General features: G+C 44.1%; 1 protein-coding gene and 1 pseudogene across 1 annotated transcript; one reads left to right on the forward strand and one right to left on the reverse strand.

Annotated features, from left to right (window-relative positions):
• Positions 1–335: 335 nt before the first annotated feature.
• Positions 336–4,236, reverse strand: LOC119244140 (tyrosine-protein kinase Lyn-like; annotated as a pseudogene).
• A 395-nt stretch (positions 4,237–4,631) lies between these two features.
• On the forward strand, positions 4,632–42,957 carry ACBD3 (acyl-CoA binding domain containing 3). Its single transcript, XM_037510347.2, has 8 exons — positions 4,632–4,984; positions 19,830–19,971; positions 21,194–21,334; positions 27,523–27,681; positions 29,364–29,538; positions 33,737–33,923; positions 36,540–36,824; positions 40,845–42,957. Exons 1-8 carry the CDS (start codon positions 4,699–4,701, stop codon positions 41,051–41,053), a joined length of 1,584 nt encoding a protein of 527 aa, XP_037366244.1. The 5' UTR covers positions 4,632–4,698; the 3' UTR covers positions 41,054–42,957.
• Positions 42,958–71,806: the final 28,849 nt, after the last annotated feature.

Below are 71,806 nucleotides of genomic sequence, written 5' to 3' on the forward strand. Positions count from 1 at the left end.
GCGCTATCAAGCTATCGCCAGCCACTGTAGCTGGAGTTTGAGTTCGATGGATCCCTGGCCAGTGAGCTACCCACATGGTACAGCAGATCTTTCCTGTCTCACCCACTGCTCCCCTCAGTAGTGTATTTCAGTAGATTTACCTGTTCTGCTCCCCCACTCTCTCTGGTGAATCCTCTCACCCCTCCACCTCTGAATTACACACCTGTTCTTATATGCATAAATAAATGAATCTTTAAAAAAAGGAAAAAAAGAAAAACTGTCAGATGTTGGCCCAACACAGCAAGATTGCCAGGTGGGAGAAGTTCAAGCTGCAAACAGGTGGGCAATGTCAGGATATGAGAAGAGACTGTTTTTCTACATCGACAGTGTTCGTCCTGAGTAGTTTAGCCTCACTTTGAGGAAGCAGGGACAGCAGGTGACCCCAGACATGGAATAACTTGTGCAACCAGTGACTGTTATTTTTCCTTTTTTCCTAAGGCAGTTGTCCTGGTGTGTGGCTCTGAGTCTGCCTGGTTCTAAGATTGCTGCTGGTACTGGCCTTCCCTGGCAGCGTAGAAGTCATCCAGGAAGCTCTGTAAATAATCGAACATTGGCCTCTCAGTTGCCTTTTCTTTCCAGAACATTTTCATGATGTCACAGAGTTCATCTGGGCAGTTTTCCATGCAGGGCATCCTGAAACCCTGCGATGGGGTGGTCATCACGTCGGCATTGGTGTTCCCTGGGTAGGGAATTTTCCCATAAGTGATGATTTCATACTGGAGAACCCCAAAGAACCACTTATTAGACTTAATAGTGAAATATCCAGAATTGATGGCTCTGAAACTGTCCACTTCATGGGGAATTCAGCACCTTCCCCTGCTGTGCACTCGCTGTCTTCAATTACTCGAGCAAGACCAAAAGCGGCAATTTTTCCTGTGAGTGATCCAGAAACCAAGACATTAGCTGTTTGTAGGTCTCGGTGATGTAGCTCTTCTTCTCCGTGTATGTCACACCCTCAGTGACCTGAGCAGAAAAGTCAATAAACAAAGCAGCACTTGTCCCCTTCATCGCTCTCAGGAAATCCGGCACACGGCCGCTAGCTGTGGACTCAGTGATGATGAGGGGCTCCTCTTTGGTGACCACTGAGCAGAGCCTCACAAGCTAGTCATGGTGGAGAGTCTTAGAGAGGCTTGCTCCCTCCGGAAAGCTGGCACAGACATAGTGCCTCAATTCAGGGTTCTCGTGGTACAAAGTACACAGTACTTTAGTACTATTGTTATAGTAACCCATCCAGACTTCCCCAAACTGCCCCACATCAAGTCTTTTCATGGACTCTCATGGGATCCCATAGCTTTTGTAGTTTGGGACTAGTACATGCCTTCCCCTATCTTCTGGACAAGGGTTCTGACTACTTTTGGTAATCATGTCACTGATACAGGAAAAGTGATTCGTGGAGAGATGTAATAATCCCCGTTGTCCAGACTTCTCATTTTGTTGTGCTTAATAACATCACTATGCACAGGGCCACAGAGAGAAACTTCCTTTTCATGTTTCGCTTTCTCTGATAAGGCTCCAGCATGGTTCCCTGGCCCCAAAATCTTCCTTTCTGCCCCTTTCCTGGTTTTCTACTGTTCTCCATGCTTCTCCAGGACTTTCACTTCTTTCCTTTCTCCCCCCTCCTTTTTTATGTTTTTTTTTTTTTTTAAGATTCATTTATTTATACAAGCACTGGGTACAGGCCAGAGGCGCGGGAGGGTGAGAAAATTCACTAGAGGCAGAGCAGAGAGCAGAACAGGCAGAAGGACCGAAGTACGCTGAGGGGAGCAGTGGGCAAGATAGGAGAGGTCTGCTGCACCATGTGGGTATCTCCCCGGCTGGCTGGGAATCAAACAGGCCCTGCAGAGGCTGCGGCAAACAGCTTCACAGCACTGCACTCAACCCACTGCGCCACTGGGGAGGCCCTCCACTCCCCTTTTTAAAAGAATACATACATTTTTTTAAAGATTTATTTATGCATACAAGAACTGGGGTGTAGGCCAGAGGTGTAGGGGGTAAGGTGGGGGTGGGGTGGGGTGAGAGGATTCACCAGAGACAGAGTGGGGAGCACAACAGGCAGATCTACTGAAATACACTGCTGAGGGGAGCAGCGGGCGAGATAGGAGAAGTCTGTTGTGCCATGTGGGTCAGCTCCCTGGCCAGGAATCGAACTCAGGCCAGGACACAATGGCTGACAATAGCTTGATAGCGCTGAGACTTTAACGCCTGCACCACCAGGGAGGTCCCGGCATTTTTAATCTTTAAAAAGTAAAGTAATTATGTTTTTGGACACCCTGTCGAAGTGTGTTAGGCAGTTAATAAAAATATTATCGTTATGTTCATAATGTTTGTGGGCTTTCTTAATTTTTAAAAATATCACTTTTGATAGGCTGCAGATAGTATAATTTACCAAAAAGGATATCCAAAAAGCCAGCAGACATGAAAAAACATTCATCCTTGCTTCCAGTAAGAGATGCATGTTAAAACCACAATGAGATACCATCTCATAAAAAGACCTCCAACAAATGCTGAAGAGGATGCAGAGAAAAAGGAACCCCATTACACTGTTGGTGGGAATGTAAACTGATGCAACCATTATGGAAAGCAATCTGGATTTACCTTAAAAAACTAAAAGTGAAAATACTGTACAGCCCAGCAACCTCCTGCCCTCTCCCCTCCCTGGCCATATAGCCAAATAGGAAACCATCAACATAAAATCCATATATTCCACAATGTTTACAGCAGCATTTTTATAGTAGTTATTATTTTTTAAAGATTTGCTTATTTATGTATACAAGAACTGGGGTACAGGCCAGAGGTGTGTGGGGATGACAGGATTCACCAGTGCCACGGACCAGCATAGCAGTAGATGAGGAGGCCGTCTCAGGGTTGAGAGACTGCGCAGGGTGGTCAGGGATTCAGTTAAAGAAATGACAAACAGACACACTTCAAGAGAGAGTGTAAATCTGAGTGCTCTTTATTTTAGTCAGTGGTCAGTATATATATGTTTTTTCTAAAGGCATAGGATCGGTGAACATCAAAGAAATTAGCTTGCTCATAGGTTTAGCTTATCATTGACAGGGCAGTGATTTATGTCCAAAATACATCTGGACCTAGCTGCATTCCTAAGTAGACAGGCTATTAACTCTTTATATTTTTGTTGTACTAACTACTACTACTATTACCTACTTATGTTTACTCATAATTAATTGTCATGGGTGAATTTATGTTATAATGCAGTTAATATCAAAGATACTAAAGTTAAGCACATAATAGAAAGATTATTAAACCAACAATTCTATTATAACACAGTGTTTAGTAATGTTTCATTTGCATTAGCCTAATTATTAAATTACGTATGTTTTTTATTTTTTTTTTTACGTATGTTTTTTAATTAGCAATCAATGACCAGAAAAAGGAAAGATTTTAGAAAGACAGTTGTAGCAGAATAAAGTTTGTGGGCCTTGAGAAAGCGAGATAAGGTTCCAGGTGGTCAGCATTTCTTTTAATCATCTCTGTGGCGGCTTCTGAGGTTAAAGGGGATGGGGGAGAACATACAAGAGGATATAAGTGCTAGTGGTGAGAAAAAATTAGAGTTGACTACTGAAAAGAAAAATATTAGAGAAAATTTGGAAACCAAAAAAAAATTACGAATTAAAAAAAAAAACAACGGAGGAAAAAAGTGCCTTAGCAAAGGCCCAGGACAAGGTGGTGATCTCTTCAAGTTGGCTGTCTTGACAGTCATTAAAAAATAAAAAAATTGGGCCTCCCTGGTGGCGCAAGGGGTTAAGAAGCAACCTCCGAAGCTGTCCTCAGCCACTGCAGCACCAGTTCGATCCCCCACTGGGGAGCTACCCACATGGCGCGGCAGACCTCTCCTGACTCGCCCGCTGCTCCCCTCAGCAGGGTATTTCAGTCAGTCTGCCTGTTCTGTTCCCCACTCTGGTGAATCCTCTCACCCCTCCCCCGCACCTCTAGCCTGCACCCCAGCTCTTGTGTGCATAAACCTTTAAAAAAAAATTCACTTGTAATTTCTCATTCTAAATATGTACTCACTTTCCTTTCTGCTCGTGATTAAATTTTTTTTCCTTAATGCGGGCCTCACAAATTGTATGAGCTTCAGTTCCCGCAAAACCAGACTCCGCCCTTTACACCAACCTCAGAAGTCATGTCTCTCTGCACACTCAGTTTCCCCTGTTTAAAGCGGCAGCTGCCCCGCATCACCCCGGTTGCTGTGAAGCCCAAACCAAAGCCCGGGGGCGAAGACTCCGGACAACCGCCCTCGCACAGAGGTGGAGGGTCTGTGACGTGGCCGGCAGCCCCCTCGCCTGCGGCCACTCACCCCGCACGCCCGCCGCGGGAGCCTGGGCCCGGCCCCCGCCCGCCGCCGAAAGCCGCGGGTGGCGACAGGCGGGGACGCGGCCCCCGGGGCGCAGCCCGCGTCCTCCCGAGGAGCGGGGACCCCGCGGGCCGGGGGGAGGGCGGGGCGCGCGGGCGCGCGGGCGCCGGGGGCGTGGCGGGTGGTCGCGGAGGGGCGGGGCGCCAGGTCCCGGCCCTTCTCCCCGAGCGCTCGCGCCTCCTCAGCGGCGGAAGTTCCGGTGTCGGCGAGCGGAGGTCAGAGGTCAGCAGGAAGTCGATACGTGGCCGCCGCCTGTCCCCGCCGAGGAGGCGCAGCAGCCGGAGATGGCGGCGGTGCTGAACGCAGAGCGGCTCGAGGTCTCCGTCGACGGCCTCACGCTCAGCCCGGACCCGGAGGAGCGGCCGGGCGCGGAGGGTGCGCCCCTGCCGCCGCCGCCGCTGCCGCCGCCGCCTCCCGCCGGGGCCGCTCGGGGCCCGGGCGCCGCGGGGGAGCAGCCCGAGCCCGGGGAGGCGGCGGCTGGGGGCGCGGCGGAGGAGGCGCGGCGGCTGGAGCAGCGCTGGGGCTTCGGCCTGGAGGAGCTGTACGGCCTGGCGCTGCGCTTCTTCAAAGGTGAGCGGGGCCGGCCGCGACGCCGCCGCCTCTGCCGGGCGTTGGGCGCCCCGCCTGGCTGCGGCCCCCAGGCTGACTGGACGGGTCTCGCCCAAACCCAGGCTTGCTGGGCCGCGGCTGCCACAGCGCAGCCCCGTCCTTGTGGGTACCGAAGTTTGTCACTGCCAGCCTGGGCTCTAGGTCACACCCCTGTGGGACCTGGAACCTTGGTGTCGCCTTCCCGAGGTCACCCGGCGTTTTGCCTGACTTAGCTTCTCGGGGTTTCCCGAGCCAGGGTGAAGGGGAGCTCTCGCCCAGAGGATCCCATCCTGGGGCGGTGGTTTCTTCTTCTTCTTCCCATCGCTTTCCTTTTTCCTGGTTCCTGTGGCTTGGCATACCACACCCCGCCGCTTTCTACCGTTTCCATAATGGAAGAATTCTTCCCACAGGTTCCACGTATCTCCTTTCCATTCATTCTGGGAAACCTTAAACTCCAATAGGGGGAATCACCTGGCAGCTTCGATGTGGCGGAGAGGAGAAAGTATTTAGCTAACACTGCCCCTCTAGCTTGTCTAGCTTCTCTGAAGAGAAGGGCTACCTTGTCTTTTTAGGCATCCCTCAAGGATGAAAATAACTTGGGATTCTGGAACCCTGTTTCTCATTCCATCCCTGTCACAGTGCTCTTGACCCAGTGACTGAACCCATTGTGTCAACTATGTACTCTTAATTTTAGAAAGGTAAAAGTAAAAATAATAGCTGAAAAAAAATTTACCGTTTAAACTTCAGATGTTGTTGGACCCTTATTGTGGATAACATTTTATATTAGGTTACCACTATAAACGAGTAGTACAATCCCTTTAGTTATTAACAACCTAAAGAGGGGTTAAATACCCAGTGATACCTTCTATGTTCTATTTTCTTCCAGATGGTTAGAATTTTATCTTGTAAGCGATGTGTGCTAGAGGTACTTCTCAGAATAAGGCTTAAAAGTATCCTTTGGGCTTCTTGAACTAATGGTAAAATGTCTCACAGCAAGATTGTGTGTGTTGATTGGGTGTTTCATTTAGTCAAATGGTAGTGATGTTGGTTGTCCCTGGGGAAGGCTCTTGAGAAGTCCTTCAGATTGATTCTTAAAGGTATTTGCATGTCCTGGGGTGGATAGGCAAGAAGAGACATTGGCAAATGAAACTTTGAAAGTGGTTTCTAGGATCCATATACATTCCAGAACAGCATATTTATGACCCTTTTCCCACAGGGAGTACCTTTTTGGATCACATATTTTACTTGCTGAAGTGGAATAATTCAGCATAATGACATGTGAAATGTTTTTTCTCCAGATAACTTTAATTGTGCAGTAGTGAAAGCCAACTAAATTTTCAGAACATTTGATCATTCCACATGCATCATGTTTTTTTTTTATCAATAGGTTTACCCTTGAAGTATTGCTTGTTATTTTAGTGAGTTCTGTACACTAGCTAACTTAAGGAATTGATAATGGCTGATGGGTTTTAGATCACTTTACCCTTAGGTTACTGGCTTGAATTTAGAGTGTCCTGTGGTGATGATATACTACCACTTATATAAAAATCTGGTTGCTTCTGTGCAATTCATATAATTGCATTTTACCTTAAATTTTTTTCTTGGAACTTATTTTTCCAGTGTTCAATGAGATTAAAGTATATCATAGCAGAAGAGAGTTTAAGACAAGAAAAGAACCGACTTCCAAAAACATAAAACAACTTATGATCCTACTTTTGCCATGTGTCTAACAAAAAATAAGTGGGTAATATCTGTTGAACCCAACTTACTTCAGAATAATAGCAAATATATATGAAAGATTAAAATACTGATGTGCAGTAAACTTAGCATTGCTTTGGAAATCAGGAAATCCTGACTCCTATGGGCCGTGTAAACTCCTGAACAGCTAACTTTTCTATTGTCTTCCTCCACCCTCCATTCCCTCTTTACGTAGAGTCTGAAAGAGAGAAACAAAGAGAGCTGGATTAGATGAAATTTGATGTTTCATATTTAGTGGTCTAAACCTAGCATAATTTTAACATGTTTGTTGGGTGGTGGGACTCCTAGAGTCCTTCACTTGATTTCTGAAGCACTGAAAGCAATATCCAGGTACTTAAATGGAGAAATAGCAATGTCACAATTAAGAGCTAAAAGATCCTTGCTGCATAGATCATGACATAGTTAGCAAAAAGGAGGCTGTTAGTGTAGGAGAGGCCTAATGGAGGGGAAAAAAGGGATCTAAAAGCAGTCAGAAGACTTAGTGGTGAGTCAAGTGTTGCTGCCTTTGTTTTAATGTGTGAGTTTTTCCACTGTAACACTTGGCATTTTTATCAGTCTTATCAGGACATCTACTGTTTTGTAAGTATCTCATAAGAACTTGATATAACATCTGCTGTAGAATAAATATAAATCTTGAAAGCATAGATATTATTTTCCTTTGAAAATAACTTGGATTGGGATTCAGGAACCCTCTTTTCTTACTCTATCCCTATCACGGTGCCCTTGGGCTAGTGACTGAACCCATTATGCCAACTATGTCCCTCTTAATTTTATGAAGGTAAAAATAAAATAGATGAAAATATGGTGAATATAAATTAGTATTTTACCCTCTAAACTTCATGTATTGTTGATTCCTTATTAAGGGTAACATTTATATTAGGTTACCACTATACAAGAATGCTACCTTCTTTTTTTTTTAAGATTTATTTATTTATGCATACAAGAACTGGGGTACAGGCCAGAGGTGCGGGGTTGGATGAGAGTATTCACCAAAGACAGTGGGAAACAGAACAGGAGGATTGACTGAAATACACTGCTGAGGGGAGTAGCTGGCGAAACAGAAGAGGTCTGCTGTGCCATGTGGGTAGCTCCCTGGCTGGCCCAGGATTGAACTCATGCTGCGTCTTAACCTCTTGCACCGCCAGGGAGGCCCCTCTTCTTATTATTAAGGAATCAAAAGAGTTGTTAAATACCCAGTGATAATATAAGTGGAAGATTAAGGGAACAGATGCCATTCCAGAGAGGGAGGAAGAAATGGCAAATAAGAAGTGGTTCAGTGGAGAGAGCTGGAAAGTTAGGTTTGTGGCTGATTTGAGGAAGGACTTTGAATGCTATTATAAATAACTTTTTTATTAGTAGACAGTCAGGACCCATTGAAGGTTTTTTTTTAATTTATTTATGCATACAAGAATTGGGGTGTAGGCTAGAAGTGCAGGGGGTGAGGAGATTCACCAGAGACAAGAGTGGGGAGCAGAACAGGTAAATGTACAGAAATACACTGCTGAGGGGAGCGGCAGGCGAGACAGGAGAGGTCTGCGTGCCATTTGAGTCAGCTCCCTAGCCAGGGATTGAACTGATGTCGCAGTGGCTGGCCGTAGCTTGATAGCACTGTGTGTTTAACCCCTGCATCACCAGGGAGACCCCCATTGAAGGTTTTTAAGGGGAAGAACAAAGTTGCCCAATTTTAGGATAGGCAAGATTAAATTTTTTTCTTACCTCTCTGGCTTAAGTGCTAACCTGATAACCTTTACTTTTTTTTTTTTTTTTTTAATTATTTATGCATACAAGATCTGAGGTATAGGCAGAGGTGCAGGCCCAGGGAGTGAGAGGATTCACCAGAGACAGAGTGGGTAACAGAACAGACAGACTGACTGAAATACACTGCTGAGGGGAGTAGCGGGTGAGTCAGGAGAGGTCTACTGTGCCATGTGGGTAGCTCCCTGGCTGGGATTGAACTCGTGCTGCAGTGGCTGTGGATAGCTTCATAGGTTGTGTCTTAACCCCTTGCACTACCAGGTCCAACCTTTACTTCTTGAATGGAGTTAATCTTAGGAGTTGTATTTTGGTTTTTAGAATTCTTGGTGAATTTTTCCTTCTCTAATACTTCATCACTTCTTTACAGTAAGCTGGTAGAGAGACATCTTAATATAAAATTCCAGAATAATAATTGCCACAAGTTATCAAGCAGATTTTGACTGAAAAAGCTACTATTTTGAGAGTTATATGTATACTGTCCTGAGGTACTGTCCTCACTGAAGGGTTTATTAGTTGAGGAACTTTCCCCAGACCACTCAGTTACTACCAGTAAGAAGCAGGGTTGGTTTTCTGTCTGTCTGAGGCCAATGACAGTTTTTCCCACTACAGGAGATGGAAAGCAAATAGGAACCCTGCTTTCAGATGGTGCTATGAGAAAAATACTTAAACCCACCTACTCTGTTACCTTAATCACGTTTTAGAAATTCTTTCAGATATTTGCTTAAAAATATTTAGGGCCAGTGGAATGATTCATGTTGTTTTTCTACATGTTAGAAAAACACTTATTGAGAGTCTCTTTAGAAAACTGGAGAAGTAAAATGTGAGAGAACCATCTACTCTGAATTCCTTCTGTCAAAAGTTCAGAGATAATCAAACCAGTGACTCAGTGAAGTAGTAATTAGTAAAAGTTTCAGTGCACGCACTACAAGGACAGTTTGCAAACTGGTAGCTCTGAAACCAAAACCTGGAAGGAAACTCACAGGTGTATTGTGACAAAGCAGTGACTGTTCTTCACAGCCATTGGTTATGATATAATTTCCTTAACTGATAAGGAATTGGTTAGTGATTACCTCATATCAATTTTGGGGAACTGTTCGTTTTCCTTGTGATTTCCAAGAAATACGTCTTCCAAAATAAGCTAAATTAAACTTGTATAATAAACTGGTTTTGTCTCCTTAAGGCTGGTCTCCCTTTTTTAAAAGATTGACTTATTTATGCATATAAGAGCTATTTATACATACAAGATTCATTTATTTATGTATATGTAGGCCTGAGGTGCTGGTGGTGGGGAGGGTGAGAGGATTCACCAGAGACAGAGTGGGGAACAGAACAGGCAGAGCTACTGAAATACACTGCTGAGGGGAGCAGTGGGCGATGCAGGAGAGGTCTGCCGAGCCATGTAGGTCACCTCTCTGGCTGGCCAGGGAATTGAACTCGTGTTGCAGTGGCTGGTGACAGCTTGATAGTGCTGTCTTTAACCCCTGCACCAACAGGGAAGTCCCCATTTTTTTCTCTTAATACTACTTAACATAGCTATCAGGTTTGAAATTTTGAATGTAATGGAAAAAAATCCCCTTCAAAGAACTGAAGTAATTGCACCCATCAAAAAATACTGAGGGGTTGGGGCCTCCCCGGTGGCGCAGCGGTTGAGTGCTGGGTTGCGAAGCTGCCCGCAGCCTCTGCAGCGCCCATTCAATCCCCGGCCACCGGTGAGGGTCCCACATGGCGTGCAGACTTCTCCTGCCGCCCGATGCTCCCCTCAGCAGTGTACTTCATCAGTCTGCCTGCTCTGCTCCCCGCTCTGCCTCTGGTGAATTCTCTCACCCTCGCGCGCTTCTGAATGTACCCAGTGCTTGTATAAATAAATAAATAAATCTTTAAAAAAAAAAAATATTGAGGGGCCTCCCTGGTGGCTCAAGGGCTTAAGCGTGATCCCCGAGCCAGGGAGATGACCCACAAGGCGCAGCAGACCCCTCCTATCTTGGGCCGCTGCTCCCCTCAGCATTGTGTTTCAGTCAGTCTGCCTGTTCTGTTCCCCACTCTGTCTCTGGTGAGTCCTCTCACCACCACCCTGCACTTCTGGCTAGTACCCCAGTTCTTGTAAGCATAAATAAATGAATTTTTAAAAAAAATACTGATATGCTAAATCCTATTGCTACTAATATATTATTAGACCTTTGGGGGGACCTACATTTAGCCAATGTAGTGATTCTTTTTTACTCTTGTAAGTTAAAAATGAATGTGTTAATTCATTAAGGGTGAGAAATAGTGGTTTTGGTATATTTTTCCTCATATACTATTTAGTTTAGAGTACAATTTGAATAAGAAAGAAGAGATAATTGCTTCTTTTCCTTGGTTTTCAAAATGAGTTGTTTCCTTAGCAGCTTCAAAAAGTGACATTTTTTTAATGTCATGTACTCATGCTTTCAAACATGTCTTTTAAAAAAATACAACTCTTATTGCTGCTCAAATTGTACCATCTTAAGCAAGTGTGAGCCTTTTAAAATTGGTACTAAATTCTTTTGACATGACCAGTAGTCTCCCATTGCTCCCTTACTATCTGATATGAGAGTATAGATATTCCAGGTTCCAGGTTCATCTTACACATGTCATACCTCAAAGGGAATCAGACATATCTCCAAAGGACGTGGTTCTCATTTTTTGGAAAATGACACTTGAAGAATCATAATCTGGGTGATAGGAGTGGTTGCTCATTGCTCCTGGATTGGTCACTGTTTCTAGGCCTTTCAGTAGGCAGGTCGTGTGTGTGTGTGTGTGTGTGTGTGTGTGTTTTATTTTAAACCAAAAATCCTGTTTTTGTTTTTGTTTTTTTTTTTAAGATTTATTTATTTATGCATATAAGAGCTAGGGTGCAGGCCAGAGATGTGTGGGGAGTGAGAAGATTCACCAGAGACAGAGCGGGGAGCTTAACAGGTGGATCAGCTGAAGTACACTGCTGAGGGGAGCAGTGGGCAAAACGAGAGGTCTGCTGCACCATGCCATGTGGGTTAGCTCCCTGGCCAGGGATTGAACTGGTGCTGCAGTGGCTGGCAATAGCTTCTTAGTGCTGAGATTAACCCCTTGTGCCACCAGGGAGGCCCCCCAAAACTGTTTTTATCTAGACTCCAGCTTCCTTTTTTAAAAAAAAAAATTTTATGATTTTTTTTTTTTTTTATGCATACAAGAGCTGGGGTACAGGCCAGAGGTGCGTGGCGTGGGGGGCGTGAGAGGATTCACCAGAGACAGAGACAGAGTGGGTAACAGAACAGGCAGATTGACTGAAATACACTAATGAGGGGAGCAGCAGGCGAGTCAGGAGAGGTCTGCTACGCCATGTGGGTTGCTCCCTGGCCGGGGATCGAACTAGTGCTGCAGTGGCTGCAGATAGCTACATAGGTTGCGTCTTAACCCCTTGTGCCACCAGGGAGGCCCTTTTTAAATTTTTTTAAAGAGATTTATTTATGCATATAAGAACTGGGGTACAGGCCAGAGGTGCGGGGAGGTGAGAGGATTCACCAGAGACAGTGGGGAGCAGAACAGACAGATCTACCGAAATACTACTACTGCCAAGGGGAGCAGTGGGCCAGACAGATGTCTGCTGTGCCATGTGGGTCACCTCCCTGGCCAGGAGGTGCTGCAGAGGCTGTGGGTAGCTTCATAGTGCTGTTTAACTCCTCGCGTCACCAGGGAGGCTCTAGACTCCAGCTTTTAAAGAACCTGGAGTCTTCAATTCCTGAATCTTCGAAGGGTTCGCTAAATTGGTTTAGTAGGATCTCTTTGAGGATCTGAGGTAATTGTGTGTGTTTAATCCACCATCTTTAAACTACAAGCTAATATGCTTTCTATCCTTTTAGTTATATTTGAATTTTTGAAAATGTCTGAAAATCATTTGACTTTTTGAGCTTAGTTTTTCCTCTAGTCTAGAGTCAGCAAACTTTTCCTGTAAATGGCCAGGTGGTAAATATTTAGACTTTGACCACCACATATAGACAGTGTTGCATACTTGGTTTTTGTCTATTTTTGCTTTTTATTATTGCTTTATAATCCTTAAAAATATAAAAACTGGTCTTAACTCACAGACCTTCTAAAAACATCTGTGTGCAAAGTTGGTCCAGTTTGCCCACCCCTTATTTAGTCTTTAAGGTAAAAAGATTTTTTAACCTGACTTGTATTGGTCTTTAATTTTATAGGAAATGAACTTTCATAAAGTAATTGTTGCTGGACAGCTGTCAACTAGTGATCCCTTGCAGTCAGTTCAGATGGGAGTGAATGACTAGCTTTGTAGTTTCATTTTTCTGGGTAGTGAGTAAATTTCTGCTTCTCATTGATAGTGATAAGGATGTTTTCAAACATGCACCTGATTGGTGGCTCTGCAACTTCTTTCCAAGGATAATTTGTTTGTTTCAGTTTCCATAGAAATAAAAATTCCAAAATTGGTTGAATTAACTAACTTGTAATAATTAGAGTGCAGGTTGATGCCTGTGTTTCTTGCAGGCCTGAAATACAGCCTTCCTTGAGGAATATGGTCCTGGTTAAAGATTCTTGAGTTTCAGCTAGGCTTTTCTGTGTATGTGGTTAATGGTAGTTGTATCTCCTTCCTGCTAACTATGTTTGATGCCGGTGGAAACAAATGATGTAGAAGAAAATTATTCTCATCTAACTTATCAAAGCCCTTGTGAAGAATAAAAGTAACTTATTTTTTGTACAGAAATACTAATATCTGCCTAGCAGTGTAGATTATGTGTGATTTCTGTTTTCTTTGAAGTTAGAACATACAAAATGATGTGGACTGTCCTATACAAAGGTGATTGGGATTATTAGCATCGTCCTGGGTTTTACATATTCCACAGCCTTTCCCAAAGGGGAAAAGATAAGTTGCCTTGACTTTTCAAAAATATTTGTTAAAAAGAAAAAATGTGAATGCTTGATATAATATACATGCTTACTGAAAGACATAAAAATTAATAAAGATAAATTTGTAATCTCTTCCTTCAGAATTATTAACATTTTGATATTTTTCCTTGATTTTTTTTTTTTGCAGCAATTTTGGTTCCCAGCTACAACAGTGATGATTAATTTGATGATTCAGTAGTAGGATTGAAAAGATTATAGAGTAAATTCCTCAAACTCCAGTAGGCAAGAGATTCCATGGAAATACCAGTGTAATTCACTATATCGGATTTATGGTCACGGAAATTAACTGGTGAAATCAGTTTCCTCATTAATGTGATATCTTGGGTATGTTTTTGATAGGTGTGAAAAAAGAATGGTACTAAGCTTTGGGGTTCGTGTTGGTACACAATTTATTTGACTAGAATTAACATGTAAAACATAGGAATTGGCAGTATATTCTTAATTCAGTCAGGTGCAAAAAAGACAGATGATAAAATGACATCCAAAAATTCTGAAACTCAACCAACCTATTGATGACTCACCTTTTAGGAGTCCAGGTTAGACTAACATCTTGAATAATGGGTAGTTTCCTTGTTTACTCACCCTCTCCTATTGTCACCTGCACCTATGTTTAAAGAACACCTGCTGAATGTTTAAAGAAGCAAATTTACCAACTTGTAAGAAATGTACCCTCCCTTCATTCAAATAAATTTATGAACTTTTTTTTTTTCATGCCCATTAGCCTGTTAGCTTAAAATCATCTCCCTGCAGCAAAAGGAATTCTTTTGAGTGTGGATGTTTGAAAATTGCTATATAACGTGACTAATCAGAAAATCGTATGGTCTTCAGTGCATAAAATTTCCATCTGATTTTATTTCTATTGCTGTTCATTTAGATCAAAGCATCCACTTTCATAGAATTAAGACTTTAAAAAAAAAAAAAAAACACACAGAATCCCAGGAATCCTTACTGAACAAAATAAGGAAATTTTATTCTGTTGTATTATGCACTCTATTCCTGTCTATTTGTCAAGCTCACCACATCTTTGTTTCTTAAACCACCAGCCGTGTATTTCCTTTTTTATAAGACTCAAGATCAAATGACAGATTGATGCCTTTTTGATTTTAAAAACACATAAAACTTCTAAAATTACAATCTTTCAACCAACAGGCTAAGATCAAGGCTTAGAGCTTTTTTTTGCAAATCATAATTTGGTGAAAATGAGAAGAAAATTGTTCTGAACTGTGTTTCTCTTGTAATTATTCTGGTACAATTAACAAAAATTGGTGATTGACATGTGCAAAATTAGGGTAGATGGTAAAAAGAGGTTATGGCACCTTTAAATTTGGAAAAAGACTTTTTGGTATAGCCAAAAGTAAACCATTACTGCTTTACAGTTTTTAACAACCAATATCTTTGTTTTTGTTTTTTTTATAAGTTTTTTTTAAGATTTATTTATTCATTTATACAAGCACGAGGTACAGTCAGAAGTGCGGAAGGGTGAGAGAATTCACCAGAGCGGGGAACAGAACAGGCAGACTGACAAAATACACTGCTGAGGGGAGCAGCGGGTGTGGCAGGAGAGGTCCGTTGCGCCTTATGGGACCCTCTCCGGGGGCCGGGGATCGAACCGGTGCTGCAGAGGCTGCGGGCAGCTTCACAGCCCAGCACTCAACCACTGCGCCACCGGGGAGGCCCTCAAAAACCAATATCTTTGAATAGGAGTTCTGGCTAGCTAATTTGTCTTAAGTGTAACTTTTAAAAAGTGAGGACTGTATGTGCGGTCACTCACTCAATTTTTTTTTTTTTTTTAAGATTTATTTATTTATTTATACAAGCACTGGGTGCAGTCAGAGCGCGGGAGGGTGAGAGAATTCACCAGAGCCAGAGTGGGGAGCAGAACAGAAAGACTGACGAAACACACTGCTGAGGGGAGCAGCAGGCGTGGCAGAAGAGGTCTGTGGGCCATGTGGGACCCTCACCGGTGGCCAGGGATCGAACCTGTGCTGTAGAGGCTGCAGGCAGCTTCACAGCCCAGTGCTCAACCGCTGCGCCACCAGGGGAGGCCCCACTCACTCAAAATCTTTTTTTTTTTTTTTTTAAAGATTTATTTATTTATACAAGCACTGGGTACAGTCAGAAACGCGGGAGGGTGAGAGAATTCACGGAGCCAGAGCGGGGAGCAGAGCAGGCAGAAGGATGAAGTACACTGCTGAGGGGAGCAGCGGGCGGCAGGAGAGGTCTGCGTGCCATGTGGGACCCTCCTCCGGTGGCCGGGGAGCAGCCGGGGATCGAACCTGCACCGCAGAGGCTTTGGGCAGCTTTGCAACCCAGCGCTCAACCGCTGGGCCACCAGGGAGGCCCTCACTCAAATTCTTAAAATTTTATCTTACTACTCTTTCTCTGAATCTTTTCTGATTGCAGGCATTTTTACATAGTTGTAAGCAAGGTGAGTAGATACTTTTTTTTTTTTTTTAAGATTTATTTATTTATGTATCCCAAGCATACCAGAACTAGGGTGTTAGCCAGAGGTGGAAGGGGCTGGTGAGAGGATTTGCCAGAGAGAGTGGGGAGCAGAACAGCCAGGTTGACTGAAATACACTGCTGAGGGGAGCAGCTGGCAGGGCAGGAGAAGTCTGTGCTGCTCCATATGGATTGCTCCCTGGCCAGGTGGAACTCCAACTCCCACTACAGTGATTGGTGATAGTTTGATAGTGCTGTCTTTAACCCTTGTGCCACCAGGGAGGCCTGTGAGTAGATACTTTTATTTATTTATGCATACAAGAACTGGGGTATAGGCCAGAGGTGCAGGGGGTGAGAGGATTCACCAGAGAAAGAGTGGGGAGCAGAACAGGCAGATCTACTGAAATGCACTGCTGAGGGGAGCAGTGGGTGAGACAGGAGAGGTCTGCTGTGCCATGTGGGTTAGGTCCCTTGCCAGGGATCCAACTCATAGCTTGATAGAGCTGAGACTTTAACAAAACCCTGTACCACCAGGGAGGCCCCCTCTACTTATTTTAATTTATACACCATAAATCTCTTCTCTTAAATGCAATGTAGCCCTTATAATTATCATTATAATGTGTTTATGGGGTTACTATAATTTAAACATTTTATTATTGAAGTTAGATTTTTAGAAAAATTTTAAATAATGCAACGCAGTAAACAGGTATAATACCATTATTCTTGCTAATTTTTCATTTATATTTTAAAGATTTTACTGGGAAGAGAATGAAACAAAGAACAATTCTTTTAGGCTTGTTGGTTTTTACATGAAAAATAATGTAATGGTGTTGGTTATGTAAACTCTAATCCACTTTGCTTTATTTTGATTATAGGTATGTTGGATTTTAACAAGACTACTGGTCCAACCTAGAGTTGGAACAAGTCTACTTCATTACTTTTGAAATCTAATTTTATTTTTCTTCCTAGGAGTAAATTTTGAAATAATCTTTCCTTTATCTCAATACAGTTCTTGTTATACTTTGTTTACTCTCTCTGTATATTTACACACGCACACAAACCCCTAAAATACATGCCTAAGACAGTTACTTATATTTCGAACTAACAAATTTTTAATTGAATTCAGTAGCTTGGAAGTTCCACAAGGACAATGAATTCCTAGTGTGTAGAACAATGATTTGTACACAGGGGTTCAATAAATATAAAAAAAGTCTTATATAATGTCCATCATTGATTGAAATAGCATTCTGAAAGTTAGGTTGTGAAATGGTGATTGTCTTTGCTTGGTAAATATGGAACTATGATAATCCTGTTCTAAAGTGCTTCAGAGGAACTTCCTACTGATGCTAATTATCTGGTGATACTGTTTGCTCAGTAGCAAAGACAGATGGTAGGTCCTTAGGTTACTGAGTTATTTCTGTTTTTATTAAACAAATGAGGCCAGTGCCATAGTTTCATCTTTTATTTTTTAAAGAAGTATTCCTTTATTGTAAGATTTTATTTATTTTGTGTAGAAGAAGTGGGGTGCAAGCGGGAGGTGAGAGGATTCACTCCTCAGAGACAGTGGGGAGCAGAACAGGCAGATCTACTGAAATACATTGCTAAGGGGAGCAGTGGGTGAAACAGGAGAGGTCTGCTGGGCCTTGTGGCTTAGCTCCCTGGCCAGGGGATCTAACTCAGGCTACCACGGTGGATCCTCTTGGTAGTAGTGCTAAAACTTAACCAGTGAGGCTCCCCATAGTTTTGTCTTAAAAATATTTTTTGCTGAGTATTGAATGAGTTTGTTCTTGATGGAAAAAAATTTAGATACATAGAAGTATATACAAACAGGAAACTCTTCTTCAGTACCTGACCACTAATTTTTGCCAATAACTTCCCAGAGGCAATACCTTTTAACAGTTCAGTTTGTTCTTGTGTGTATTTTCATTTGGAAACTTAAAATGTTGCTATTAGGCCCAAATTCTCTTTGATGGCCACTCGAAATCCTAACTTCTTCCCACTTTCTCATTGATTTAGTGTTATTCCTAGATCTTTTCCTTTCATTTCTGTTCCTATAAATGTAGCCATAGAATATACATGTCTTTTTAACATGCTGTATTGTATCTATTCTAAGACTCACTGTTGTCTTACATGTTAAGAATTAAAAACTGCTAGTTATAACTGTAAAACACCAGATTGTAAGACCTAGTTTGATCTTAAAGATGTTGAAGTGAGTATATGGGGGAGGGGATGGTATTCTTAAAATTGATGAAATACATTGTGTGCTTTGATTGTATATAGTTTCCTGCAGCTTTTTTCATTAAACAGTATTTCTTATAATGGCCTCATTTATAGTGCAGTCTGAATATACCACATTATTAAGCTGTTCTGTAATTGATGAATATTCAAATTGTTTCCGGTAACAAGAAAGCAGTATTGCAATGAATATCCCTGTATCTGCTTCCATTTATATTATGTATTTGGGTGTGCTTCTCAAGAGTGAATTAGAATTACTGGGACATAGGGCATGCACATTTATAATTTTGAAGTATATTGCCAAATTATCCTTCTATAAAGCGGTTATAATTTATACTTTCAGTGTTAGTATATGAGAGTGGGTACCTATTCTCCCATTTTGCCACTTCTTCTTGTTATCTAACTTTTGTTTGCCCTGATGGCAGAGGGGGTCTTGGTAGCAAATGGTTTTTATTTTCATTTTCTCAACTACAGAGAGTCAATATCTTGGGATTTTTTTGGGCAACTTTTTTCTTCTTTTCTGAATTTCCTATTCATGACCTTTAACGGATTCTCTCATTTCATTTTGGCAATCAGTATGTACTTGGATGAAATTTGTTCTCGGTATACACTACTTTCTGTCCTCCCTTTTTTTAATTTGGTGTAGTTATTATCATTGGAATCAACCAGTAATTAATGCTACCATTTATCAAAGAATCAGAGCTGTTTTGTACCAGCACCCACTTTTATACTCCTTTTGAATGTTGTTGGTGGTTAGGCCGGCTAGTCTTTATAGGTCAAATTGATTTCAGTCTTAATTGCCTGTTGAAAACCTGCCAGAGTCAACCATAATATGGAGGATGTTTCCTTCCTTCTATGAAGGAAAGGTCTAACAGTAACTAATATTAATAACCTGTTACTTCTGAAGTAGCAGTGGACTCCTTACTTTATTCCTGAGCAAACTGAGAGGTTAAATGGCCCCAGAACTAGGAAGTGTCTGAGCTATGATTTAAACCTAGATTGTCTGACCCAAAGCCTCTTCCGGCATGTTATGCTGCCTCTGTGGCATGGATACATTTTTAATATAGCCTTTCAAAGTCTGTGCTTTTTTATTCATGATCATATTAAAATTAATATAAATTTTTTAAAAGATTTATTTATTATGCATACAAGTACTGGGGTGCAGGCCAGAGTTATGGGGGGGGGAGGGTGAAAGGATGCACCAGAGACAGTGGGTAACAGAACAGGCAGGTTGACTGAAATAGACTGCTGAGGGGAGCAGCAGACGAGTCAGGAGAGGTCTGCTGCGCCATGTGGGTAGCTCCCTGGCCAGGGATTGAACTTGTGCTGCAGTGGCTGTGAACAGCTTCATAGGTTGTGTCTTAACCCCTTGCACACCACCAGGGAGGCCCTAAAATTATTTTTAAAATGTGATTATTACACATTGTTTTTCATAATGTGTAAAAGATGGCAGGTAGTACACATGTATATATGTGCCTGACTGCAGCTTGATTGGTTTTTCTGTAATAATTTTAATACAGATAGTTGGCTTCATTTAAAAAATAAAAAACATAAAGGATTTGTCTAGGCTTTATTAAAATTTAATATTTGGGGAAATCTCAATATGTGTATCAGTGTATCAGTCATAGGCAATTTGTGACATACAACAAAACCTCAGTATATGGTGCCGAAAATAATGTATTTTGTTAGTGCTAATTATCTTCTTTGTTTATTTTTCTAATAGAAAAAGATGGCAAAGCATTTCATCCAACTTATGAAGAAAAACTGAAGCTTGTGGCACTACATAAACAGATTCTTATGGGTCCATATAATCCAGACACTTGTCCTGAGGTTGGATTCTTTGATGTGTTGGGGAATGACAGGAGGTAACACTATTTTGATGTGTAATGAATTTAATGAGAAAAATGTTATAAAGGGTGCAAAGTGAATTGGTGAGGTTGTAAATAGCCTGGTTTATCAGCTTAGAATAAGACTGATACAAACATTTTTGCTTACAGCTTCTTGGAAAGTCTTCAGATGTTTATGTTTTTGGCTTAGAGATGTTTATGGCTAAATATTTTTTTTAAGATGTATTTATTTATGCATACAAAAACTGGGGTACAGGCCAGAGGTGTGGAGGGTTAGAGCATTCACCAGAGACAGAGTGGGGAACAGAAAAGGTGGATTTTACACTGCTGAGGGGAGCAGCAGGCGAGACAGGAGAGGTCTGCTGCGCCCTGTGAGTTCCTTTTTGGCTGGGGAACAAACTCATGCTGCAGTGGCTGCTGGTAGCTTCATAGTGCTGTGTCTTAACCCCTTGCACCACCAGGGAGGCCCCACATTATGGCTAAATATTGTGGAAGAAGTTTACTCATCTGATTATGAACATAAGACAAGTACAGCTTCATTTGATTTTTCCTAAACAATACTAAAAGCAGCCATTTAAAATAGTAATTGATACCCCTATTGGGACATATAGAGCGTTATAACAAAAATATAGACAAAATACTTTATTCAGTCAAATATTATTTTTATTTAAAGATCTATTTATTGATTGATTGATACATACAAGCACTGGGTACAGTCAGAAGAACAGGAGGGTGAGAGAATTCACCAGAGCCAGAGCAGGGAGCAGAGCAGGCAGAAGGACCAAAGTACACTGCTGAGGGGAGCAGCGGGCGGCAGGAGAGGTCTGCGTGCCATGTGGGACCCTCCTCCGGAGGCCAGGGAGCAGCCGGGGATCGAACCAGCGCTGCAGAGGCTGCGGGCAGCCTCGCAACCCAGCGCTCAACTGCTGCGCCACCGGGGAGGCCCTCAGTCAAATATTATATAAGGAAAATAAAACCTTGATACCTTTTTTGCTTGTATGGAAATTAGCCTCTTAGTTGCATTGTAGCTTACAATAAGAAGTTTGGATTGTTTGTGGCATACCTCATTTAGTAAATCAGTACATCTTTGTTGAAACTTGAAGTTTTGAGCCTTTTGCCGCATAATAGAATCATTCTTTATTTTGGTTATAATTTAAAATAGTTAATATTTACTTTTAAATTAAAACTCATTCTCATTTTTTTTAGAACAAGAGGTAATTTTTCTTGTTATTCTTTACAGGAGAGAATGGGCGGCCCTGGGAAACACATCTAAAGAGGATGCCATGGTAGAATTTGTTAAACTCCTAAATAGATGTTGCCATCTTTTTTCAACATATGTTGCATCCCACAAAATAGAGAAAGAAGAACAAGAAAAAAAAAGGTAAAGTTTGAGGCATGGAATACTTTATCCAACTGTGTAGCCCAATATATTGAGACTTTTGTTTTATGGAGTAATAGCTCTGAATTAGGTCTTACAGCCTCTCGATCCCCACTTCTTCATGGTAATTGCGCAACTTCCTGATGTGTATTATGGGAGGAGGATATTGCTTGCTGTTGCTCTAAAAGGAACATCCAGCCTTCATGGCAGCATTCTTTTGTCCTAATTACATTAAGTTATTGAGCAAGCTCCACTGTAAACTCCGTATCTCCTGGTTTGACAAACCCTTTGATGCTGCCTACCTTGAGCTTTTAGAATATTCACATTCCATATCATAGTAATCAATGTGCTACATGGGTAGGTATTCATATTGGCTCTGATTCTGACTCCCAGATGGTTTATGAATTATTTCTAGGGCTTAGCGAGGGAGCTGCTGAGCCACTCTTTGTGTTTATGGAATTCTCTGTCATGATTATGGATTCAGCTATATTCGTGATTATGAATTTAGTATAGTTAACCACTTATTTATGTAGAGGTTATATTTTCAATGATTTTGACTATCTAAAATTTCCAGGTAGCGGCCTCCTTTGTGGTACAGGGGTTAAAGTCTCAGCGCTATCAAGCTATCACCAGCCACTGCATGAGTTCAATCCCCCACCAGGGAGCTAACCAACATGATGCAGAAGACCTCTCCTGTCTTGTCCACTGCTCCCCTCAGCAGTCTATTTCAGTATATCTGCCTATTCTGCTCTCCACCCTGTCTCTGGTGAATCCTTTCAGCAGCCCCCACCTTGCACCTCTGGCCTACACCCCAGTTCTTGTATGCATAAATAAATAAAAATAAATCTTAAAAAAAATAAAGTTTCTAGGTAATGAAAGTAATGCTATAAAACCTAATGAAAGTAATGCTATAAAATCAAATTTCCTTCAGATTATATTATACTTACTTTTTAAAAAGATTATGCATACAAGAACTGGGGTACATGCCAGAGGTGCAGGGGGAGGGGGTGGTGAGAGGATTCACTAGAGACAGAATGGGGGGCAGAACAGGTAGACTGACTGAAATACACTGCTGAGGGTAGCAGTGGGTGAGACAGGAGAGGTCTGCTGCACCATGTGGGTAGCTCCCTGGTTGGGCGGGGATCAAACTCATGCTGCAGTGGTTGTGGATAGGTTCTTAGTGCTGTGCATTATCCCTCGTGCCACCAGGGAGGCAGTATACTTTTTTTTTTTTAAGATTTATTTATTTATGCATACAAGAGCTGGGGTGCAGGCCTGGTGTAGGGGTGGGTGAGAGGATCCACCAGAGAGAGAGTAGGGAATAGAACAGGCAGATTGACCGAAGTACACTGCTGAGGGGAGCGGTGGGCAAGTCAGGAGAGGTCTGCTGCGCCATGTGGGCTGCTCCCTGGCTGGCCAGGGACCAGGGATTGAACTCATGATGCAGTGGCTGCGGACAGCTTCATAGGTTGCGTCTTAAGTCCTTGCGCCACCAGGGAGGCCCAGCTCTATACTTTTATTTTTTAAAGATTTACTTTTACTTATTTATGCATACAGGAATTGGGGTGTAGGCCAGAGGTGCAGGGGGGTGAGAGGACTCACCAGAGACAGAATGGGGAGCAGAACAGGCCGATCTACTGAAATATACTGCTGAGGGGAGCAGTGGGCAAGACAAGGAGAGGTCTCCTGCGCCATGTGGGTTAGCTCCCTGGCTGGGGATCGAACTCAGGCCGCAGAGGCTGGTGATAGCTTGATAGTGCTGAGACTTAACTCCTGCACACTAGGGAGGCCCTATGTTATACTTACTTTTAAAACAGTTGGTTTTTTGGTTTCCCTCCTTACCTAGATTGGAAATTACAGATTAGAAGAGAAAATGTCCTGATTAAAAGAGAAATGGCAGAAACCTTGAGAAATAGACAAAGGAATTATAAAAGTGGCAGTCAGGGTCTATTTAACATGCAGGTAAACTTCCTAACGACAGTATTTTGACACATACAGTTTTGTGTTTGTAATTTTAACTCCTGAGTCATTAAGAGTCCAAGCACTAATATAATTCATTCCTGTTTAAGAAGATAGGAAATAGCTTAATACATTTTCAGAGATATTTATCCAAAGGAAGTATCTTTATGTCCAAAGGAAAAACTTCGAGTTTTATAAGAATGTAATGAGGTTCCTTTTTTTTTTTTTTTTTTCAAGATTTATTTATTTTTTGCATAGAAAAACTGGGGTGGGGCCTCCCCGGTGGCGCAGCGGTTGAGCGCTGGGTTGCGAAGCTGCCCGCAGCCTCTGCAGCGCCAGTTCGATCCCCGGCTGCTCCCCGGCCACCGGAGGAGAGTCCCACATGGTGCGCAGACCTCTCCTGCCGACCGCTGCTCCCCTCAGCAGTGTACTTCGTCCATCTGCCTGCTCTGCTCCCTGCTCTGGCTCTGGTGATTTCTCTCACCCTCCTGCGCTTCTGACTGTACCCAGTACTTATATAAATAAATAAATAAATCTTTAAAAAAAAAAAGTACTTCTAAAAAAAAAAAAGAAAAAAGAAAAACTGGGGTGTAGGCCAGGGGTGGGGAGGGTGAATGGGGAGCAGAATGGGTGGATTTACTGAAATACACTCCTAAGGGGAGCAACAGATGAGACAGAAGAGGTCTCCTGCACCATACGTGGGTTAATCCCTGGTGGGGGATCGAACTCAGGCCCTATGGGTGACAGCACTGAGACTTAACTTCTAGGTCACCAAGGAGGCCCTAATGATATTCCTTTAATAGAAAATTATTTATGTGCTGTAGTTCATTGCATCAGTAAGGTAGAGCTATATTGGATCAGTGAGGGAGAGCTATAGTGTCTTTGACTGTATTGCATTGCTTTTTAAGGTTTATTTTCATCAGCACATGGCAAGTTAATTAAGGAAAAGAGAACAAGGAAAGAGACACCTGCATAGACACAAGTGGGCTGTCTTAAAAGTAAAGAGCTGCCTAAATTCTTTTTTTAATGATAAATTGAATATTTAAGTTACTATTCATCTAACATATTGGAACTATATATGTATTTTTTTAAGATTTATTTATTTATGCATACAAGAGCTGGGGTACAGGTCAGAGAAGCAGGGGGTGAGATGATTCACCAGAGACAGAATGGGGAACAGAATAGGCAGATTGACCAAAGTACACTGCTGAGGGGAGCAGCGGGTGAGTCAGGAGGGGCCTGCTGCGCCATGTGGGTTGCTCCCTGGCCAGTGGGGGATCGAACTTGTGCTGCAGAGGCTGCGGATTGCCTCATAGTGTGGTGCTTAACCCCTTGCGCCACCAGGTAGGCCCCTGGAACTATATTTTTTCCTTTTAAAAATCTACTCTCTCATGAGATAAAGTCTATGTGTAATTCTTTTGAAACATTTAAGATTAGACTTCCTCTATCCTGAAGCTTAAGTTCTGACTTGCGGAACATCTTCCCTATACCAGCTGTGACATGTTAAAAGTAGGTCATGATATTGCTGTATTTTGAGCCTTGACTATGGCTCAGGTGCTGTTAACCACTTAGAGGGCTTTAAGGAAAAGTGAACAAGAAATGGTGTCTTCTTTGAGAATCCTCAGAAATTCTCTTTGAACAGTTTTCCATCTCCCTGAACTCCACACCACTCTTAGACATGTATGGCATCCATTTCTAGTTCTCACTTGGATCTGTTCTCACTTGGAAAAGGGACTATGGGAGTGGGGGCAAGAGGTGGGACTAGATTTCAAGCTGTTATTTTTTTAATTAAAAACTTTATATATTGGGCCTCCCCGGTGGCGCAGCGGTTGAGCGCCAGGTCGCGAAGCTGCCCGCAGCCTCTGCAGCGGTGGTTCGATCCCTGGCTGCTCCCGGCCACCGGAGGAGGGTCCCACATGGCACGCAGACCTCTCCTGCCGCCCGCTGCTCCCCTCAGCAGTGTACTTCGGTCCTTCTGCCTGCTCTGCTCCCTGCTCTGGCTCTGGTGAATTCTCTCACCCTCCCGCGCTTCTGACTGTACCCAGTGCTTGTATAAATAAATAAAAATAAATCTTAAAAAAAAAAAAAAACTTTATATATTAAAATTACTTTACATACGGGCCTCCCCTGGTGGCGCAGCGGTTGAGCGCTGGGTTGCGAGGCTGCCCTCATCCTCTACAGCACCACTTCGATATCCGGCCACCGGGGAGGGTCCCACAAAAAAACAAAACAAACTACACACTTGGAAATAATACTCAAATACAGGCAACATAAATTATTTTCTTCTTATGGTAATATATGTAACACAAATGAAAACCTTCCTTCCATCTCCCTTGTAATCCTATGCTTCATAGATAATAACTGACACATTTAATTTGTATCTTCCCAGACTGTTTATTAAATGTCTTTACATATTAAGCCACGTAGGTTTGTTGTTTTTTTTTTTTTTTTTTTTTTTTTTTCAATTGCTGCACGGCATTTCAGGGTGGATTACTCTTTGTTGAGTGCTGCTTCTGTCTAGCACTGTACTAAATCCTGAGGCTGTAGTTGTTGGGATACAGTCTCTGCCCTAATGTAGCCTGGACTTTAATGCTGGTAAAGCAGATGTATTGCTAAATTTATCACATAAATTTAACTGCAGTTACATCAGTAGTAAGAAGGAAAAGCTTGTGATACTGTGAGCATGGGGAATCATCAGGGTATGGGCACAGCATAATGATTTTATTTTACTTTTTTTATTAAATATACTTTTATATATATATATATTTTGCATTGTTGTTCATTTTTGTACAATGTTTGATTTCTCCTCTCAGGTGTAATCCCCATAAAATTCCCACCACCAGTGACCTGTGAACCATCACCATAGTCTCTTGTGCTCTTCCTTCCCCTGTTTTGATCTCTCTCTCTCCCCTCCCTTGCTGTATGTCTCTAATTTATATTTGCCTGCTAGTTTTGTCATTTTTTTCTCCTTTCCCTACCCCTTTTTTGGTTTCCCTGTATTCCTCCTAGAAGTGAAACCATCCAATAATTTTTCTTTTTCCTTCTGACTTATTTCACTGAGCATAATCCCTTCCAGTTCCATCCATGTTGCTGTGAATGGCTTGAGTTTTTATTTTATGAACACAGCATAGTGATTTTAGTAGTATCTTAGCTGGCAGACATTTCTGTTGCTGTGCAGCAGTTAATTATTGTTGTCATGATCTTTGTATATTGTCACCATATATGTCTCTACTAGGGGAGTATATATGTTTCAAATTTTAATAATATTACCACTTTGTTCTCCCAAAAGGTTGCATCAGTTTACATTGGGAGATAGGTCTTGTTATTTTTTTTTTAGATTTATTTTATTTATTTTTAAAGATTTATTTATGCATACAAGAACAGGGGTACAGGCCACAAGTGCGGATAAGGGGGGTGGGTGAGAGAATTCACCAGAAACAGTGGGGAGCAGAACAGGCAGATTGACTGGAATACACTCCTGAGGGGAGCAGTGGGTGACATGGGAGAGGTCTGCTGCACCATGTGGGTCACCTCCCTGTCTCTGGATCGAGCTCATATTCATGCCGCAGTGGTTGACAATACCTTGATAGTGCTGTGACTTTCCCTTTAAGGGAGGCTCCTTAAGTTATTTTTATTTTTAAAGATTTATTTATGCATACAAGAACTGGGGTGCAGGCCAGAGGTGTGTGTGTGGGGGGTGAGATTCACCAGAGACAGAGTCGGGAACAGAACAGGCAGATTGACTGAAATACACTGCTGAGGGGAGCAGCAGGCGAGTCAGAAGAAGCCTGCTGCACCATTGGGTAGGTCCCTGGCTGGGGATTGAACTCGTGCTGCAGTGGCTATGGATTGCTTCCTAAGTTGTGTCTTAACCCCTTGCACCACCAGGGAGGCCCCCCTTATTTTTTTTTTTTTTAAAGATTTATTTATTTATATAAGCACTGGGTACAGTCAGAAGTGCAGGAGGGTAAGAGAATTCACCAGAGCCAGAGCGGGGAGCAGAACAGGCAGACTGACAAAACACACTGCTGAGGGGAGCAGCGGGCGGCAGGAGCGGTCTGCTCGCCATGTGGGACCCTTGCCGGCGGCCAGGGATCGAACTGGTGCTGCAGAGGCTGCGGGCAGCTTTGCAGCCCAGTGCTCAACCGCTGCGCCACCAGGGGAGGCTCCCTCCTTATTTTTAAACAGCATTCTTTGTGTAGGGTTCATTCTCTCTGTCCTTTACCTTTTAGGAAAGAGGAGGAGGAGAGAAGACGGCGTGAAGAGGAAGAAAGAGAACGTCTACAAAAGGAGGAAGAGAGACGTAGGAGAGAAGAGGAGGAAAGACTCAGACAGGAGGAGGAAGAGAGGAGGCGAGTCGAAGAAGAAAGGCTTAGGCTGGAGCAGCAAAAGTAAGCTTGTTGTATGACTTATATTTTAAGAATGAGAAGTGGACTGCCGCAGTGTTCTTTGACTTTTTAACCTTTGTGTGTCCTAGAATAATTCTGTGATTTGTATAAATGATGGCTGACCACTTTTAGCTACTTGCCATTTGTACCAGTGATCTGTTAACTAAAGAGGGCTTAATTTAAGCATTATTTGGTTGCAGAAAGAGAATCTACTGGAAGGATTTAGGATTAACTCTCAGAACCCAGGGACTTGAACGGGAACCAAGGTGGTCATTTGCTTTGTCTCTGGGTCCACATGATCTCTTGTCTTTGTTTCTCTCAGTTTAAGTCTCCGTTTCATTCTTCCTCTTTTCTTCAAGTCATCGCTTTCTGCTTTGGCATGCGTAAGACTGTCTTTCCTTGCCTGGGTTCATACATGTTCTCGTGTATCTGACAGAAACTGGCTGGAATCCTGAGAGACCCAGTGAAAAATTTCCATGACAGATTCTAGTTTATCCACCCTGTCATATCGATTCCTAGTACAGGAATAGATATGGGAGCTGAAACCATTTCTTATTCCATAGGGACTGTGAATTGGTTCTTCAAGAGCAAGTTGTAGATACAAGGAGAAAGGAATTACCTTCTCTAAAACCGTAGGAAAGAAAAACTGGGGCTCTAGGAGTGGCGTGACATAGATTAAACTAGCAAACATGGCAATCTACTTATTTCTGAGTAGTTCCTCAGAAAAATGTCCGTATTAACCTCAAGCCAGCCTACGACTTCATTCTATTTTGGAAAGAAACTGTGAATACTACTCTTTTGAGGGGTAATGGTGGTGTCCTCAATAGACTCAGTGTCATATTCTACTCAGGAGTTTGTGAGGTTTTGCTTTGAAATTTATCTATTAATACAATAGATGGCTTTGAGGTCTTTATTAAAGTTATTCACATAATTGAGTTAAGTATGTGGTTCTTTTATAAAAGAAAATAGAAGTATTGTAGAACAGAAATTAATAGCGCTAAACTAGATACTACTTTTAGTGTTCTCTTTCAGGCAAACTTTAAATTAAAGGTTAAAGACAGTCAAATTTTCATTGCCTTATTTATAGTTCCCAGGCACTTATAACATTTTTTAGCTATTATTCTGCCTCTTACTGCTTCTCATCTTAGGTAGAGAAGCCATGGCCAACAGTTAGATATTTCATCTCCACCGTAGATGTTCTCCATGCTTTTAGAGCCTTATGGATAAAGAGTATAGGCTGGAGCCCAACTACCTAGATTTGATGCCTGGCTCTGGCATCTTTGAGCAGTGTGATCTCCAGCAAGTTACTGAATGCCTCTACTTCCTCCTTTGTACAACCCTACCTCAAACAGTGGTTGTGAGAACTGAGTGGGTTAGTTCATATAGATGCTTTGAACACTGAGTGGCACAGAGTAAGGTTGCAGTAAGTGGTGGAGATTAGGATGATGACATGCTTACTATTCTCCCTTTCCTACCCATATTCTCCTTGAAAAACCCAATTAAAAGATTAAAGGTCAAGTTAAGTTTCTTAACTCTTTCTTCTGGGCCTGGACCACATGCTAATGGATATACATTACTAGCCTTTTTTTAAGTTATAGATTATAAAAGTAAATAAAAAGGACATTTTATTTTGTCATGAACCATCTCCTGTAGTCAGACTAGTATATATTTTTTGATGTTTTTAGGCAGCAGATAATGGCAGCTTTAAACTCGCAGACTGCCGTGCAGTTCCAGCAGTATGCGGCCCAGCAGTACCCAGGGAACTACGAACAGCAGCAAATTCTCATCCGCCAGTTGCAGGAGCAGCACTATCAGCAGTATATGCAGCAGTTGTATCAAGTCCAGCTTGCACAGCAACAGGTATGATAGACAACCCCAGAATTCAGCCTTAGAGAGTTTATTCAGTGTCATTGGAATCCACGTTTTTATTTTAACAGTTGCTAAATAATTTTGCATTAGTTTGCTTTTAGGTATAAAGCAACTTAGGTGACCTTTATTAAGGGAGACTTCATTCTGGCAATTACGTAAGAAACTATACAATATATGATACTAAAGCAGCAAATGATATGGTCACTGTTACTTTGTCATAAGGGCATTTGGGATTTATATGGACTATCATTCCAGTGAATCTGACATTGACTCTAATAGTGCTATTGGAATCATGAGGACTTGGGGGTAACTAGCATTAGTCAAAGGACATTCTTTATGAAGTGCACTGGCATAGGCCCAGAAGCTTCCAGTGGAAGAACCCTGTTCCCTTAGGTCATCAGCTGGTTCTGCAGAGCCAGGTTGGCTGTGTTTTAATGTTTGTGTAGGTACCATAGCTAATCGCTGCTCATTTATAACTCCCCAATTATTTTGCTTCCATGTGAGAATAACGTTTAGGGAAAAGAGCATGGGAGTGAGAGGTTGAATAATAGTTGGGATTCTTTTCTGGCTTTGCTTCATCTTGTTTGATCCCAGACAAGTTACCTGCTCCTGTGGTTTTTCTGCTTTTCCTCTCAGTTAATAATATAAAATCCTGTTACTTTTTCTGTTAAGCTTACAGAACTATCAGGAAAATGAAAAAATAATTATTTCTCTGTTGATGTACTCTGTACATATGGACAATAACTGTTTGCACATAAATTTTTTACCTCTTTTTTTTTAAAGATTTATTTTTTTATGCATACAAGAACTGGGGTACAGGCCAGAGGTGCAGAGGGTGAGAGGATTCACCAGAGACAGCGTGGGGAACACAGCAGGCAGATTGACTGAAATACACTGCTGAGGGGAGCAGAGGGTGAGACAGGAGAGAGTCTGCTGTGCCATGTGGGTCACGTCCTTGGCTGGGGATGGAACTCATGCTTCAGAGGCTGCGAATAGCTTTGCAGTGCTGTGCTTAACTTAACCCCTTACTCCACCAGGGAGCCCCAATTTTTTTTTTTAGCCTCTTGCAGCCACTTTAAAATGCTACCTTAAAGTTAATCTAGATAAGTTGTGCTTAATGATTTTTACTTATAAAGTATACCATTTGTCAAATCTTAGTGAAGTAGAGTGTTACATTATAGTTACTCAACATTTCTTGTTAAAGGAAGTAATCTGTTGTCTTGCCAAGTTCTTTAAATTTCTTGAAAAATTAATCCATAGCAAAAAAACCTTTTCCCCTGAACCTTTTGGATTAGTGAGAAGTTAAAAAGCACTGCTTTTACATAATATTCCATGACTGGAAGACAAAGGTATTAAACCTAAGTTTATGCAAGATCATCAGTATTTTTAAGGGGTTTTATTTATGTCCTCTAATGCCTGTTTCTACATTAGCTTATCACCCCCTTTTCTTTTATGAGCACTGAGGTATTTTTTAATAAAACAGCTCATACATACTGTCTCATTTATAGGGTGCTATCACTTATGAGAATAAGGTATGCTAGAGCAAAACCAACAATTTTGAAAACAGAACTAATATCCATAATTTAGATTACAGGGATCAAACTTGATTTATCAAATTGATTGGTTATCTCTGGGAGGAGAAAGGAAAGGGACTGAGAAGGAAAAAAGGAAACTTCAGCCCCATATATATATATATATATATATATATATATGTTTATATAAATATACACACACACTGAGCAAAATGACAAACTGTAAACACACTAATTTGGAGGCACAGTTACATGGGTGTTTATTACATTGTTTCTATGTTTTCAAAATTTCTCAGATATAGAAGAGCAATAATATAAATAAATAATCTATTATATATAGTAGATGTATATTCATGGGTAGTGGGATTTTTAAGAAGAAAGTTGTTCATTCTGTTTGAGTTTTTCAAGAAAGGCTTACTGGTGGTGGGATGGGCAGAGGGGGTCTATTTGAGCTGGACCATCAACAGAAATGCTTTTTTTGCTCTTGTAGTAAATCTTCTCAGTATGCTGATTTGTCTTGGTTGTATGCACTTCTCTGGAAACTGGTACTCTTTCTATGAAACCTGAAAATTACTTAGAATCTAGGTCTTGGAAGAAGGTATTTTAAATTCATTAAGTATATTACTAGCTCTGCTGTAGCAGCAGAGGTGTTGCTTTTTAAGTAATTGGTTTGTAAATATATTAAGTAAATGGGTATACAGTTATGCCAAAATCTTATTATCCCTAAACCACGAGATTATAGAGGCTTATTTTCCTATATAGTTTTAACTATTAAAAATATATTCTCACTTATGGCTTTAGTGTTTTAATTTAAGAAGTTACTTAAATGGCTAAATGGTCATAAACAGTAGAATGGATAAATTTTATATTTTCACCCATAAAAAAATCCTACGGCAATGTAAACAAACAAAATGCAATTACTTATGACATGATGAATGTTCCTCACAAAAAATAATGTTTAGTGAAAGAAATCAGATACAAAAAAGAACATTTATTATATAATTCCCGTTATCTAAAGTTCAAAAACAGGGCCTCCCTGGTGGCACAGGGGTTAAAGTCTCAGCACCATCAAGCTATCACCAGCCACTGCAGCCTGAGTTCGATCCTGAGGCAGGGAGTTAACCCACATGGCATAGCAGATCTCTCTTGTCTCACCCACTACTCCCTCAGCAGTGTATTTCAGTAGACTGCCTGTTCTGCTCCCCCACTCTATTCTGGTGAATCCTCTCATCCCCGGTCTACACCCCAGTACTTGTATGCATAAATAAACAAATCTTTAAAAAAAAAAAGTTCAAAAACAGGCAAAGCAAATCTATAGTCTTATAAATCAAAATAGTTGTTACCCTTGGGGCTAGAGGACACTGTGTGGAAGAGGGTACCAAGGAGGATTCTGGAATGCAATACCCTTGGTCTTGGTGTTGATCAAATGGGTACTTTTGATTTATGAAAACTGATTAAACTGTACTCTTAATGTGTAGTATATTTTTCTTTGTGTATGATTCTGTGTGTATGTTATGGTTCAATTTAAAGTTCTCTTAAAGTTGCTTAAATAATACTTATGTATTTTTAGTAGTAGTAATACCTGGTTATAGAAGGGGAATGTTCCAAAATAGTTGTCTTGTGTGTTTAAATGTTTTTACTCTCTGTTTTAACTCAAAATATTTTGATTCCATATTTATGAATATACATATTTTAATCATAATTATGTACACAGTAACAAGTTTTCATTGAGTAGTTGACTTCAAATTTCATATGCATACTTAATTCTTAGGTCAATATTTTTTACAACTTGGTTAATAATTTTCCATTTAACGGTATCAAAGTTTTTCTCTATAATTCACAGTGAAGTGTTAATTATTTTTGTTCATATTGTATACTTGATTTGTTGGTTACTTTGAAAGGCCCATATCACATTTTACCAATTACAGCTTTTCCCTTTGTGAATATTTTTCTGTGACCATTTACTTCTACCAAATTTAAATTTTCCTGATTAAAATTTTATGTATCTGTGCTTCCCTGGTGGCACAAGGGGTTAAGACGCAACCTGTGAAACTAACCACAGCTACTGAAGCATGAGTTTGATCCCTGGCCAGGGAGTGACCCACATGGCACAGAAGACCTCTCCTGACTCCCGCTGCTCCCCTCAGCAGTGTATTTCATTCAGTCTGCCTGTTCTGTTCCCCACTCTTGTCTCTGGTGACTCCTCTCACCCTCCCCACACACCTCTGGCCTGTACCCCAGTTCTTGTATGCATAAACAAATCTTTAAATAAATAAATAAAATTTTATGTATCTGAATTTTATCAGAATTTTCTGTCAGTTTTACGAATAAATGTTTCTGTGTTCAGTTTTTGTCCTAACTATAAGTTTTATTTTAGGCCACTTATTTCTACCTACTTAATTAAGTTCCTTAATTGATCACAAAAATGTGATTCTCCATTATAGTTTTTTGTCCATGTTTGTCATTTTTATCTTTCGGTTTGATGTTGTACTACTAATATTCATTATTAGATAGGATAAATGTGATAAAATTTACTAGTAATTTCTTGGAGTCCAGTGCTTTGGTAGGGCAAAAATATAGGTTCAAGAGACAGTCCATAGTAAATGTGCCATTTAACCTTTCTCATCAGTGTTTCTTCACTTTTTCTCAACTTGTAGGCAGCACTACAGAAACAACAAGAAGTAGCAGTAACTGGGCCATCTTTGTCTACATCATCAAAAGTGAATGCAGCTGTACCAAGTGATATGATGTCAGTTAATGGACAGGCCAAAACCCACACTGACAACTCTGAAAAAGAACTTGAGCCAGAAACTGCAGAAGAAGTCCTAGAGAATGGACCAAAAGGTACAGTTTGGCACGTGTGTTCATCCAAATGTCAATTCAAACTTGACAAAAGCAAAAGTCAAAAAGTCAGGTTAACAAGCTTTTGAGAGCAACTACATAGTTGTGAGAGTTGAACACTTGTGTTCATTATTTTTCTTTAGTCTGAAGCTGGTGCTTCTGGTGACCTTACGGTTATGTAAAGGAACAAATCAGGTGTTTCAGATACTTTGGATTGACTTGTTATACATATTGTTTATTGCTGTGTAGCAAACTGTGCCCAAAATAACAAAAGTTGATTATCTCACATAATACTTTTGGGTCAGGAATTCAGGATAAGTTCCAGCTGAGTAGTGGGTCTGGTCACTCATAAAGTTGTAGTCAGAATGTTGAGTCGGGCTATAGTCATGTGAAGACTGAGAGGCCAAGATCTGCTTCCAAGATGGTTCCCTCATAAGGCTGGCAAGTTGTGCTGACTCTTGGCAGGGGGTGTCTCAATTCCTTGACCTTGAAGCTTCTCCATAGGGCTGCCTCAGTGTCCTCAAGATACGCCTCAATATGTACAGTGGCTGGCTTCCTCCAGACCACGTAATTCAAAAGAGAACAAGGTTGAAAATGGCAGTGCCCTATGTACCCCAACTTTGAAAGTAATACATGAACACCCTTAATATTTTCTTTTGATCACACATGCTAACCCTAATGCTCTGTGTATGATGACCTCACAAGTGCATGAATACCCAAAGGTGAAGATCATGTGATCAGGGACCATCTTGGAGATTGACTTCCATGTATTATAATTAAAAAAAAAAAAAAAAGTACCATGTTACTATAAAGAAAATAGAGTTTTTCAAATCTCTACTAGCTTTTCATGGGCAGTTCATTCATTCAGCAGTTAGAGATTTTTGTGTGCTAGGGTATATAATGTTCAGGCAAATTAACACACATAAAACATAAATTGGAGCCGAGGTTAAGTACTGTGATGGTGACACAGTACATTAGTGAGAGCATGTAATATGGGGGATTTGACCTACTCAGAGAGGTTACCAGAGGCTTTCATGGGGAAGGGACAATTGAACTGAGGGCTCTAAAGCAAGAGTAGAGGTTAACTAAGTAGGATGGATGAGAAGAGCATGTCATTGATGGTCATCAGGGATGGTGGTATGGTTCATAAGAAAGTTGATTTCATAGATCTTCTGTGTCTTTTTAAAACATGTAGCAAAATGCTTTCAGAAAGACATTGGAATCTACCGATGGTTTGGTTTGGTTTATCTGCCACCCCCCTTTTTTTCTTCTCCTAGTAAAAGTTTACTGGTGTGTTCAAATTCCAGAGACCTAATCTGGAAAACCTATTGATAGTCCCAGTGCACGTAGGTACTGTTCAGTATGCAGGACCTCACCCTTTTTACTCAGTCCCTAGTGGTTCTACTCCTTCCTGAGTTTTCTGTTTGAGTTCCTTTAGAATAGCACCTTAAAGCTTTGGTATACTCAAAGGTAAGGATTGTTGTTATTAACACTGTTTTTGTTTTTATGAAAGTTCTTTATTAAAGTAGCAGAAATTTAACATAAGAAGTTAAATTGTGAGGTTCAGTTGGGGAAACTGATAAACTAAAACATTGGCATACCCCTACTGAGAAACGGTTTTGTCCAAGTTTATTCAGTAATACTTTTTTTTTTTTTTTAAAGATTTATTTATTTATGTAAACAAGAACTGGGATACAGGCCAGAGGTGTGGGGGGAGGTGAGAGAATTCACCAGAGACAGAATGGGGAACAGAACAGGCAAATTAACTGAAATACACTGCTGAGGGGAGCAGCGGGCGAACCAGGAGAGGTCTGCTGTGCCATGTGGGTATCTCCCTGGCCGGGGATCGAACTGGTGCTGCAGTGGCTGCGGATAGCTTCATAGGTTGCGTCTTTTATAATCACCTCTGAGCATCTGATGCGATTCAAAAGGAACAGAGTAAAGACTTCAAGAACACCCAGTAACAAAAAGCAGTCAGAAACTCACTGACAAGTTTAGTTACCTGTCTCTTTGACTCTGATGACCCTCCTCGATTGGAGCTTATGAGAGAATTCTATATAATTCTCAAGCAAAGTTCTAAGAGCAAAACACTTCTTCCTTCCTGCCTGCCTTCTTCGTTCTACTTTCTCCTTCTCCTTTCTTTTTCTTTTTCTTGAATAGTGTGGAGACTGTTTCAACTGAGAGACTGAAGTCAGGGCCCAGCTTTCTTTGTCTACATCCAAAAGTGAATTTACTCCTAAATCCAGATTTCTCTCTCTTTTTAAAATGTTTTCTAGCTCCAGTTAGAAAATTCCCAAGGTCATTCTTAAATCCTGTATGTAGAGTGTTGGAAAAAAATCACTTGTAAGATTATAGATTGCATTTGTTAATTGAAGTTTTTTGATGACCTCTGAACACACCTGACATTGTTAAATGTAGTAATTTGTGGAGAGACTTGCCCGAAAGGCTTTTATATTACTGAGTTGTCGATCAAAGGTAGATCATCTAAGGCAACCCTTACTGCAATTCCATATTGCACTGGGTGCCTAAATGTAGCTGGGACACTGGTCCTCTGCAAATATTGCTGCCTGCAGGTGAAGGCTCATCTTCTCTAGCTTTTGTAATTCCTGTTGCCTTTAGAATCTCTTCCAGTAATAGCAGCTCCATCCATGTGGACACGACCCCAGATCAAAGACTTTAAAGAGAAGATTCGTCAGGATGCAGATTCCGTGATTACAGTAGGCCGTGGAGAAGTCGTCACTGTTCGAGTACCCACCCATGAAGAAGGATCTTACCTCTTTTGGGAATTTGCTACAGACAATTATGACATTGGGTTTGGGGTATATTTTGAATGGACAGATTCTCCAAACACTGCTGTCAGCGTGCATGTCAGTGAGTCCAGCGATGATGACGAGGAAGAGGAAGGTAGATCCATTTGTCTATATTCAGTAGCTATTGGGTTGTATGTTGGCAGAAATGGCAGTGGTTCAGGTGTCAGCCAACCTTATGCTTCCTGATGAACACTTCAGGGACAGGGCTGGGCTGAAAAGGTTATGAAAGAGGCCATTTCTTAGCAGGGGATTAGGGCCCTGTTATGAATTTCTTTGAAAGCTGAAGAAGGTCTGTTTGACAATTTGTTATTTTATTGCTTTCTGAATACTATTTACTTCCAGCCTCATGTGTTGAAAAGCTAGATGTGTGAGGTTATTTTGAAAAATTTTATAGAAGCTTGTAAGAAATTCTGCCAGCTTTAAGTTTATATTTTGATCATTGCTTTTTCAGTTGTTATTCAAAGATTTTATAATGTAAATGCAGAAACTCACCAGAACATCCTGCCTTAAAAAAAATTTCAATTTTCCTTCCCTTTCAAAATTCCTACTTTACTAAAGTGAAATTTTTTGTTTTCTTTGACTAACTTGACAAAATTGGGTGTTTCCAAGGACAGTCTGAACTATCTTGGATTAGGCAATAGGTTATAAAATGAATTATTTATTGAAAAAGTTGGTCTCCTTAATTTTGTTACCCAGAAAAGTTAGAACTCAGAATATTTACGCAGACCTAGTGGTAAATTCTTATATGTTTGTCGACTTGATTGTGATATATAGAAGGAGTGCCATGATTGTAAGGATGACAAAGCACTTTCTCAGTTTTTGTTTTTTTTTTTAAGATTTATTTACTTATGCATACAAAAACTGGGGTACAGTCCAGAGGTGCAGGGAGTGAGAGGACTCACCAGAGACAGAGTGGGGAACAGAACAGGCAGATTAACTGAAATACACTACTGAGGGAGCAGTAGGTGAGACAGGAGAGGTGTCCTGCGCCATGTGGGTTGCTCTCTGGCTAGGGATTGAACTCATGCTGCCGTGGCTGCTGATAGCTTCATAGTGCTGAGACTTAACCCCTTGCGCCACCAGGGAGGCCCCACTTTCTCAGTTCTTGAAATTAACCAAGTTTTCAGGTGATTGGTAACAGACTACTAGTTCTTAAAGTAGGTTAGTAATATTATTTCACAAGATTATATTGGGATAATTTTAAAGAAGTAGTGAATTGAGGTACAAGGAGGAAAATGAATGAAAAGTTCGACCAGCTTTTGAGATGTGCAGTTCTGTCATAACCCTGCACCATACCACACACTGGGCCTTCTGTGTCATATATGGAAACACACAGGCCTATGTCACTTAGGAGCTGCTTAGTCTTACATGGCATTTTGTTTTCCACTCTTAATTTCTGAGTATTAGCAGAAAGGGTAAAACATTGCCCACAGATACTACTGACTGAACCAGAAAGAAAATATACAAGCATGAAAGATCACAGAAGAGGTGAGAGACCTGAGCAGATTGTAGAGCAGGTACCACTACCATTGTCGTAGTTGTCCCTCAGCAACATCAGGACAGGGGTTAAGCTCTGCTTTGGTCTTTTAGATGTATCACAAAGACTAATTAAAAATCAGATGTTTTGCAAACATCCGAAAAGGAAAGTTTTCTCTCTGTTTGCAAATTATTGTCTTAGAGCTTTGTTAACAATATGGAAGAGGGCCTCCCTGCTGGCGCAGCGGTTGAGTGCTGGGTTGCGAAGCTGCCCGCAGCCTCTGCAGCGCCGGTTCCATCCCCGGCTGCTCCCCGACCACCAGAGGAGGGTCCCACATGGCGCGCAGACCTCTCCTGCCGCCCGCTGCTCCCCTCAGCAGTGTACTTCGGTCCTTCTGCCTGCTCTGCTCCCCGCTCTGGCTCTGGTGAATTCTCTCACCCTCCCGTGCTTCTGACTGTACCCAGTGCATGTATAAACAAAAACAAACAAACAAACAAATAAATAAATAAACATGCCTCTATTAAAAAAAAAAAAATATATGGAAGAATGCTCTGTTCCAAAGTATGTTGAAGTAATATAGTTCTGCTGGCTTGCCTGTTGGAGATCTTCTAAAAAGAGGTTACTTCCTCGACTGATCGTTGTTTTGGAGTTTTTGATGTTGGGAAGAACACTAGTGGAAAGGACCATACCTAGAGCCTGTGCAGAGGAAAGAACCTTGACATCCTTGCCCTTTGCTCTGATATGATATTCCTCAAATGAAAATGGCACTACCAGTCCTTGTGTCTTTCCTGACAATAAAATGATTTGCAACTAAAAGCAATCCATTAAAACCTCTGTATTAACAGCAACAACAGTAAAGATTTATTGCACCCAGAAATTATTTACCTAGTGTGAGCATCACTTTCTCTTGTTTGAAGATTTTGCTTATAAACTGCATTTGTCCATGTGCTGTTTGCTTCCTAATGGAGGCTGCTGTTCAGCATGTCTTGCCCATATTGTGCATCTTAGGAGGTATCCTGTTAGCTCAGTTTAGCAGGAGGAAAGAGCCTAGTTTTCATGTTTCTTGCTTTGTTTTTCATCATTAAGTCTTGAAAGATACAGGAGTTTGTTTTCTCTGATGAAAAGTGATAGTAAGCAGTCCTCCTGCTGTGTATGTATCTGCTTTCTTTATTAGTCACAGGTCCCAAATCTTAAATTGATGAAAGATGCATTGTTCATCTATTCCAATAACCTTTAGTTATTGAACAGAATTTGGGCCTTGAATCTGTTTCATGGATAGTTTTGTTTGTTTTTTTTTTTTAATTTTTTTTTCAAAGATTTATTTATTTTATTTTATACAAGCACTGGGTACAGTCAGAATTGTGGGAGGGTGAGAGAATTCACCAGAGCCAGAGCAGGGAGCAGAGCAGGCTGAAGGACCGAGGTACACTGCTGAGGGGAGCAGCGGGCAGCAGGAGAGGCCTGCGCGCCATGTGGGACCCTCCTCTGGTGGCTGGGGAGCAGCCAAGGATCGAACCGGCACTGCAGAGGCTGCGGGTAGCTTCGCAACCCAGCGCTTAACTGCTGCACCACTGGGGAGGCCCTGTTTCGTGGATAGTCTTATAGGCAATAGCATCCATTTTGAATGATGCTGTATTTTTCATTTTCAACTGAATGACATTTAGTTTTAAGTATTGCTGTGATAGGGCCTCCCCTGGTGGCGCAGCGGTTGAGTGCTGGGCTGGGAGGCTGCCTGCAGCCCCTGCAGTGCCGGTTCGTTCCCCGGCCGCCAGCAAGGGTCCCACACAAAAAAAAAAGTATTGCTGTGATAGAGAAGTCCAATTAGGGCCTATTTAAAAGTGTCGTTTTTTCTTAAATAAACTTTTAATTCTAGAATTGTTTTAGATTTACAGGAAAGTTGCAAAGATGGTACCCAGTTTCCCCAATTGTGAATCATTATTGATACATTATTATAAAATTCCATATTCACATTTCCTTAGTTTGTACCTGATATTCCAGGATTCCATCCACGATGCCCCATTACAGTTATATCCACTTAACCTTTTCTCCACTGAGTGGCCATTGACAATCATCACTTTAACTCATATTGTCAAAATTCACTCTGCCATATTATAAACCTCAAAGTTTTATGGTTTATGCTATTACCTTGACCTAAACAGAGGACTTTAAAGCTGAGCAACTGCTCAGCTCTGTCTTCCTGCCTTGAAAGAAGCCACAGAGTCTGTTTAATATGTTAAACTGAGACTTTTAAGCTGGTTCAGAGTGTCTTGTTCCTTCAGATTACTGGAGGTATTTTTTTTTTCTGACCTCTTATTATAGTTCAAAAAACTATTAAATGGGGCAAATGTAGAATCAGTTCATTTTTTGCCCTTGGGATTATTCCTGGATTATATAACCACCACCAGATATTCACAGCTGGGCTCCCAGGGCCCATACAACTCTTGGTACATAACAGTTGCTCAGGTGAATGAACGAACAAACTAACAAACAAGCCAGTACATGCTTGCATGCATACAAGTTGTAAAGTTGTAGAGAAGTTCTAACAATTTCTCAAAGAGAGGGTAGAGTTTAAATACTTGATGCAAATGTGATTTTTCTCAGATCTTTTCATTAACTTGTCTCTGTTCTTTCTCACAGAAAACATCAGTGAAGATAAAGCCAAAAAGAATGCCAACAAACCTCTGCTGGATGAGATTGTGCCTGTGTACCGACGGGACTGTCATGAGGAAGTGTATGCTGGCAGCCACCAGTATCCAGGGAGAGGAGTGTATCTCCTTAAGTTTGATAACTCCTACTCTTTGTGGAGGTCAAAATCAGTCTACTACAGAGTCTATTACACTAGATAAAGATGTTACAGAGTCTGGAGTCTAGGGTTAGGCAGAAGATAGCATTTAATTTGGAAATATCTTTTGACTTTTATGGAGCATTGCAGTCCATGTTTACCAGTTGATTTTGGTCTGATGGTTTGTGAACTCTTGTTGGGAGTCAGGATTTCCGTGAGACTCTTTAGCATTAATACTTTGGGGTTAAAGGGATTCCTCAGATTCACCCAATCTTTGGGTGCTGACCAGTGGAGTTATTAGTGGATGCTGAAGTTATATGAGCTTTGTTAAATTTTTAAAGTCTCCAAAATAAAACATCCCAACCTTGGCCCCACTTGGCTGATGGTTAGTCCATTGCTGCCTGTTTTGTGTGTTTTATGAGAACCCATAGTTACAGTGCCCTCTAATTTGAAATATTTATGTTAACAGTCTACATGAGGTTCAGCTGACTTTGATTGAAGGTCACCATTTTAAAAAATTTAAAGACCTCACAGATTATAATAAAGAAATTACCTTGTTTTGATCTTGTTCTGAATGACCCAGATTGGTTTTGCTTTGGGTGCAGCTGTTCAGTTCAGAGTTACATTACAGGGAACTATTTTCTGAGATAACCTTAAGATAGAATGTTCAAGTCTAATTGATAATTGAACTATAAAGATAAAAGAACACTTCGGATATCCATCTTAGTAAGCCAAACATCCACAAACTCTGAATCCTTTTCATCTGGTATTCATTCTACCAGTAGTAAGACAAATTTAATTCATCTTTGTCTTGATTTGGCCTTATAGAGCATCTCAAAACATTTTTATGCAAGCATCTAGTGTGTGAATTTGTAAAATCAAATTGGCACCTACTGAATTAAACTGAATAAAATCATTTAAATATAATTCTTTGTATGAGGAACAACATTGCACCAATATGGAAATCACTGCCAGAGATAGTTCATTTTCTTTTAATTTGTTACTTCTTAGGTACAAATCCTACATGATTTCAGCTTGGAATTACTAGTAAGAATTGGAAATGCATATGCCCATGCTTAAATTTTTATAGCTTTAATCTGTATTATGTCTTTATTAATGCAAAGAGGTGCATCTTTGTTTTCCTTACTGAAAACAAATATGGATTAATTGCCTCAAGTTTGTGTAAGTGATTGATTAGTCTAGAGATTTTTGTTTTCAGATGGGAGGGTATTATAGATAGAAAATGACAAAGATGGCAATATACATGTAATATTGTTATTATACATGTTGTTACTGAAATGCTTAGATTTTTAAAATTTCAAATCATAAATCACTTCTTGTAGGGGGATTTCAAACCATTGTTTAGCTGCAGTATATACAGTTCACTACATACAGCTATTTCGTTTTTATGTACTACATTTTCTGTTTTTTAATACCTGGTTTTGTACATATCTAACTGTTCTCTTTGGTTGTTCTGAAACTGGATTATTTTCTCCCAGGTATAGCAGAATTTGTGTTTTTAAATTTAATTCAATAGTCCCAGCTCATAGATGTCCATACTGTTAACTTCCAGAACATCTGTCAGCCTGTTCATTAGCTCTCATGTATATATGATAGAGAAACCACGGGGTTAGGCACTTCTAGCTTTTTTTTTTTATGAGAAAATACTGTATTTAAAATGTAAAATAAACTTTTAAAAAGCAGGCACTAATATATATTTCTTCCAGCCTTTGATTACAGATTTGTCCTTGCATATGTTAAGATGAATTATCTTCTAAAAATATCATTGTTCTTGGGAGCAGTATATGTTACTTTACATAGCAGCGGTTCCTGTCATGTGTTCATGTCAGAATATTTTTGGTTTTAAACTTTTTTATTGCCTTTGGCTGTTGATTAGTACAGTACAAGTGCGATTTCAAACAGATCTTGAAAATAATATATTTACTCAATTAAAATGTTTATCTGTAATCTGTTGATGTTTCATTAATATAGTCACTCTGAAGTATTCTATATTTCATCATTTGGGTAGGACAAAAAGAAATGTCTTAAATGATCTTTTTTAAAAATTATTTCTGGCTGATTATTTAGTTTTGCTGTGAATCACCCTAGTGAGTTAAAATTTTTCAGACCTCTTTATGGAAAGGACAGCACTGGGGCCTCCCTGGTGGCCCAAGGGGTTAAGCACTGCACTATGAAGCAGTCCGCAGCCTCTGCAGCACAAGTTCGATCCCTGGCCAGGGAGCTGCCCACATGGCGAAGCAGACCTCCCCTGTCTAACCAGCTGCTCCCCTCAGCAATGTATTTCAGTAGATCTGCCTGTTCTGTTCCCCACTCTGTCTCTGGTGAGTCCTCTCACCGCCCACCCCCACCCACGCACATCTCTAGCCTGTACACCAGCTCTAGTATGCATAAATAAATAAATCTTTTTAAAAAAAAAAAGAACGAAAGGACAGCACTGACTTTTCTTATTGAAAGTGACCTATAACATTATTTCCCCTATTCAACCATGTGTGCACCATGTTCCTTGAACCCAGGAGCATAACCTACTTTAAAATAGTTCCTAATGTCTGGCACCTTTGAAGCAGCAACGATGGGAGTGCCTGGGTTAGTGTGATGTGGAGTGTCAGAAACCATTCTAAAAATTACCACACTGAAATGCAGTCATTTGGACATTAATTTTTTTCCTTTTAAAATTTGGAATGTGATTGTCATCTTGATTTTTCTGCTGTGTCAGGGTACCAGGACACCAGACCAGAGAATAGTTAAGGATAGCTATTGATCTGTGAACACATCTTTGAAACACACTGCTTTGTCTTAACTGAATGTCTTACAGAAGAGAAGAAGCAACCAGGATAATAAATGATTGCTAGTAATTCCTTGGGACTTAGGTGCAAAAGTCTAGCCATAGTCATCTGTGTGTCTGTTTCCAGCTTTTTCTCTTTTCAGTAGTTCCCTCATCAATCTGAAAATGTGTGCATGTGTAGCTGTGGGGCAGACCAAGTCTTCATTTCCATTACCAAATTTTCAAAATTGTGTGAATCAGTATTAGATCTTCATTTCACATGTATTTGCCTAGGATTCTTTAACTTTCTAATTACAAAATTTTTAAGACAAAGTTGATTATTGTTCTTTTCAGTACCTTTGTTTTGAATTTATTGTCATTTCGGGTGCTTATTGTTTTGCAATGAAAGATGGAAGCACTAGCTCCAATTTTATTAGTTAATATGCCACTTTTAAGTTGTGATTTGATTAAGATAATTCAATACTAGGAGACTGACTTTTCCAGAATTGACATTGACATTTGGACTTAGGTTGTCAGACTTAGGCTAAAGTAAAAATTGGAGCAGTTAATTCATCTCTTGTAGCTGTAATGAAAGCTATGTGTGATTGCTCAGTTCATTCCTACTGTGAACTGGAGACTTGTGGTCTTATTTCTGGAAAAAAAGCAAGTACAAATTCAGTTACAGATGCTAATTTTCTTAATCTTTCTGAAATGACATACCTATACAATTACAGCAGTTACTACCCTTTTCCAAGCTCATCAATTCAAATATCTCCAGTTGAAGGTAACAGAACTTCAGCTGGAGGAGGAACGGGGCTTAACAAGTGTAATATGCATGTTTTTCATAAGGTCTACATTTTGCAGCTTTTAAAATCCCAGGTTGTGTTTTGGAGAACTTTTCTTGTTAGTATGGGTCTGCTGTGTTCTTTTTGATCTGCTATGGATTCTTCCATAAAATGGTTTTTGACCTTTTTTTGTTATTGAACATCTTAGGTTTCTTCTCATTCTTTATTGTAAGAGATGTTCCAATAAACTCCCTCTTATATGGCCTTTTTTTTAAAGTTTTTTTTATGCATATAAGAACTGGGGTGTAAGCCAGAGATGCAGGGGGTGAGAGGATTCACCAGAAAGAATGGGGAGTAGAATAGGCAGATCTACCGAAATACACTGCTAAGGGGAGCAGCGGGTGAGGCAGGAGAGGTCTGCTGCTCCATATGGGTTGCTCCCTGGCCACCGAACTCATGCTGCAGTGGCTGGCAATACCTTGATAGCATTGTCTTTAACCCCTGTGTCACCAGGCCCTCCTTTTATATGTCTTTCTGTAAACCTGCATCTTTTTTTTTTTTACAATTAAATAGCAAGAAGTAGAATTGCTGGATCATAGACCCTGCCACGTTATTTTCCAGAGTGGCTAAACTAATTTCCCTTCCTACCAGTAGTGTATAAAAACACTGCTTTTTCCCTATCAACATAGGGTATTATTAGACTTAAATTCTGGCTATTCTGATAGGCAAAACTGAAGTTTTATTTTATGCATCTCCCTGATAACTAATAAGATTAAGCATTTTTTTTTTTAAAGATTTACCTATTTATTTATACAAGAACCAGGGTACAGACCAGATGTGCGGGAGGGTGAGAGGATTCACCAGAGACAGACCGGGAAACAGAACAGGCAGACTGACGAAATACACGGCTGACTGGAGCAGCGGGCGTGACAGGAGAGGTCTGCTTCACCATGTGGGACCCTCGCCGGCCAGCCGGGATCGAACCGGCGCTGCAGAGGCTGCGGACAGCTTCACAGTGCGGCGCTCAACCACCTGTGCCACCGGGGAGGCCCTAAGCATCTATTTTTATTGGTCATTTGTATTTCCTATAAATTGCTTATTTGTATCCTTTACCCATTTTCAACTGGGTGAGTTTTTTAAAAATATTAATTTATTAGCATTTAAAAACACGGTTTATGTACTGACTACATAAGTAGTTTCTCCCACTTTATTGCTTGTTAATTTTGCTTGATGGTGTTTTATGTGTGTCTGTGTGTGTTTGGTCATGGGTGTTACAAACTATGTTGGTTTTATCCAATTTTATCCTTTATGACTTTTGCTTATTTCCATATATATATTTTTTAGATTTATTTATGCATACAAGAGCTGGGGTACAGGCCAGAGTTGTGGGGAGTAAGAGGATTCACCAGAGACAGAGCGGGGAACAGAACAGGCAGAAGTGTGCTGAGGGTAGTAGCAGGCGAGTCAGGAGAGGTCTGCTGCGCCATGTGGGTTGCTCCCTGACTGTCCGGGGAATCAAACTCGTGCTGCAGAGGCTGTGGACAGCTTCATAGGTTGCGTCTTAACCTACTGCGCCACCAAGGAAGCCCTTATTTCCATATATATGTCTGTTTCTGAACTCTGTTCCATTTATCTGTCCGACCATTTGTGACTAATATTGCACCTTAAATTACTATAGTTTTGAAATGTATTTTGATACAAGGCAAATCCCTGTTCTTTTGTTATGCTTTTGTGGCTGTTTTGCACCTTTACTCTGTATGAATTTTTTCATTAGGTTATTGTACTTCATGAAAAATCTTGATGAAATTTACATTGAAATACTGCATTGAATTTATATTTAATTGGTGGGGATTTGGCCTGTAATTTTTAACATGAACTTGAATTGCTTTTTAAAAGATTGGTAGTTCTTGGTTCTTAAATAGTTATCTTCAGTCAAAGTGCTAACCATTAAGTGGTCTCTCCTGCCATAATTAGAATACTGGCTAATCAGGGGCAAAAAAAGACTAAAAAATAAGGTAATTTGCTCTCAGGTATAGACCAAAGAAGGCATATGGTTAAAAACCCAAATTGCCTTAATTTTGTTGCTCCCCCATCCACAGGAATGGTATTATTTTTGTTTGCATGGTTAAAGATAGGCTTGCCAGGATCACATTACAGGTTTAACAAGGGTAGGTGGGTGGAGAAAAGGTAGAGTGCCAGCTGTATAGGAATAACCCTATTTCTCTTTATTTTCAACCAACAAATACTTAGTTACATGGTCCTCTCCTAGCTGCAGTGTCTCCAGGTAGGCACACATGTGCCAGTCAAAACTCAGAAAAGTGTTGGTAAAGAAATGGTTTGTAGTAGACAGTGGACTGTGTTTATCAAGTGAGTTTTAAAAATACATAACTTTGTTGATTTTTAAGGCCATACACAGTGTAGAAAATTTAACAGTACACATAGGAGAAAAGACTAAAACTGAATGTATCAATCTACCACTAAGAGATAATTATTTGGGAACTTCCATTCTGGGCTTTTCTCTTAACAGTCAATTATGATACCATCCTAGCGCACAGAATAGTCCAGAGTATAATGAGCACCCATGTACCCACCACCACAGTCACATTTGCGGTTTGCCTTATTAGTGCTTCATATTGGTCTAAATAATAAAATACTAGTGAAAGATTTTGAGCCCCATGTATCATTTCCCAATTAACATTCTTTTTTCTTCCTCCCCAAAATAACCATTATCCTGATTTTGATGTTTTATGGTTCCACTTGGTTGTATAACAATTCCACAGGTTGCCAGAGAAAGGCAATAGGACATTTCCTTAGAATGTTTTGAATTTTACATAAAATGATATCATTTGGCTCTTTGTTTTTCCTGATGTGCATGGTTTTTGGTGATTAGTTTCGTAGAACCTTCAGTGACACATCACGCAGAGACTCTTGACTACCGTGTAGTCATTCCCCTGCTGTTGGACATAGAGTTTATCTCAGATTTCCAATATTACATTCTTGTATGTGTCTGCTTATGCTCTTGTGCAAGGGTTTCACTGATGTATATTTCAAGTAATAGAACTGCTAAGTCATAAACTATGTAGATCTTCAACTATACTACATAATGCAATATTGCTCCTCAAATGATCATGCCAATTCAGACTTGCCAAAACAACATACAAGTGTTCCTGTGTTCTACATCTTTACTGGTAGTTGTCAGATTTTATAATTTTATCGATTCTATAGGCATAAAACAATCTCATCTGGTTTAATTTGCATTTCCTTAAGAGCCAGTGAGGACAAGCATCTTTTCATCTTACTGAATTGCGTATTTATATCCCATAATTTGTTGGACTTTTTCATGACTTGTAAAAGTACTTTATTTTTTTTTTTAAGATTTATTTATTTATATAAGCACTGGGTACAGTCAGAAGCGCAAAAGGGTGAGAGAGTTCACCAGAATCAGAGCGGAGAGCAGAGCAGGCAGACTGACAAAGTACACTGCTGAGGGGAGCAGCAGGAGGCAGGAGAGGTCTGCGTGCCATGTGGGACCCTCACCCAGCAGCTGGGGATCGAACTGGCACTGCAGAGGCTGCGGGCAGCTTCACAACCCAGCGCTTTAACGCTGCGCCACTGGGGAGGCCCCCTAAAAGTACTTTAAATAATCTGGGTACTACAATTATTTTGGTTATACGCTTAACAGATAACTAGTGCTGTACATTGGGTTGTCGTTTTACTTTGTTTATAATGTCTTGTTATTTAGAAGTTTTTATTTAAAATTTATTAAATGCTCATGGTGTATGTTTTTCATATTTTTAAGAAATTTTCCTTGGGTCTCCCCGGTGGCGCAGCGGTTGAGCGCTGGGTTGCGAAGCTGCCCGCAGCCTCTGCAGCGCCGGTTCCATCCCCGGCTGCTCCCCGACCACCGGAGGAGGGTCCCACATGGCGCTCAGACCTCTCCTGCCGCCCGCTGCTCCCCTCAGCAGTGTACTTCGGTCCTTCTGCCTGCTCTGCTCCCCGCTCTGGCTCTGGTGAATTCTCTCACCCTCCTGCGCTTCTGACTGTACCCAGTGCTTGTATAAATAAATAAACAAATCTTTAAAAAAAAAAAAAAAAGAAAGAAAGAAATTTTCCTTGTTCCTCATGATATCTCTTTGTATTTTAAAATATGCTTTGGTTTTGGTCTCAGATACACCTGAAATTTATTTTTGGTGTGAGGTGGGACTCTGAAATTACTACACCTCGTATATGGATAGTGTTTATGGAGTACAGTCTGCAACTAAAGTATGGGTTTTGTCTGTTTTCCCCCTTTTTGTGTCAATTTTTGCTTCATGTATTTCAAAGCTCTGTTATATATACACCTTTTTTTATTGTTACGTCTTGTCTTACTATGTAATGTATCCCTTCATCCCTAAGTTACATTCCTTTTTCTGAAGTCTCTTCTATCTGGTATTAATATTGCCACTCCAGCTTGCTTTTGACTAAAGTTTACATGTTATAACTTAGCCTATCTTTTTTACTTTTAACTTGTCTTTGTATTTACAGTGGGTTTCTTGTTAACAAGTGTTTTTTTTAAAAATCCAAAAGTTGTTTGCTTTAATTGGCACTTTTTAATTGGAGTGTAGGTAACTTATATTTAGTATAATTATTGAGGTACTTACTGCATTTTCTCTTTTCCCCATAAGTTCTTCATATAATTCTGTCTATCATTGCCTTCTTTTGAGTGGAATATATTTTTATGATTCCATTTTATACTGTTGATTTATTAATTCTTTTGATTTTTTTTTCATGGTTTAGTGCTTGCGCTGGAGTTCACAACATGTACCTTTAACATATTTTAGCCAGCCTTCAAGTATATCACACCATATGACAGTGTAAGAACATTACCACAGCACACTTCCACTTCCTTCATGGCTTACTGGATTGTCGCCTGAACTTTGAAAGCAAGAGGGTTTGCTTCCTTTACCCAAGCAGTGTAAGGTCTTTGCTTCAGAGGGCAAAAGGGGTGGGGAAAGCAGGTGAGTTTTCGTGCCTGTTACCCCAGAACAGCCAGGCAGGCAGTCACTCCTGCATGTCTGCTGCTTAGGGTGACCCTCCAGCCCCTCTCCCTGTACCTTTGGAGGCCCAACCTAGAAAAGAGCTTGTAGTCAGTGTTAGTTCCCGGTGTCTGCGTCTCTGCTGTCAAAATTTACGAGCATTGAAACATGACAGTCACACAAATCTGGTGGCTGATTTTTTAAGTTTACTTCTACTGTGGTAAAATATATGTAACAAAATGAACCATATTAACAATTGTTATGTGCACAATTCAGTGGCATTAAGTCCGTCCACTGGTGGTGAGTGATCCCCAGTATGCTCCAGAACTACTACATGCATTGTCATAAGCTGAAACTCTGTCCCCATGAAAGACCTCCACTCCTCAACCCCCCATCCCCCGGGAATCGCTGTTCTACTTTGACTGCTCTCAGTACCTCCTCTGAATAAAGTGACACACTGTTTGTCCCTTTGTTTCTGACTTATTTCTGTTAAAATTTCCTAAGATCATTCATGTTATGTAAGATTTCATTCCTTTGAGGAACATTTCATTCATGTATTGGCCACATTTTCTTTAGCCATCTGTCAATGACATTCAGGTTGTTTCCACTCTTTGTGGTTGTGAATGGTGCTGTTATGAACATGGTGTGCAATATCTTCTCAAGACCCTGCTTTGAAGACTTAGGGATACTTATCCAGAAGTAGAATGGCTGGATCATGTAATAGGTCTGTTTTCGGCACTTTGAGGTGTTGCACTATTTCACAGTGGTGAGTAGTAGCCACACTCCTGGTGACAGTGGGGTCGGCAGGGCCTGGGGCAGCCAGCAGGATTGATTGGGGTCAGCTTAGATTCACCAGGCTGAGACCAGAGGCTATTGCAGGGGTTGCTGATGCACTGAAATTTTAAGGCTTAGAGGCTCAGAGCCAAGAGTGTGCTGTCTTGTTCCATCTCCTTTTTAACAATAAGTTTTTAAAAAACAGAAGGAAATACCACACCTACCTGTAAGGATATAATCATTTACCGTAAAATCAAAACTAGACAGGGAACTTTACCCAGTCATCATGCGTGGAAGTGGTTTTTTTTTTTTTTTTTTTAATTTCCTGGTTTTCTCCAGTCGCTTTGTGGGGCATTAGTAGGACTGTGCTATTTTTACCTCTGAGTATAGACCTATTGGCCCTCTCTTATTTGTTAGTTTGTGTTGTTCTGTATAGACCAGTTTCTTTTGATGATCCATTTTATTGTTGAAACCAGCGTGTGGAGCTATGCTGCTAACAAAACAGTCAACACTGCTGCCTCTGTAAAAGGAAGGCGTGCGGGAGGCGAACAGCAAAACCTTGGAGTCTGTGTGAGCCCTTCGCTTGGCAAGTGCTGCTGGAGAGGTCTCCCTCAGCCTGTCGAGGCATTGGCCGGCTCATGGGGCCTGGACCCTCCGCCTACCCCCGGTACCCCTAGCTGGCCTTGCTTCCCACTCATTACCATTCCCATCCCTGTCCCCCGAGTCCTGCATTGGTTTAAGTGCATTCCCAGTGCAGCCACTATTCCCTTCAGCATGGAAGTACGAGCATCTTAAAAGGAAAATAGCTTCATGTCCCCTGAGGCTGGCACTGTGAGCTTTTTTTTTTTTTTTTTTCTCCTAAGATTGATTTATTTATTTATACAAACACTGGGTACAGTCAGAAGCAGGCGAGGGTGAGAGAATTTCACTAGAGCCAGAGTGGGGAACAGAACAGGCAGACTGACGAAATACACTGCTGAGGGGAGCAGTGGGTAGCAGGAGAGGTCTGCACGCAATGTGGGACCCTCGCCCGGTGGCCGGGGATCGAACCAGTGCTGCAGAGGCTGTGGGCAGCTTCGCAGCCCAGCACTCAACCACTGAGTCACCAGGGGAGGCCCTGGCACTGTGAGCTTTTGTCCAGTCTCCTTTCCATTACACATGAAGCTATTCAGGAAGGCTGAGGCTCCTTGTCTCTACTGTTTGAGTCTGGCTCTGCCCCCAGCACATCACCAACAATCTCCGGTGAAAGCCCCTGACCTCTTTTCATCCTGAGCTGCTTTGCAGAATTTGACCTTGCTTACTACCTCTTGAAATTTGCTCCATTAGCATCCGGTTGTCCTCTCCTGATTTTCTGCTACCTCCTGGGTCACTTCTACCCTCTCCTTGGCCTCCAGTCCCTCCATCTGGCTTCTTAAAGGCCAGTGTGCTGGGATTCAGGTCACTCTTCCCCAGCACCAGCACACTGGCTTTATGGGCTTCCTCCTCAGTAATCCGGGTAACAGAAGCTCCTCCTTCAGGGCTCCCTTAGGTCTTTTATTTTCATTTGTATTGAGATAACATTGGTTTATAACCTGTCTCAGGTGGTCAGCATTATAATTCAACTTCTATGTATTATATTGTGTAATGATCACCACCAAAAGCCTATAGTTTCTCATCCACCTCCATAAAACTCACCATCTGTGCAGGTTTGATGAGGTCTGTGTGTAAAACACCTTTGGCAAACAATATGTGGAAAGACTTAGTTTAGAGAATCTGGAGGAGGGTAGCTCCTGATCTGGTCTTCCTAGGCCGTGGAGAGGCTGTGGGGACACTGCCTGGAAATCTGTATTGCAAGACTTGGCCACTTGTGCCTTTTCCCCAGCTTTCACCCTGTTCTCAAAGGACTCTGAACTGAGGTCAGTGTTTGCTGTTCTGTGCAGAGGATGACTGCCCTCTGCCAGCTCTTGTCTTTGCTAATAACTGGAATAAAGTGGAGGTGGTTCCCTAAAAGGGGTGTCATCACCCCAGAGCAGGCAGTTTCATGGACTTTGGCTCTGGGTGAGAAGGGCTAGCGTAGCACAGAGTGTGGCCATGTGCACACACACTAGACAGCCAGACTGCACAAGGGTGTGCACAGAGCACGGTGTCAGGAGCCAGCCATGTCGGGTATGTTGGGAGATCATTGTATTCCTTCATGTCCTGGCATTTGTCACTAGGTGTTGTCCCTAGGGACAGGGATGACACCAGGCTGCCCAAATACCAGAATTAGGAAGCAGCTTAGACCAGGGGCTGTGCAGCATGCAGTGACAGCTCACTGGACAAATACGCCTTCAGCTTCTCCTTCCCGTGCTACATGCTGATGACACTGGAGAAGGAACCTGCTGTCAGACAAGCAACAGCCCACTGGGCGGAGACACACCAGGTAAACAAGAGCAAGAAAGTAAAAGATGGAACATGAGCAAGAAAGTAAAAGATGAGCAAGAAAGTGTAAGATGGAAATGATACTGAAGCTAGGGCCACTAATTAGCCTGGAGTATCAAGAAAGTTCGCTGAGGGGATATTTTTCTGAGACCTGAAAAGTTTAGCCCTATGCAAATCTGGGCGTGGAGACTTCTACAGAGAAACAGCAAGTGCAGAAGCCCTGCAGTAGGAACAAATTGTATGTGTTGGAAGAAAGATGGGCAGTGGCTGGGAGTGAGATTGGGGAGAGTGTGAGGGGGTGAGATCTTGGAAGAGACAGATAAATCCCACAGGACTTTGTAGGCCAGGTCAATGGGTTCAGATTCCACCCCTGGTGCTGTGGGCATGACAATGATCTGGTTTCCATTTGGGGAAGATCTCTGGTTGCCATAGTAAGAGAGTGGAAGCAAGAAGAGGGGAAAGGAACCAGTCTGGAGCCCCGGCAGTCCAAGTTAGGTGTTGAGCCTCGGGGTACTGCTGTTATGGGCAGGGTGAGGGGCACCCCAGAACCCCCAAGCCCACCTGCTCTAAGTAAGTTCTGCCATCCCCTCCATCAAGACAAAACATACTCTAGTGTGTGAGTCCTGTGTACCAACTCTGTTCCAAGTGCTTTAAACACAGGTTCATTTATTATCCCCACTTTATAGAGGTGAATACCCAGCCTCAGAGAAGTGAAGCAATTTACCCAGTAAGGACAGCAATACTTGGCAGAACTGATTCCAATTCAGAGTTGGCTCCAGATCCCAAACGTAATTAAGACTGATTTCTAGAGAGAATGCCAGAGTCAAACTCCTCCACTCACTCTGTGAAGACTTGGGTAAGTTACATAACTCTCCATTTCAGTTCCCTTATTTGTAAAGTGGTGATGACAGAACTACCTCAAAAATTGTTCTGAGGAGTAAAGTTAATACATGACAAGTCTTGGCAGAAGGCCTGGCAATAAGCATTGCACATGTGTAGCGATTACTATTCCTTATCATTATTGGGCGTTAGGCCTGGAGCTGGTCTGTGGTAGGCCCGCCGGAGGGCAGCCGGGCTGAGTGTACACCCTGGATCAACTGCCCTCATCCAACACGGGTGCTGCTGGATTTGCCTTCTTCCTGGAGCAGAAGATTCCACATGAACAATCTTCCTTCTAAGAGGTGGGCTTCTGCACTGGCCATCAGGACCATCAGGCCCCAATATGGCTCAAGATGGCACCATTACTGAGTCTGAGTTCATCTAAATTCTTTATATTTTGTTTATTTGGGGGACATGAATTTCTAATTTTAGAAAATGTTGCATTAAACTGGGTCTCCCTGGTGGCACAAGGGGTTAAGCACCGCACTATGAAGCAATTTGTAGCCTCTGCAGCATTAGTTCAATCCCCGGCCAGGGAGCAACCCACATGGCTCCTGCTGCTCCCCTCAGCAATGTATGTCAGTCAGTCTGCCTGTTCTGTTCCCCACTCTGTCTCTGGTGAATCTTCTCACCCCCCGCATCTCTGGCCTGTACCCCAGCTCTTGTGTGCATAAATAAATAAATCTTTTTTTAAAAATGTTGCATTAAACTATTATGATTACTGACTTTTTGGCACTCCTTTAAATTCTGCCTCTGAGGCAAGGGCCTCCCTCACCTCACACTCATCTCAGTCCTGCTGATTGAGTGTCCTCACAATATGGCAGTTGGCTTTCCAGAGAGTAAGCAAGGAAGAAGCTATAATGTCTTTTTTTTTTTTGAAAAAAAAAAAAAAAAAAAAAGGCTGCAGATTGCTTCATAGTGCGGTGCTTAACCCCTTGCGCCACCAGAGAGGCCCCAAAGCTATACTGTCTTTTCTTTAAAAAAAGAGAGTACCTCCCTGGTGGCGCAAGGGGTTGAGCACACCACTATGGAGCTGTCCGCGGCCTCTGCAGCATGGAGATCCCCAGCCAGGGAGCTACCCACATGGCGCAGCAGACCTCTCCTGTCTCGCTCGCTGCTCCCCTCAGCAGTGTATTTCAGTACATCTGCCTATTCTGTTCCCCACTCTGTCTCTGGTGAGTCCTCTCACCCCCCCCACCCCCACACTCTGGCCTGCACCCCAGTTCTTGTGTGCATAAATAAATCTTTAAAAAATAAAAAAGAGACTTTTAAGATATTTTTTATTTATGCATACAAGAGCTGGGGTGCAGGCAGTGAGGATTCACCAGAGACAGTGGGGCACAGAACAGGCAGATCTACTGAAAAACACAGCTGAGAGGAGCAGCGGCTGAGACAGGCAAGGTCTGCTGTGCCATGTGGGTCAGCTCCCTTGCTGGGGGTCAGGCCAGGGAGGTGATAGTGCTGAGACTTAACCCCTGGGCCACCAGGGAGGCCCCACAGCCTTGTTTTCTTTCTTTTTTATTTTATTTTTTCCATTTATTTTTGTTTATATGTATTTTACATAATTTTTCATTTTTAAAAAAGATTTATTTATACATACAAGAGCTGGGGTACAGGCCAGAGATGCAGGGAGTGAGAGGATTCACCAGAGACAGAGTGGGGAACAGAACAGGCAGACTGGCTGAAATACACTGCTGAGGGGAGAAGCAGGCAAGGCAGGAGAGGTCTGCTGCGCCATGTGGGTTGCTCCCTGGCTGGCGGGGGATGGAACTCGAGCTGCAGTGGCTGCAGATAGCTTCATAGTGTGGTGCTTAACCCCTTGTGCCACCAGGGAGGCCCCATTTTTCTTTTTCTTTCTTTCTTTTTTTTTTTTTTTTTTTTACAATTTTTGCTTTCTTTTAAAGATTTATTTATTTATACATACAAGAGCTGGGGTACAGGCCAGAGATGTGGGGGTGAGAGGACCCACCAGAGGCAGAGTGGGGAACAGAACAGGCAGACTGACTGAAATACACTTCGGAAGAGGAGAGGTCTATTGCGCCATGTGGGTGTCTCCCTGGCTGGAATTTTTGCTTTCTTTTCTCAGATGGAGTCCCCATAGAATTTCCACCAGTTCACCATCACCATAGTCCCTTGCGCTCTTCCAGCCCTCGTTTTAATCCCTCTCCCTCCTCCTCCCCTGTAGACTGTCTCTGATTTATAGTTGTCTGTTTATTTTTTTTTTTGTTTTTGTTATTTTTTCCCCTAATGCCTTATTTGGTTCCCTTATCTTCCTCCTACAAGTGAAAACATCTGCTATTTTTCTTTTTCCTTCTGACTTATTTCGCTGAGCATAATGCCTTCTAGCGCCATCCTTGTTGCTTCCAGTGCCCACAGCCTTGTTTTCATAGTGTGAGCCCCCTGCTGGGAGATGCAGGTTTCCTCTGGTTGGCAGCCAGAGGACTTGATCCCCTCCCCTGCTGTCACACTCACTGCTGGGGAAGAAGAGACTGAGTCCCTGGGATGCGCCATAAGTTGGGATTCTCAGGTCATAGCCCCAACCCCTCCTGCAAGTCACAAGTTCTAGAGGACCGGGCTTCAAGCAGCCGCAGCAGCAGCAACAGCACCTGGGAACTTGTTTGAAATTCAAATCAGTTGACCTCCTAAATTGAGAACTCCGCGGGTGGGGCCCAGCCATCTGTGTTTTAAGTCCCCAGGTGTTTCTGATGCTCACAAAATTTCGAGAACCACCATTTTATCGTGTGACCAACTGCCCTGCTGTGCCTGGGATTGTCGCAGCTTTAGCACCGAAAATCTTGAGTCTCGGAAACCTTTCAGTCCCAAACGCAGATGCTGGTGTCCCCTGGCTTTGGGTCTTCTGTTTAAACACCAGCTCAAAGTAGCGTGACCTGAAACAATGGACAAAAGCCATCTCTGCCTCACTGTGTTAGCTGGGGCAGCTGGCTCAGCCCGTGTCTGGTCCCTGGGGAGATGACTCAACCAGTGAGGCTGGAACAGCGAGGCCCTCGGGCATCTTTGCAAAGTGTGGTTCCTCCAGCCTGGAGATTTCAAGTATATGGACGGCATCGTGTCACTCAGGGACCTGGGGGGCAGGTCCCAAGGGAGAGAAAGGCAGGTGGGGACTCTGTCTTCATGGAGCATCACTTCACAAGTTCCCCAGATTCCAGGGGAAGAAATAGACGGCATGCTCCCTGGAGGGGCCCACCCTCCCCAGATGCTGCAGTCATTTTTCGGATGCCCCACTTGGCTATACCTTGTCTCTTGCCCCAGCCCAGAAAACAGTGGGAAGGGGACTCTAATCAGCCAGACTCCACTCTTCCTCCTCCTTCCTTATCTTCCACAAAGATAAGGGACCCTACAGCATCCTAGGAACTGGGGCTGGGGCTAATGTTTCTCTGCAAATTCATTTATTTTTAAAAATCTGGCTGAACTCCTGTAGGGGGCAGATGGGCACAGTGCTGGAGCTCTATGATCCGAGCAGACGGGGTAAGGAGGAGAGAGTCTTGGAGCCCTCAGTGGCTTTTCAGGCTTTTCTTGGAATTCACCAGGTACACGGCAGGCAGGGGTGCTGGGGGGCCGGGAGGTTGGCAGGCCTCCCAGCCCCCAGCAAGTCTTTACTCTGTCTGGGGGTCTCCGGCCTTCTCTGGTGGTCTCTGCTCCCTGCTCCTCTCATGGTTCTGCTTCTTCTGGTAGTTCTGTTCTCTGTTCTCTCTGCTTCTCTGCTTCTCTCCTGGCATCTCCGTGATGCTGCCCTTAAAAGCCCAGTCTAGGGCTGCGAGGCTGCCCGCATCCTCTGCAGCGCTGGTTTGATCCCCGGCTGTGGGCGAGGGCCCCACATGGCGCGACAGACCCCTCCTGCCGTGCCCGCTGCTCCACTGCTCAGCAGTGTGTAAGAAAAAAAAAAAAGCCCAGATGAATCCCATCTACGTATACCCACACGCTACCCCAGGTGCCCGCCATCAGGCATGCATTCAGGACCGCAAGGATCCATCAGCAATCCTAATGGCGGGAGGGCAGAAAAGCCTGATTATCATTTACCCTACAGCTCCCATCCTGGGAGCCTGGTTCAGCTTCAGATGCTGGGGCAGAACAGGTGTGGGCATTGCTATGGGCGTGTGCACGAAGCAGGGGACCAGAAGTGGGGAGCAGGTGGGAGAGGGAACGGAGGAAGGGTTGTCAAAGCTGCTGCTGTGAAGCTTTCCTGGGTAAATGGCATAAGGACCACAAACCTCCCTCACCTGGATGAGGGCTTTAGGTGTTTCAGTGCATCTTCCTCCACATCATTCTATTTGAATCCAAATTGCCCATTAGGTCTATGCCCACACACACACTGCAATTTGTCCAGTGTGCTTCCTCTGCCTGACAGTGAGCTCCATTGGGAGCAGGGACTATCTTGGAGCCATCCTGGAACCTTCTGTGTCCAGCATCCAGAACCCTTATTCCATTTCCCCACTGGAACCTATATTTTCTGCAAGAGCTGGTTTCCTCTGCAGGCACTAATAATATGGAGCACAAAGCTGTCTTGTAGTTTTCCCCCACCGTGGCCACTGCTAACACTTTCTGAACTTGGTAAATTAAAAGCAAGTAGCCTCTCCTCTGGACTGTCATGACCAGAATTTCAGCCCCACACCTCAGCCAAAGCCCTTGGGCAGCACAACCTGTAGAACCATTCATGACACCCTGCCCCCCACCACTGCCCAAACTTCTGGGAACTTGAAGTAGCTGAGGTTTTAGGAGATTCCTCCCCAGTTTTCTAGGAACGAAGGGTCAGACTCAGGAAACCACTTAATCCTGCAGCCAAGGATTACTGGCTTTGGTGCCACCTAGTGGACACATCTGGGATCACAGGGACCACAGTCTTCCGTGGCTCAGAAGCAAACCAACGACTTACCTGGCAGTATCTTGTGCCTCATGGACTTTTGAGTTTCAAATCCACAGCCCTGGTCAGTATGCACTGCCCAGTATCTGCTCAATGCCAAGCCAACACACTTCCTCCAGTCCCTGTACTCATATCTATGCACAAAAGTAGGCATTTTTTAACAGAGCAGAACAAAACAGCCCCAATGTCATCCAAATGGTGAACACCGATTCTATGGGGTACATTGTAACAGATACAAGGAGTGTGCTGGATTGGAAACACCTCCCACAAGCGTATTAAAGAGCACATAGAGCAGATTCCATGTACTAAAAAAAACAAACCAAGTTCACAAGTTTACTTACATGCAAGTTTGAAAATGTATAGGGGGCTGATCAGGACTCCTCTGTGGAGGGAGAGGGATAGCGAATGATGAAGAGGTCTTTCTTTTTATACACTGTTATTATTGTATATCTTTTTTTACAAAGATTTATTTATTTATGCATACAAGAGCTGGGTACAGGCCAGAGGTGTGGGGAGGTGAGAGGATTCACCAGAGACAGAGTGGGGAGCAGAACAGGCAGACTGACTGAAACACACTGCTGAGGGGAGCAGCAGGAGAGTCCGGAGAGGTCTGCTGCACCATGTGGGTAGCTCCCTGGCTGGCTGGGGGATCGAACTCGTGCTGCAGAGGCTGCAGACAGCTTCATAGGTTTCATTTTAACCCCTTGCACCACCAGGGAGGACCATTACTGTATATCTTTTTAACGTTTTTTATTTTTAAATATTTATGTATTTATGCATAGAAGAACTGGGGTGTAAGCCAGAGGTGTGGGAGGGGGTAAGCCAGAGACAGAGTGGGGAGCAGAACAGGCAGATCTACTGAAATACACTGCTGAGGGCAACAGAGGGTGAGACAGGAGAGGTCTGCTGCACCATGTGGGTAGCTCCCTGGTCAGGGACTGTACTCATGCTGCAGTTCAGTGGCTGCGGATAGCTTCATAGGTTGCGTCTTAACCCCTCGCACCACCAAGGAGGCCCAACAAAAGGCAAATTAAACAATTCCTGTGGCTGGTGTCTGAATTCTATTGCTCTTGTAAATGCTTCCAGGAGGAGCAGCCCTGCCTTCTGCACCCCCTCACCAGGCCACCAGGCTTCCCAATGGCTTCTCTCCTCTCCCATCCTCCTTCCCAGCCCTCTGCAGCCTCTTCCCCACACACCTGCCAATCCTGACTCCACTCTTGCTGTGGCTGCCAGCCCCCCCCCCCATCATTAGGAGTGTGTATGGAGTGGGTTGGGCTAGAAGCCTGAGTGGTCTGGCTGCTCTTGCTGAAGACCCTCCATGGCTCTCACTGGTGAGTGATGAGCTGTCCAGCATCAAAGCACCTTCCTATTTGTGTGCAATCCCCACTCTGTGAGTCACATGGAAGGGAGGGCCTCTCTCCCACTTCATAGGCTGAAGGGGGCTGGCTGTTCCCCCTCTCTCCCCTTGGTGTTGCGTCGGGCAACACCACACTGATAAAGAAACGGGAGTCGTGGAGCAGGCTACATAATGCAGGATGCTGCTGAAGAGCAAGATCCTGGCCTTTTTATTAACATACTTAATTGGTTGTAAGGGGGAGGAGCAAAAGGAGATTAAAGAAAGGGGAAGGGTGTAGAAGATTAGGGATTGTGAGTCTGCCCTCCAGGCACTTCTCATCTACTCGATGACACACCCTAATCCCCAGCCATGGTTTCCATGGTTTTAATCTTATCAACAAGGTGCTCCACTGATTAGTTTCTGGGGTCCCTTGCCATACATCAGTCCTCGGGCCCCCGGGCGTTCCCGGTCATACCTCGTGATGTATAAATCGGGAGTACGTGTTATGCATTGGTCCTCAGCATCCCCCACCCCCACCCCGCCCCCATGTGTTCCGGACATACCTCGTGATGCATAACCTTCCCAGTGTGATCCAGCTTTGTGCTCTTGTTTGATTTGAAGGGCTGAAGGGTTGGGCTCCTGTACCTAACTGGCCAGCCATTTTGACCTTGGTTAGATGACAAAATGGCTGCCGAATAGGCTGCCTAGGAGAAGCAGACCCACACTTGGCAGCTGGGGTGTAGATCCCTGACAAGGCTTGAGCTCCCCCAAGAACCAGTGAGGCAGAGATGCAGGGACATTAGCTTTCCTTCACCACTGAGGTGCCCAGTGAACTCACAATCCCATGGTTACAGCTGAATGACAGCACAGGGGTCCTTGGCCCTAGAGTGACAGTGGCCACCGACACCCTGGGTTCTTCTCTGTTTTTAAGATTTTTATGTATTTATTTTTGTGTAGAACTGGAGTGTAGGCCAGAGGCGTGGGGGTGGGAAAGGATTCACCAGAGTTAGAGTGGGGAGCAGAATAGGCAGATCTACTGAAATACACTGTTGAGGGGAGTAGTGGGCAAGACAGGAGAGGTCTGCTGTGCCATGTGTGGGTTAGCTCCCTGGTGGGGATCGAACTCAGGCCATTGCAGTGTCAGTGATGAGACTTAACCCCCAAGCCACCAGGGAGGCCCAGTTCTCCATTTTCGAAGCTCTATTCCCCTGATTCCTAGGCAGCTCCCTTTTCTTTTTTTTTTAATTCATTAATGTTTTTCCTTACATGTTTGTAGCCCCCATAGTTCACCTGCCACCGTATCACCCATGAATCATCACCACATTTCCTTATGTTCATCCCTCCCTTTTTTTGCCCTTCCCCCTTCTCCCTCCCCCCACCCTCGTCCTTTGCTGTATCCCTCAATTCTATGGTCAGCATGCTGATTCTGAATTTTTCTTGACCTTTAGTTTGGTATTCCATGTATAAGTGAAGATATGTGTTTATCTTTTTCCTTCTGACTAATTTTGGCTAGCATAATCCCTTCCAGCTCCATTCATGTTGCCGCAAGAGTCATGCCTCTTTTTGATTGCTGAGTAATATTCCATTGTATAAATATTCCATTGTATAAATTTTATCCATTTGCCTATTTTGGGACATTTGGGTTGTGCAGCTCCGTTTTACACTTTAAGGTCACCAGGGTTGGTTTGGATTGCTGCCCACACCCTAGTTCCCTCCCCAGATTAGGCCCAGACCTCTTCCAAGGGGTTCCTTTCAAGAATCACAGGGAAGTAACTGGGCAAGATCTGATCAGTGTGATAACCTGTGGTCCACATCTCAAGGGACATCTGGCCTACCAAGAAGTTGTACCAACATCCTAAAGGCAGTTTACAACCACAGGAGACAATTTTACTAGTTTTCAAGGTAGTTAGTGACATGGAGTTAGTCTTGGGTCTTTCCTGGCCTGAACCCACCCGGCATGGGCAGAAGACCACACTCATCCCAGTGAGTGAGCACGTCGCTGGCAGGAGCTGGGCAAACATTTGCTGGGGTTATATTGTTTGCACTTAGTGCAGTAAACTGTCACTTTCATGAGCAGCAAACTCTGTGCTGCGTCACTCAGCTCTACTACCCTCCTAAGCCTCTGCCAGCCCCCAGACTCTTCAACTTCTTCCCCAGCTGCCCAACCTTCTCTCCAAACCCAAGCAACCTGGAGCTCCCACTCTTACAGGTGGGGCTCTCTGTCGGGGCTCAAAAAGTCACCCTCTCAGATCTTTCTAGCCCTCTTTGCTCAACCAGAGTCCACACAGCTCAATTGCCACCTCCATCATGCAACTGAGCATCTTCCATGTGCCAGTTGGGGTGGGGAGCATAAGCCAGGTGAGGGGCTGCCTAACCGCCGCCCCATCTCTAATTCCCCTGCAATCCTCCAGCAGCACCTGGCCTCCACTCCTCGCGGGGCCACCTCCTTGGTCCCCGTGCTGGAAGCATCGCCCGCTTCTGGCCCTGGCTGGAAGGCAAGGCCCGGGCGGCGCTTACGGAATCCATCCCGCCGCCCCCCAGCAGGTTGCAGCCCGCCGTCCAGTAAGGGCGCCGAGGAGGGGGAGCTAACTGCCAGGAGCCGCGGCGGCAGCTTTCACGGTTCAGTAAGAGGTGGCTCTGACCCGGCTCTGCAAATAAAGGCGATTCTACAGAAAAACGGGGTGCTGTCTCCCCGCAGCGACGGGGGCGGCTCTCCGGCACCTCCAGCCCTCAGCCCTCAGGGAGGGCTGGTGAGGGGGCGGGAAGGCCGGGGGGGGGGGGGGGGGTGGTGCGGGGTGGATGGATGCACCCTGGTTGTCGGCAGGAGGCGCCCGAGGCCCGGGTTCCCGAGTTCGGGTCCCGGCTGTGCTGCGTGGCCTGCAGCCGTCCCCTCGCCTCCTGGTGACGGTTCTCTCGGCTGAAACAGCCTCGACAGCGCCCGCGCTCTCCTCTCACCCGCGGGGGGCCCCGGGGGCAGCAAGCGCGGGCGGCCCGGCCCCCTGGGCCCTCGGGCGGGGCTGCGGCGTCAGGACAAAGAGGGGCGCGTGGGCGGGCGGGGCGGCCTCACGCGGGGCGGAGCCTCGGAACTGGAGGGGTCGCCTCTCGCCTCCGCAGCCGCCTTCCCTTGTGCCCCGCCGGCTGGGGCGTCGTGGCCGGCGACCCTCGGCCCGCGGCCCGGGGGCGGCCCCGGCGCCCGCCGCCGTCACAGTAGCCACCATTTCCGCTCCCCGCTGCTCCCCACTTGCTCCACCCCGAGGACCCGGGCGCCGGGGTGTTTCTCTCTCATTTTACAGACCAGGTGGCCCTACAGATTTTATTGATTTTACACAGGTTCGGTTTTACCACAAATGTGCGTCCTCTGCAAGAAAAGGAGACCCGACCGCGAGGCCAAGGCGCCCCCGCGCGCTGGGTCCCGATCGCGGGCGTTGGGGGGGCGGGGGGGGGCGCCGCTTCCGCCCGAGGCGGCCACCAGAGGGCGCCCAGGCCCCGTCCCCGGTCGGCCCGCGCGGGGCCCTCCGAGACCCGCCAGGGCGAGCCGAGCCCGACGGGGCGGGGGAGGGCCGCGACCACCCGCCACCCCTGACCCTGCGAGGAGGCCGGGGCAGGAGCGGGGCGCGCAGTGGAGCCGCGGGGAGAGACCATCGCGCAGCCCCTGTCTCAGACCTAAACCTCCCGAGGCCACCAGAGAGCCGAGGTGGGTCAGTTTCTGACAGGACGCCGGCTGCCGGGGCCTCTCCCCGCCCGTGGGGCACAGTGAGCACCAATTTTCCGTGTAAAGGGGTGCGGGCCCGAGGTAACCCAGACCCCCTCGTGGAGGCCCCGCTGTGGAGTTCCCTACAGCGGGCACGGACAACGTCATACAAACTACCTGTAATTGTATTTAAACACACATACACACACACACACAAAGAAAAATTAAAAAAAAAAAATCAAAAGTCATTTGAAGGTGGGAGCCAGATCTTCTAGTCCCCAGGCACCCCTACTTCCAACTCTGTAATGGTTGTCTCTACTCAGCACAAGCCTGGCAAACCACAAGCAGAGCATCTTTTCAGTGAACCCATACTCAGTAAAAGAAAATCAGGCCTACCCAGGAGACAAGTTTGCTGGGAAAACGGATATAGGGCCAAGGGTGGGCATGTGAGTGGAGGAGCTGACTTGGGGCTCACCTGATGGATGTTTCCAGCAGCTACAAAGAACCCAGTTCTCTCCTACCTCCTCTGTCTCCTCTCCAGCAAAGTCAGCCTGCCCCACCTGGCTCAGGGATACTAACATTGGACCCCTTCTTGTCAGTTTCTCGCCTCCACACCCCCACCCTCTGGGACAGATTCTGACTATTCTACATGCCTCACCTGGGAGACCCTAGAGACCATGCAGGGATTAGCTTCCCTGGCCTGTCAATCTAGGAGTGCTGGCCAGGGCCTCCAGCCATGCCCAAAGTGGGTGCTCCTTGTGGGAACTCTGGCTAAGGACACCTGCCATAGCCTACTCCACCCACATACCCCAGGAGCTTTACTGAACTCAGTAGGGCGACTCTGGGCCCTGGGGGACATCTCAGGCTCCAGGGCTCCGTGTGAAGTATGGCGCCTGTGTTGGTCCACCCGCCCCACTCTGCCTGGCAGCCAGGGAAAGTTCAGCTGCCCACGGCCTGGGGGTACTGGCCACTCAAACTTTGCCCTTCTCTGGGTCACCCATTAGCAGAGACCACTGTTCCCTCGCTGCTTTTATTTTTTATTTTTTTTAAAGATTCATTTATTTATGTATACAAGAGCTGGGGTACAGGCCAGAGGCGCAGGGGGTGAGAGGATTCACCAGAGACAGAATAGGGAACAGAACAGGCAGATTGACCAAAGAACACTGCTGAGGGGAGCAGCAGGCGAGTCAGGAGAGGTCTGCTGCACCATGTGGGTAGCTCCCCGGCTGGGGATCTAACTCGTGCTGCAGTGGCTGCAGATAGCTCCATAGGTTGCATCTTAATCCCTTGTGCCACCAGAGAGGCCCCCCTCACTGCTTTTAAATCTCTGAAACTGAAATTTTCATTAAGTTCAAAGAGATTCTCCTCTGCACACACACCCCCTACCCCCTACCCTGCCCCCCCACCCAGAGGGAGTCAGAAGTCTGTGAGTTCTGAGGATTTTTTTTTTCAAAGATTTATTTATTTATGCATACAAGAGCTGGGGTACAGGCCAGAGGCGCAGGGGGTGAGAGGATTCACTAGAGACAGAGTGGGGAACAGAACAGGCAGACTGACTAAAACACACTGCTGAGGGGAGCAGTGGGCGAGAAAGGAGAGGTCTGCTGCACCATGTGGATAGGTCTCTGGCCAGGCATGGAACTTGTGCTGTAGTGGCTGCGGACAGCTCCATAGACTGCTCCTCAACCCCTTGCACCACCAGGGAGGTCTTTCTGAGTTTTGGCAGGGCCCTCTTCACTCCCACTTAGGTTGGAGAGCTTCACCCTCTTCCCAGCGGCATGGGCCTCCCCTGGTGCTGATGCCCAGGCCCATCCCAGGTAGAGAGGCTGAGGGCCCAAGCCTGTGAGTCCTGGAGGGAGGGCATGACTGGAGCCTAAGAGAAGCTAGCAGCTGCCTTCACCACAGCCCCCCTCCTACCAGTCCTCAACCCCACCACTGCAGTTTGGGAGGGGCCTGGAGCCCATCGGGAGAGATTGTTCCACCCTCTAGCACAGCACAGAAGGTGCCTCCTGAGGAGATTTCATTCATTTCTTCATTTATATATTCTACCCACAGTTTCTGACACTTTTTTAAGTAAATGTATGCCTTTAAAAATTCATTTACAAAAACTATGAAGTTTAATTTAAACAAGATAAAAGGGTTTAAGTCTTGTCCGAAATGCTAGGTTTCTAGACCAGTGGAATTGGTGCACTCTGAGCAATTATGGTGTTGCTACGTGCATCATCTGACCTAGGTGGTAGATGGTCAGTTTTGCTTCACACCATTGTTGTCTGGTTCAGTACTGAACACTTGACCCAGGCTGCGGCCTTCAGATCTCTGCCCTGGAATTCTGGAATTGATTACTACTTTGGTATTAAAGTATATAACTTGAATGAGGAAATGGAAGAGCTACAAGGGCAAGGTCTAGGGAAGGGGCGTGGCGCTTCCTTGCTTCCTCCAGGAAGCGTCACCAAACTGGAGGCTCCCCTGTCACTATTTTGAATCACACTCCCCAGTAGAGGTGGGGGTAAGGACATAAAGGCATATATTTTTAAAAGATTTATTTTATTTATTTATGCGTACAAGAGCTGGGATGTACGCCAGAGGTGAGGGGCGGACGGGGTGTGTGTGTGTGTGTGTGTGTGTGTGTGTGTGTGTATTCACCAGAGACAGTGGGGAGCAGAACAGGCAGATTAACTGAAGTACACTGCTGAGGGGAGCAGCAGGCGAGACAGGAGAGGTCTGCTGCACAATGTGGGTAGCTCCCTGGCTGGGGATCAAACCTGTGCTGCAGTAGTTGTGGATAGCTTCATAGTTCTGTGTCTTAACCCCTTGTGCCACCAGGGAGGACCCCCAGAGTGAGGCTTGACCATAGGCTGTGGGAGGTTCCAGTGGAACTTTCTCTGGCCACAGCAGAAAGATAACTTGGGGACTGTGGGGATTACCCACTCCCTTTTCCCTGAACCTCCTTTTCTTTCTTTTTTTTTTTTAAGCTTTATTTATTTATTTTTATACAAGAACCAGGGTATAGGCCAGATGCGCGGGAGAGTGAGAGGATTCACCAGAGACAGAGTGGAGAACAGAACAGGCAGACTGACGAAATACACTGCTGAGGGGAGCAGCGGGCATGACAGGAGAGATCTACTGCGCCATGTGGGACCCTTGCTGGCTGGCCGGGATTGAACCGGCACTACAGAGGCTGCAGACAGCTTCACAGTGCAGCGTTCAACTGCCTGCGCCACCAGGGGAGGCCCCTCCTTGTCACTTCTGTCTTCTTTCACCCAAGGACTTCTCCAGCCCCTCTGGGCTTCCTCTGTGTGGTTGGTAACTGACTAATTATCGAGAGCCACTGAGGACTTCGGCCTGGACAGAAACAGATCTCCCATAAGGGGCGAAAGAGCTTCCTCAGCCCACCCAAGTCAGGAGGCCCCTCCATGTTTTGCTCTGCCACTATGTGCCCTCCTCAACCCATCCCACAAGGGACTACTCTGGAAGGTGTCTCAGGCCTCCTCACACCTCTCTGCAGTCAACCAACAAGCAAGAGAGCTTTCATCTTCTCCCAGAGGTGAGGGGCGGATGGTGTGTGTGTGTGTGTGTGTGTGTGTGTGTGTGTGTGTATTCACCAGAGACAGAGTAAAGAGCAGAACAGGCAGATGAACTGAAGTACACCCCCCGCCCATGCTCTTTTAAAGCTGGAAAGTCTAACCCCCATCCTCCTGTAACTGTGTGTAATCTCCACAGAAAAGGGAGATTCCAGCCCCCACACCTCCCCGCCACCTAAGGAAGGGTGGAGCTGAGCAGGGAGGGGAAACTAGGAAGGACTGGGGAGAGAACTGTTGGAGGAGGCACCGTGGGGCAGAGACGTGTAAAGAAGCTGTGCTTGCTGCTTGGCTTTGGATTTGCACCAGGGACTTGGGCGACATAGAAGAAGACATTTGGAAGAGACGTGGATGAGAGGCCTGTGGTGAAAAGACAATGGCAGCCTTTACCTTGGCTTGTATTTTGATTTTGCCCCTTTCCTTCCAGACTTGCCTGGCCCCTTCTGCCCCTTTCCTATGGGTCCCCGCCAGAAGGTGCCTTAGACTGTGGCAAGATTTAAGGCCTCAGTGGCCCGCTTTGGGCCAATGCTGTTTGGCTTATTCACAAGGGGATGGGTAACTTGCTGTTTTATTGGGAAAGATTATTGTTTTTTTTCTTCTCTCTCTATGCACACTAATTCTTTTAAAGTTCTTTTCCAGTGAAGGAGTTATACACTAAGATTATGTTTGTCTTTATGGGGCATATGCAAAGTTTGGGAGTCCCGGGGTGTCCCTTAATCTGCAAACCAGCACGCCCACCACTTTCCACTTTGCCAAAGCAGCCAGCCCACCGGAAGCCTAGGTTTCTGACCTCAAGACATGGCCTTTAAGAAAAAGCTGACATCCCCACCCCCACTTCCTTCACGCAGTGGGCAGCAGCCCAAAGTCAGAGGGGAGACAGTCACCACCAGCACTGCCCTCTCCCACAGCTTCCTAATTACCTCGATGAACAGAGACAGGCCGGCTGGGGCGGGAGTCTGCTGTCTTCTGCTGCAGCCTGCCTGGGGATGGCACTATCGGGAAGAAGGATGGCTCAGCTCGCCCACATTCATCATCATTATTCTTCATTGCTCTCAGTTACTGTCAGGGGCTCCTTTAATGAACCTTCTAGCCGACAGCTGGCGCTACTCTCAAGAAGTGACATTCCCCAGCTGGAACAGACCATGTGATGAGGAAGGATCCCCCAACTTCAGACCTGGCTCCCCATATACCAAAAGCCTCTGTGTCCTCCAGAGTACAAGTGGCATTTCCCGCCCCTCCTCCAAGGAATACCAGTCCATCCTTGGGAGCTCTGTCATAGGGGAGTCAGAGAGATCCAGTGTGCAGGGATCACCCTGTATTTGAGATTCTTGATCAGCCTGAGCAGGGGGTGAGCTGGGAGGATGAGGCACAAGCTCTGACCCAGGCCAAGGAAGGGAGCAGCTTTTATGTTTGCAGGGAGACCAGAGGGAAAGGATGTCACCAGCACGTCTCTCCTGGTCATCGGAACCAGGACACTTGGGGGAAATAAAGATTTGGTTGGGGCCCAAGATGAGGCCTCAGTCACCATTGAGAAAGTCTGGGTGAGCTTGGCTATGGGGGTCCAGGCAGCAGAGGTCATGTTGTTCCAAAAGGATGGACATCCTGGGCCCTAGGCAGGCCGTGACAGTCATAGTTCTCCCTCCTGTGTGGCTCTGAGACTGGCCAGGGCTTTTCCCCCTTTTCTGGAGCACTCTCGATCCATCCCTAGTTCTCTGTCTCACCTGGGTCCCTCCTGTGTCCCCAGTTCAGGATACCTCACATCTCCCTCCATGTCCACTCAGCAAGGCCTAGTCTCCAAGGCTGCTTCCTTCTAGTCTCTCCCAGGTCTGCCTCTAGCTTGGCTGCCATTGCCACCTGCTCCTACCACCAGGATCTGTGTTGCCTTCTGGGGTCTCATCCTCATAAACAGTCCAGAAAGAGGTATTCCGAGGACAGAGGCCTTGCTGTCCCGCTGCTCCCCTACTCCCCAGCTCCATCCTGAGAGCCCAGCTCCATGAACACCTGCAAGGGGTTGAATAGAAGCATCATGGGCTTTGGGAGCCTATAGATTCGAGTTAAAACTCTGGATCAGGGCCTCGTTGCTGGCACAAGGGGTTGAGACGCAGCACTATGAAGCTGGCTGCAGCCTCTGCAGCACGAATTCGATCCCCGGCCAGGGAGGTGACCAACATGGCACAGCAGACCTCTCCTATCTCCCCACTGCCCCCCTCAGCAGTGTATTTCAGTCAATCTGCCTATTCTGTTCCCCACTCTGTCTCTCCCCACTCTGTCTCTGGTGAGTCCTCAAACCCCCTGCACCTCTGGCCTATACCCCAGTTCTTGTATGCATTAATAAATAAATCTTAAAAAAAAAAAAAAAAAAAAAAAACCTCTGGATCAGCCCTGTGATGGTTTGGTTTTAAAATCTATCCACACCTTCTGAGACACAGCACCCTTTGAAAGATGGAGCAAAACCCCACCCCCTTGACTGAGAGCTGGACTTGACTTAGTGAGTTGCTCCCACTGCGTCGATGTTAACGGGAGTGATGCGTGACCTCTGAGAGCAGGTCATGAAGGGCGCTGCAGTTCTTGAGTGGCCCCGTCGCCGGGGTCACTGCATCAGCACACCCTGTCATGGGATCACTCCAGCACAGGCTGGCGCACCCTGTGGAGAGGACACCTGGGAGGAGCTGAGGTCTCCCTACCTGTGAGTGAGCAACGGTGGAAGTAAACCCTCCGGCCCTGGAGGCTTCAGACAGTAGCATCCCCGGCTGACATCTTGACCTTCTGAGAGACCCTGAGCCTGAACAAAGCCACCCTTGACTGCCTGCCTGCCCACATCAGGTGTGAGGGATAATAAATGTCATTATTTTAAACCATACGGTAATTTAACATCCAGCAATAGGTAACCAATAAGAAGCTGAGAGCTCTTGGGCAAGTTACTAGAGTTCTCTGAACTTCGGTTTCTATCTGTAAAGTGGAGATAGAGGCATCCCTCACAGTTTAGAGCAGTGTAGAAATGAGATGCAGCAGGACCCTAACATGGTGGCTGAACAAGCACCGAAGAATGTCATCCCTTGTTTACCCATCCCTTCCACGAACATGCACTGTGTCCGCGAAGGACAAGGCATCAAGTCGTGCTGTGGTCAAGGCAGGGCTGCTCCAGGGCCCTGGAACACCAAGGCAGGTGCTCCTGACAGGCGGCCTGTGGGCCCCAGCAGGGAAATGGTTGCTGCATAGCTGAGACCTATCTTGCTTTCCACACGACCTCTGAACGGTCCTCCTTGTGTTATAGAGCAACCCCGATATTAAACGGGCATGGGTTTTGGAGTTCCCAGTGTCTTTGACTTTGACCTAGGGTGGGGGTGGAGTCCACAAAGCCTATATGGAATTAGCTTTGGGACATCCTTTTCCCCCCTAACACTTGCACAAATGCAGAAGAGGCAGGACAGAACAGGCTGAAACAAAAAGCTCAGTCAGGCTGTAAAACTGCCTGAACTCTGAATGCACTCCTCTGGTCAACAGAGGTTTTTCGGCGAAGGGTGGAAGCTTACTGGCTCAGAATATTTGGGTACAACTTCTGCCCAGTCGCTGACTCACAGGAACCACCTCTATAAAGGTGGGCTGCAAAATCAAAGTCAGAAGAAAAAAGCCAGCAGAGAGGGCAGCAGCGACACACTGGGGAGACAGACTGCAGGGAGTTAGTCTGAGCAAGTCAATTAACAAACAAAATCCAGAAAGGACTGCGGCAGGACACAGGAGTTGGAATCAGAGTTGCTACAACATATCCTCTAAATCCAAATGTCTATTTATCAATAAAAAGAAACAGGCAAAGAAATAAGAAAGTGTGACCCATATTCTGGAACAAAAGGAGCCAACAGAGACTCATGGAGGGGCCCAGATGTTGGAGCCCAGATGTGGCTCTCCCCTTCTCTCTGTTCCAGTTTCCAGGGAAGAGGCTGCACTGGGGCAGCCATCCAGCCCTATCAGATCAACTGAGAGAGGTGAGAGAGGTGCAGTGAAGGGACAGAGACAACTTGTAAAAACATAGCAGGTAGAAACCACCTCCATTACTCCAGATGGGTGAGGATCAGTTCCCAGAAAAAAGAGGGCCATTGGTTCCAGATTTGGTAAATATCCCAAAGGCGTCTGCCACCTTGCTCCTTTCTGAAAAGGTAAGCAGCCATGCGCCAGGAGCCCAGACAGTGAGATGGGTCCTCTCCCATTCTAGGAGGGCAGGGCCGGTAGCTATTTCTCGGGTTTGCTGTGCAAACATCCGTTCTCCCTGTGCAGGCTTGTTTAGAATAGAAAAGGGGAGGGGGAGGAGGGCGCATCATCTCAAGTTCCTTTTTAGTTATCATGTCTCAGATGAGGCGCCATCGTTCTATTTAATCAAAATTGCACTCAAAGAAATGATCGTTGGATGTGCCTCTCCTTCCCTCTATTCCCTTTAACTCTGTCCCTGCAATGATCCAGATGACTCTGTATGTCCACAGGACATGGGTGGGAACCCTGACAACACTCAGGGTGGGCCCGGTGTGAAATGGAGCTCCAAAGTAGCAAGGGGAAGACAAAAGAACCAGGAACAAGAAAAATAAAAGGTATTAAAATAGGCTTAGCTACTTTGGGGTTTTCCTTTGTATTTATTTTTAGCAAGGATTGTGTGCCTAACTCTGCATTAAAATAGCTGATGCTACCAGTCATTGTTCCAGGTCCTTG

Source organism: Talpa occidentalis, unplaced genomic scaffold, assembly GCF_014898055.3.
Source record: "Talpa occidentalis isolate TD23 unplaced genomic scaffold, MPIMG_talOcc4v2.1 talOcc4.14, whole genome shotgun sequence".
NCBI classification, from domain to species: domain Eukaryota; kingdom Metazoa; phylum Chordata; class Mammalia; order Eulipotyphla; family Talpidae; genus Talpa; species Talpa occidentalis.

Excerpts from the sequence above, each read along its gene's own strand:
- ACBD3 (XM_037510347.2), top strand. The coding sequence starts at position 4,699 with ATGGCGGCGGTGCTGAACGCAGAGCGGCTCGAGGTCTCCGTCGACGGC. Across the intron at positions 27,682-29,363 it reads CTTAGGCTGGAGCAGCAAAA|GCAGCAGATAATGGCAGCTT; the intron begins GTAAGCTTGTTG and ends TGATGTTTTTAG. Across the intron at positions 29,539-33,736 it reads TCCAGCTTGCACAGCAACAG|GCAGCACTACAGAAACAACA; the intron begins GTATGATAGACA and ends CTCAACTTGTAG.